Source organism: Salvelinus namaycush, chromosome 3, assembly GCF_016432855.1.
Source record: "Salvelinus namaycush isolate Seneca chromosome 3, SaNama_1.0, whole genome shotgun sequence".
NCBI classification, from domain to species: Eukaryota; Metazoa; Chordata; class Actinopteri; order Salmoniformes; family Salmonidae; genus Salvelinus; species Salvelinus namaycush.
In genome coordinates this window covers 78,149,764-78,221,852 of record NC_052309.1, presented here as the reverse complement: position 1 = coordinate 78,221,852, position 72,089 = coordinate 78,149,764, and the positions used below count along the sequence as shown (strand labels likewise).

The 72,089-nt window shown below is 41.7% G+C and overlaps 4 protein-coding genes across 4 annotated transcripts in view; 2 read left to right on the top strand and 2 right to left on the bottom strand.

The window, feature by feature from the left end:
* Window positions 1-17,471: 17,471 nt before the first annotated feature.
* Window positions 17,472-31,495, top strand: LOC120039514 (hepatic leukemia factor-like). Its single transcript, XM_038984927.1, has 4 exons — window positions 17,472-17,815; window positions 20,899-21,255; window positions 27,537-27,754; window positions 28,294-31,495. The coding sequence occupies exons 1-4, from the start codon at window positions 17,701-17,703 to the stop codon at window positions 28,507-28,509; spliced, it is 906 nt and encodes a 301-aa protein (XP_038840855.1). The 5' UTR covers window positions 17,472-17,700; the 3' UTR covers window positions 28,510-31,495.
* Window positions 31,496-32,762: 1,267 nt separating this feature from the next.
* LOC120039503 (monocyte to macrophage differentiation factor-like) lies at window positions 32,763-47,565 on the bottom strand. The gene is made up of 7 exons (XM_038984921.1): window positions 47,160-47,565; window positions 45,183-45,264; window positions 44,777-44,937; window positions 44,083-44,157; window positions 35,870-35,971; window positions 35,542-35,611; window positions 32,763-34,427 (listed from the first exon to the last, which is right to left on the bottom strand). Exons 1-7 carry the CDS (start codon window positions 47,183-47,185, stop codon window positions 34,224-34,226), a joined length of 720 nt encoding a protein of 239 aa, XP_038840849.1. The 5' UTR covers window positions 47,186-47,565; the 3' UTR covers window positions 32,763-34,223.
* A 19,154-nt stretch (window positions 47,566-66,719) lies between these two features.
* LOC120044629 (transmembrane protein 100-like) lies at window positions 66,720-68,209 on the bottom strand. Its single transcript, XM_038989303.1, has one exon. The coding sequence runs from the start codon at window positions 68,117-68,119 to the stop codon at window positions 67,715-67,717; it is 405 nt and encodes a 134-aa protein (XP_038845231.1). The 5' UTR covers window positions 68,120-68,209; the 3' UTR covers window positions 66,720-67,714.
* Window positions 68,210-71,284: 3,075 nt separating this feature from the next.
* The window catches only part of LOC120044628 (phosphatidylcholine transfer protein-like), a 5,763-nt gene continuing 4,958 nt past the window's right edge, over window positions 71,285-72,089 (top strand). The window contains exon 1 of the mRNA XM_038989302.1: window positions 71,285-71,421. Coding sequence (XP_038845230.1) covers window positions 71,293-71,421 — 129 coding nt within the window. The 5' untranslated portion in view covers window positions 71,285-71,292. The remainder of the gene's footprint in view (window positions 71,422-72,089) is intronic.

Below are 72,089 nucleotides of genomic sequence, written 5' to 3'. Positions count from 1 at the left end.
AGTGGCTAACTGCAGGCGTTGCAAAGCAATCACTTACTCTGCTATTCAGTGAGCGGTTGTGTGGCATGCATCACATTTTTGTTGTTGTTGAATTTGCCCCACCAAGATTTACATGCTAAAATTGCCACTGATTATAATTCACATTTCCTGTTTCTGCAGGATTATTTGCCTGATCTGAGAAACTGGATCAAATTAAGATATGGCATCTGTATGAGTGGACTCAGTGTATTCACCATATTTCACAATATCTGTGGAGTTTGCTAAAACTTCAAAATATTATTCATGAAAATGCAATCATTTCCATACTGATTGTCTGATTGGTGTATGCCTGGTCATTACTATTTAGCCTGTTGCTTGTTCTCCTTCTGACATGAGTGTCTGTGAGAGCACTTCACACTCTGTACTGTAACTGGGTCTAAAGCGTGACTGGCATCCATCCAAGGGGCTTCCGTGACAAACGCAGACGGCTGGGGGCCACTTCCTCCGGCACAGTCTGTTCTCTCAGCCGCCAGCCGGGCCGCCCTCCTGGGGCCAGAGTAGGGGACGTGGACCAGGGAGCACACAGGCCCGGGCCTGCAGGGGAGCCACCCCTACCACTGGGACAACATATGTTGTCGTTGTCCTATCCTAGTACACAGGAAATAACTGAAATCTATGGAATGCCTTTCACTTCATACACTAAAATGCATATCAAGATGCCCTTTGGGGATTCCTTTGATAGGTTGAATGACCTGTGTCTACAATAACTTTGCCATTCATAATGCATTTCAGAGGGTTATATAATTGAAACCTTCCCTGTATTACGACATGGCTGAATGTACACATCTCTGTAGGCCTAAATCGATTTCACAGTGGAGGCTGCAGACATTGGGCATATCTCCTCTCAGGCTTGCAGAGTCACTGCAGATGGTCATGGTCCCTTACTCTCTATCCTTGTCCCCTACCCTCTCCCCTCTACCCCCTCCATCCTCTATACTGTACTCATGTTCAGCTAGAGCTGCAGGTCATTTTTTTCTCTGTCAGATAGAGCATTGTGTTTGGCTGATGATAAAAGGACAACTGTGCTGTCAGTGAATGAGTTTATCACATCTAAACAGTGCATGAATCTATCACATCTAAACAGTGCATGATCCTATCACATCTAAACAGTGCATGATTCTATCACATCTAAACAGTGCATGATCCTATCACATCTAAACAGTGCATGATTCTATCACATCTAAACAGTGCATGATTCTATCACATCTAAACAGTGCATGATCCTATCACATCTAAACAGTGCATGATTCTATCACATCTAAACAGTGCATGATTCTATCACATCTAAACAGTGCATGATCCTATCACATCTAAACAGTGCATGATTCTATCACATCTAAACAGTGCATGATTCTATCACATCTAAACAGTGCATGATCCTATCACATCTAAACAGTGCATGATTCTATCACATCTAAACAGTGCATGATTCTATCACATCTAAACAGTAAATGATTCTATCACATCTAAACAGTGCATGATTCTATCACATCTAAACAGTGCATGATCCTATCACATCTAAACAGTGCATGATCCTATCACATCTAAACAGTGCATGATTCTATCACATCTAAACAGTGCATGATTCTATCACATCTAAACAGTGCATGATCCTATCACATCTAAACAGTGCATGATTCTATCACATCTAAACAGTGCATGATTCTATCACATCTAAACAGTGCATGATCCTATCACATCTAAACAGTGCATGATTCTATCACATCTAAACAGTGCATGATTCTATCACATCTAAACAGTGCATGATCCTATCACATCTAAACAGTGCATGATTCTATCACATCTAAACAGTGCATGATTCTATCACATCTAAACAGTGCATGATCCTATCACATCTAAACAGTGCATGAATCTATCACATCTAAACAGTGCATGATTCTATCACATCTAAACAGTGCATGATTCTATCACATCTAAACAGTGCATGATTCTATCACATCTAAACAGTGCATGATTCTATCACATCTAAACAGTGCATGATTCTATCACATCTAAACAGTGCATGATTCTATCACATCTAAACAGTACATGATTCTATCACATCTAAACAGTAAATGATTCTATCACATCTAAACAGTGCATGATTCTATCACATCTAAACAGTAAATGATTCTATCACATCTAAACAGTGCATGATTCTATCACATCTAAACAGTAAATGATTCTATCACATCTAAACAGTGCATGATTCTATCACATCTAAACAGTAAATGATTCTATCACATCTAAACAGTGCATGATTCTATCACTGTGACAGTGGTCCAGTGCTGCAAGGAAAGACCTAGTTAAGCTGCAGCTGGCCCAGAACAGAGCGGCACGTTTTGCTCTCAATTGTAATCAGAGGGCTGATATAAATACTATGCATGCCAGTCTCTCTTGGCTAAGAGTTGAGGAGAGACTGACTGCATCACTTCTTCTTTTTATAAGAAACATTAATGTGTTGAAAATCCCAAATTGTTTGCATAGTCAAGTTACACACAGCTCTGACACACACACTTATCCCACCAGACATGCCACCAGGGGTCTTTTCACAGTCCCCAAATCCAGAACAAATTCAAGAAAGCATACAGTATTATATAGAGCCCTTATTGCATGGAACTTCCTTCCATCTCATATTGCTCAAATAAACAGCAAACCTGGTTTTAAAAAAACAGATGAAGCAACCCCTCGTGGCACAACGCCTCTCCCCTATTTGACCTAGATAGTTTGTGTGTATGCATTGATATGTAGGCTACGTGTGCCTTTAAAAAAAATGTATGTAGTTCTGTCTTTGAGCTGTTCTTGTCTATTGATGTTCTGTATTATGTCATTCTGTATTGTGTTTCGTGTTTTGTGTGGACCCCAGGAAGAGTAGCTGCTGCTTTTGCAACAGCTAATAGGGATCCTAATAAAATACCAAATACCAAATCTGAACAGCGCATGATGCTCACTTAGCACTTTTTCATGGTGTGAAGCGGCGGGACGGATTACCAGAACGTGTACTCAAAGCATGCGCGGACCAACTGGCAAGTGTCTTCACTGGCCTTTTCAACCTCTCCCTGACCGAGTCTGTAATACCTACATGTTTCAAGCAGACCACCATGGTCCCTGTGTCCAAGAAAGTGAAGGTAACCTGCCTAAATGACTACCGCCCCATAGCACTCATGTCGGTAGTCATGAAGTGCTTTGAAAGGCTGGTCATGGCTCACATCAACAGCATCCTCCCGGATACCCTAGACCCACTCCAATTCACATACCGCCCCAACAGATCCACAGATGACCCAATCTCAATCGCACTCCACACTGCCCTTTCCCACCTGGACAAAAGGAACACCTATGTGAGAATGCTCTTCATTGACTACAGCTCAGCGTTCAACACCATAGTGCCCACAAAACTCATCACTAAGCTAAGGACCCTGGGACTAAACACCTCCATCTGCAACTGGATCTTGGACTTCCTGACGGGCCGCCCCCAGGTGGTAAGGGTAGGCAACAACATGTCTGCCACGCTGATCCTCAACACTGTGGCCCCTCAGGGGTGTGTGCTTAGTTCTCTCCTGTACTCCGTTCACCCACGACTGCATGGCCAGGCACGACTCCATCACCATCATTAACTTTGCTGACGACACAACAGTGGTAAGCCTGATCACCGACAACGATGAGACAGCCTATAGGGAGGAGGTCAGAGACCTCTCCAACCTCTCCCTCAATGTGAGCAAGACAAAGGAGCTGATTGTGGACTACAGGAGAAGGACTGTGCCATGAACAGGCCCCCATTAACATCGATGGGGCTGTAGTGGAGCGGGTCGAGAGTTTCAAGTTCCTTAGTGTCCACATCACCAACAAACATACCAAGACAGTCGTGAAGAGGGCACAACAACACCTTTTCCCCCTCAGGAGACTGAAAAGATTTGGCATGGGTCCCCAGATCCTCAAAAAGTTCTACAGCTGCACCATCAAGAGCATCCTGACTGGTTGCATCACCACCTGGTATGGCAACTGTCGGCATCTGACCGTAAGGCACTACAGAGTGTACATCACTGGGGCCAAGTTTCCTGCCATCCAGGACCTATGTAATAGGTGGTGTCAGAGGAAAGCCCAAAAAATTGTCAGAGACTCCAGTCACCCAAGTCATAGACTGGTTTCTCTGCTAACGCACGGTACCGGAGCGCCAAGTCTAGGACCAAGAGGTTCCTTAACAGCTTCTAATCCCAAGACATAAGACTGCTGAACAATTAATCAAATGGCCACCGGACCATATACATTGACCCCCCCCCCCCCCCCCATTTGTTTTGTACACTATGCATAGTCACTTCACCCCTACCTACATGTACAAATTACCTTGACTAACCTGTATCCACGCACATAGACTCGGTACCGGTCCCCTCTGTATATAGCCTTGTTACTGTTATTTTGTGTTACTTTTTATAATTTTTTGCTTTAGTTTCTTTGGTAAATATTTTCTTATCTCTTCTTGATCTGCACTGTTGGTTAATGGCTTGAAGTAAACATTTCACTGTAAGGTCTACACTTGTTGTATTCGGCGCATGTGACAAATAAAGTTTGATTTGATTTGATTATATATCTCAAAATAGCACTACAGTCACTACCCTCAGTCTATAATCTAACATCCCTCCTCTCCATCTCAACCTGTCAACTATCATACCATATCAGTGCCAAGGACACCGGTAGACTCTAAGCAGATTAGTGTGTTAGGATGGCCAACCACACTTCTCCATAGATAGATAGATAGATAGATAGATAGATAGAGAGAGAGAGAGAGAGAGAGAGAGAGAGAGAGAGAGAGAGAGAGAGAGAGAGAGAGAGAGAGAGAGAGAGAGAGAGAGAGAGAGAGAGAGAGAGAGAGAGAGAGAGAGAGAGAGAGAGAGAGAGAGAGAGAGAGAGAGAGAGAGAGAGAGAGAGAGAGAGAGAGAGAGAGAGAGAGAGAGAGAGGTGTCTGGGTTCAGACTGTTGTCTGTTTCATGGAGAAATGACAGGCAAGGCTGTGGACATCCCCTGTCTCCATCTTCACTTTCTGACTCACTCCCCTTGAACGCTCCATCTCCGCTGGTCCTTAGCCCTAGCCAACATGCTGTCTCTATCTGTTGTTGACTGTAAAAACAACCAGCCACAACAGATGGACACAGCTCTATTTCAGTGTGTGTGTGAACGTGCCTGCGTGCGTGGCTGTGTGTATCCACTGATGAGAGAGGAGATGTATCCGTTCTCCCCTGAATGTTTATGTGTGTGTGAGAAAACGTGTCTGTGTGCACCAGCAGCGTGTGACTTCTTACTGTGTGTGTGTTTGTGTGTTTGTGGGTATACTGTTGTTTTAGCAGAGTATTTTCTGTAGGGATGATGAGTGTTGTGTGTAGGCTGAGGGTGGTCTCTCCCCAGCAGATCCCCGAGGGACACACATCCCCTGGGGCAGCAATGCGGCTGGCCTGCTGCGTTCTACTGTGTGCCATGTGAAGGCCAACTGTGCAGCAATGTGACACAACAAGCCATCAAAGAGCAGATGTGGACGTGGATGATGATAACTAAGCACACAAAAAACTACAGAGAAGGAGAGGAGGAGAGGAGCAAGGGATGGGTGGCAAAGAAAGAAGTGCTACTGTGCCATGAAAAAATGATACAAGAAAGTCCCCTATCCAATGTAAAAAGGAGATTACTTTAACTCTGAGCAATCACCACCAGTCTGTAGTTCAGAGATTAGACTGATTCATTATAAGAGTTAATATTATATTTTAATTAAAGTATTTGTTTTCTTCCTGCCAGATCACACTAAAGCCAGAGTGGGGTCATACACACAGGAGGACATTTTCTTTTCTTTAATGCACAACTCCCTTTACATTGTAATGCTGTTTTAAAGTTCAAATCATATTAAGTAATTATAAGCATAAGTAATCAATAAATGGTCAATTAAGAGCAGCCAGTCATATCAAATGTGTATTTTACTTAACCATAAAGGAGTGATGTCCTGCAGCGTAATGTTTTTTTATTAAGAATGTTATTATGCTCAATCATGTGCATCATTTCTGTTATGTTAAAACACTGTTTTGGCAGTGTTGGAGGTGGAACTGTGTTAGAGCTGTCAAATCCACAAGTGTCTGCTGGCATTATACCTAAAGCGGACATTGCCATTGGTTGCACGAAGTCGCATTAACAGAAATCCCATGCAGCCTTGTTTACAAATTTGAAAACTGGAATGTGAGACGTAATCTACACCTCCATCAGGCTGATAGAAATCCTCATTATTTAATTTGATGATTTTCAATTTGAGCGTCATTATTTCTATTTAGCCTACACTTTCTCATTCTGAACTTCTAACAGGACGTGCTTCATGTTAATGATCAAGATTAGCTGCTCACCGATTTGACAGCTCCGATGCAGTCAAGCCTGTCGCATGCTACCCAGTCAAAACAGTTTGTGCATATATTATGACAACATTCTGTGATGTTTTTGTTTGTTTTGGTGTTCGGGGAGTTTTTTTTTTTTTTGCTGTTCGGTAGCCTTTCGTCTGTGATTGGTCAACAGTACTACTCTTAGTAGGAGTGGGAGCTATGGAAGTGATTCTTCAATTAAGTGTTTGTTGTCATTCAGTGAGAGATGGCTAGTTTTCATGCAGATTTTTTTACTTGAGAAATACTGCACCAAACATCTTAGTTAGATGTAAAATTGCGCGACTAAGATCTCAGCAAAATCTTCAATTAATTACAGATTTCTTGATTTATCTTAGATTAATTCAGACTATTTTGAAGAAATGTATACTTTGTATGTTGTTGCTATGGTGTCTCAAGAGGGACAAACATTAATATTGCAGTTTTTCAAGCAATGGTCTTTTAAGGGAGTATGCGAGGCACAGACGTTCGCTTCGCTTATCCAAGTTCTGCTAGAAGCAAACCAAACCTAATACGTGGCTTCCTTTACACCTCAGACACTGCAAAAACATCAGCTATGAGGGTGTCGGCTGTCTTCGGTGAACACTTTATCTGATTGAATCTTGGCCACGGTAAGGTAAGCTATGAGGCAAAACACTTTGCTGAAGTCACAATGTACTCAAGTAAATTTCTCTGAAAGTACACAACTCCATATAGTGAAATGTACAGTAATTTCCCCAGGGCCTAGAAACTGAATGTGCTTCCAGTAGGTTGAAAAGTATTAACTTGTGATGTTCTTCATCCTCAGTAACCTCTCTAAGTGTAAACCACTAAGCAGCTTTCCCTATTGACTTTTTGTTCAAAGGCCAAGTCAATACAATCAATGGATTCAAGCAGGTCATTTGTAGAAAACCTTGATTGAAGTAGATTTTTTTGTTTTATTAATGGCAACATGTAATGGTCGTATGTCAAAACATGCTTTGTGCTTTGCTTCAAATCTCAAGAAATCTGCTTGGACTCAATGTCACCAAGATGTGGGTCATTGTGATTAAATGTCTCCAAAGCACCACATTTTTTATGTATCTATAGGCTACATCTCCAGCTAAACAAACGCTGATGACCTGAATAGTATAAGTCAATTGACTCTTCTTTACTCTTACTTCTACCTATACGTGCGCTTAATAATTCAAGCATATATGGCAACCCTGCAGAGAGATTTCTTCAACTGCATTGCTCTTGATGTGTGTGTGGGCAGCAGCAGCTCAGTATTTTGCCGCAGTGAGAGCTTAATGCAGTGTATGGGAGCTGGAGATGACCCTCAATAATTCACATCTCAGGCAGGGAGAGGAGGTGATAGACAGGCAGAATCATGCAGAGGATGGAGAATCAGTGTGTGAAGTAGAAGCTAAGAATGCATGCAGCTTCATAAAACAAATACTGTACAGCCCTAAAACCCTGTTTCTTGTTCCTAATGTAAATGAACAAAACATAGTAGAGTTCTTTCCCCTTGTAGTGATAACATTCAAATGGAAAAACATACAGATCATGTCCTTGTCTCCGACTGTCTATTGCCACTTCTTCGCAAGGTGTTACCACGGAGACATACATTTGACACGTAGCCTTTGTCTGATGCCGCCCACCTGTCTTGTTGAGTGTGCTCTGAACACTTTGTCAATGAAATTAGATCTGGTTAGAGTATCACTTACGGCCCATTTCTGCTTGATTGTTTCTCTGCTCTACCTCACAAAGCCCGAGTTTGAGCTCCTCTGATTCCAAGAAATGTTTACTTGCCACAGGATAAATCAAAGCAAACGGATTCAGAAACTGAAGAGTGTTACCCTGCCTTATGCTTTCCTGGGTACATAGACTTCTCATGGAATTGTTATTGCTATATATTGTACGTTCATGCCCATTCTATTTCTGAAGAGGTTTTGGTGTAACCCTTGGCAATCTCTCAGGTTTGGGGATGTTTGAGTTGCAATGCTGTGGTAAAGAATGAGCTCCCTGAAGTACTTCCATTTGGAGAAGGAGGAGCAGGGTTCCAGGTAGGTCAGATGTCTCTATCATCTGGGATTATCTTTGAGGACGCCTCACTCAAATTGCCTCAAAACTATATATAAGCACAGAACATCTTGACGACTACACTCCTCTAAAAATAACCAACCCTAAATAAGGTTTATTTTAGCGTTGGCCCAGGCCATTTGGATTCCCCTTGGGAATATAACAAAATCTGAAGGATTAACATCAGCCACTGTACGTATATGATGTGCCTGAAATAGCCAGGGGTCGAGAGGTCAACAATGTCACGTCATCTTTCTGTGAAAAAGGATATTGTGAATGAATAAACACTATGAGATAAAAAGCTGTATTGTAATACCTCAGCAGGCCTGAAGGTCTAGGGTAGCATGCTACCCTAGACCTACACGCGGACTCAGGCCGTTATCCCTAGCTCACTGTGCTGCAGGATTCTGTGTGCCACATCTTGCCCAAAACCACACCTGAACCCTCAGTGTGAATTCTTGTCAGGGGGAGCATTGGGAGGGGGATGTTGCATTGAATTAGACTCTGCATGTATTTCACAGAACAGTACTGTCGCGCACTTACATAACAAAATAAATAGAAAAAGGAGGGGACCAACAGTTTATGAACAATTAATAAGTGATATATTCCTTGAGTAACATGCACTTAAGCCACAGCAGTGACATTGAAAATACACGGTGGCATATCTGCATTTTATGGAGCAGAGTAAGGAGGGCCAACTGTGAAATGTAGAAGTCTACTCAGCTGTACTTTAAAAGCCAGTCAAATTGACTGCATTTATCAACACTTACACTTGTATTACTGGTAATGCGTAACTTTTACTTGTAAAAAAACACAGAGGATAGAGCTATGCTATGGTCCAGTTGAAACATGACAAAGAGAATGTTGAAATGTGACCCTTTTCACGGGCTCAACTTCAAGTTGAAGTGCACTGCATATTTAAAAGTACAAAATACACAGTGCACAAAGAAGTTGGAATTAAAACAATGAATACTTCCAGCTTGAGTAGCTTGCCACTACTGAGGAGAGGATTCTAAACCCTTCTGGGCTTGGTCTCCCATCTAGCTCCTCAGACAGGCAGAGTGAGATCTGTCATGTTTTCTTTTTCAGGCCCAGTAGTTTCACAAGAAGCCTACGCCCAGGTGGGGAGCCATGGGGAACATGACACAGCTAGTGCAGCTAAGGCGGAGGTCAATCAATCAATCAAGTTTATTTTATATAGCCCTTCGTACATCAGCTAATATCTCGAAGTGCTGTACAGAAACCCAGCCTAAAACCACAAACAGCAAGCAATGCAGGTGTAGAAGCACGGTGGCTAGGAAAAACTCCCTAGAAAGGCCAAAACCTAGGAAGAAACCTAGAGAGGAACCAGGCTATGAGGGGTGGCCAGTCCTCTTCTGGCTGTGCCGGGTGGAGATTATAACAGAACATGGCCAAGATGTTCAAAATGTTCATAAATGACAAACATAGTCAAATAATAATCAGGAATAAATGTCAGTTGGCTTTTCATAGCCGATAATTAAGAGTTGAAAACAGCAGGTCTGGGACAGGTAGGGGTTCCATAACCGCAGGCAGAACAGTTGAAACTGGGACAGCAGCAAGGCCAGGTGGACTGGGGACAGCAAGGAGTCATCATGCCCGGTAGTCCTGACGTATGGTCCTAGGGCTCAGTTCCTCCGAGAGAGAGAAAGAAAGAGAGAAGGAGAGAATTAGAGAGAGCCAAGGTCTAACCATCATGGCCAGAGCTAGAACAGGGTTGGTAGACCTCTATGAGATCAAATACACACAACATCAGTGCCCCTCACTGATTTGTAATATGTCTACATTAGGCCACTGAAATTGATTTAAATGTATAATAATTGCAAATAAAATCAATAATTTTGAATGGTAAATATAATTTTCATAGGCTGTGGTGGACAGCAAATCATGTCAAGTGATTCTAATCAATAGCTGCACATGATGCTAAGTCCCAAAATAGTTGGTCAATATCAAGGGTTCTCAAGGAATGTTTTAAGACCCATGTTATCCATATCATGTATCTTAAAGGTACTTAGTGGGCCCCACCCAGTAGTCCCTTCCACAGGCCTTAGCTACTGTGCTGTGGCTCATTTCAGTCCCACCACAGGCCCTTAGCTACTGTGCTGTGGCTCGTTTCAGTCCCTTCCACGGGCCTTTAACTGCTGTACTGGGGCTCGTTTCAGTCCCATCCACAGGCCTTAGCTTCTGTACTGTGGCTCGTTTCAGTCCCATCCACAGGCCCTTAGCTACTGTGCTGTGGCTCGTTTCAGTCCCTTCCACAGGCCTTTAACTGCTGTACTGGGGCTCGTTTCAGTCCCATCCACAGGCATTTAGCTACTGTGCTGTGGCTCGTTTCAGTCCCTTCCACAGGCCTTTAACTGCTGTACTGGGGCTCGTTTCAGTCCCATCCACAGGCCTTTAGCTACTGTGCTGTGGCTCGTTTCAGTCCCTTCCACAAGCCTTTAAAACTTCTTGCCACTAGGGGGGTGCCATTTCGACATAGCACAAATGCGTCTCCAAATTAAACTGCCTCGTACTCAATTCTTGCTCGTACAATATGCATATTATTATTACTATTGGATAGAAAACACTCTCTAGTTTCTAAAACCGTTTGAATTATGTCTGTGGGTGAAACAGAACTCTTTCTGCAGCGAAATCCATGACAGGAACTGCGAAGGTCTGAAAATGAGGCTCTGTTCTCAGATCAGTTTAAAGCTCTGTATGTATCCTATGGGTCGACATGAACTGCACCCGCCTTCCCCTGGATGTCAGTAACCAATGAGAAGTGGAATGGAGTTTCTACGTAGTTCTCAGAGTTTATAAAAGGCCAAGGAACGAGGGGAGCTCTCTTTTCGACGTTCGTCATTACGCAAAGCAAGACCTCAGGATGGCATTTTGAAACGCTCAGTTATCGACCTTAGATATATCCGTCTGTAATTTAATTCGATATAGGTGTTAGAAACATCATAACGAAGTTATTTTAAACCGAGTTATATCAGTTTATGCGAGTATATTGCTATTTTCGGAATTTCCTTAGTATTGTGTTTTGAGGATTTGGGCATGTTGTGGCCACATAGCTATTGTTAGCTGCTAAATCCGAAGTTGAAGACGACGTTTTACAACCAAGCAACGATTCTTTTGGACAAAGGACCACTTGGCCAAGATTCTGATGGAAGCTCGTCCAAAAGTAAGAGCTATTTATGATGTTATTCCGTATTTATGTGGAAAAATGTAAACGGATTTGTCCGCCATTATTGCGGCACTAGTCTGGCTGTAACGCACACTGTATGTCTAGTAACGTTAATTTAAAAAATCTAACTCAGCGGTTGCATTAATAACTAATGCATCTTTCATTTGATGTCCAACCTGTATTTTTTAGTCAAGTTTACGATTATTTATTGATTAGATTAGGTGCCTTTCCAAGATGGCGCCGGCCAGAATGCATGACCTGTTGCCACTGATCACATTGTATAACCACGATTTGTGCTGCTAAATATGCACATTTTCGAACAAAACCTATATGGATTGTGTAATATGATGTTACAGGACTGTCATCTGAAGAATTCTGAGAAGGTTAGTGAAAAATGTATTTATTTTGGTGGTGAATACGTTATCGCTATGTTTGGCTGGAATCAATGCTGCTGTTTGGTTTGCTACTGTGCTAAGCTAATATAACGTTATATTGTGTTTTCGCTGTAAAACACTTAGAACATCTGAAATATTGTCTGGATTCACAAGATCTGTGTCTTTCAATTGCTGTACGCTGTGTATTTTTAAGAAATGTTTTATGATGAGTAATTAGGTAATACACGTTGCTCTCTGTAGTTATTCTAGTCGATTTGTGATGGTGGCTGCAATTGTAAACTATGATTTATACCTGAAATATGCACATTTTTCTAACAAAACCTATGCTATACAATAAATATGTTGTCAGACTGTCATCTGATGAGGTTGTTTCTTGGTTAGTGGCTATTTATATCTTTATTTGGTCGAATTTGTGATAGCTACTGATGCAGTAAGAAAATGGTGGAGTATGGGAGTGGTGTCTTTTGCTAACGTGGTTAGCTAATAGATTTACATATTTTGTCTTCCCTGTAAAACATTTTAAAAATCAGAAATGATGGCTTTATTCACAAGATCTGTATCTTTCATTTGGTGTCTTGGACTTGTGATTTCATGAACATTTTATTATATGATATCCCTGTGGCTTTAGGCTAGGCTATGCTAGTCAGCTTTTGTGATGGGGGGGATCCCGGATCCGGGTTTGGTAGGCGTTAGAGGTTTTAACTGCTGTACTGTGGCTCGTTTCAGTGAGTTGTACTTTTTCCGTCCAGCCCCTGAATTCTTAATCACATGACTTCCACGGCTAAGTGAGACAATCTTCTTGAAAAAACGTAGTCTCCTCTCTGTTGGTACAATTAAAATTAAGCTGTGGCTTTCATTTTACACATTTCAACCAGTTGAATCTTCAATTCTATATTTTGGTTGTGGGGGAGTGAAAGGCCCAGGGTAGTGTGTTTGGATATACTGATCATACAACCCTATTCACAAGAACCCTAAAAACGGCTGCAGGCAAAGTGAGGTTCTCACATACATTATTTGTGATCTCTGTACTCCCACTCTGGTATGCTGTGTAGAATGGTGCAGTTTTAGTCAGAACTACTCTATCTGAGGAATAAATCCATCTCAACCACCACCACCACTACCACTACCACTACCACCCACAACAAGCCATGACTGAAATATGGCCTGAATATACTTTTTTTTTAAGCAACTTAGCCAATAAAACTAAATATTTATTTATGTTTTATCAAGTTGTTAGACTCAGCTCCTCCGTTGAGGTGAACTGAGGTTGTTGCCCTACTTTCAGATATAGGGATCCCAACATAGGCCAATCATTCACTTGATATGGACCCAATCTGGGACATACATTTGACTTTAAATATACAGTACCAGTCAAAAGTTTGGACACATTTACTCATTCCAGGGTTTTTCTTTATTTGTACTATTTTCTACATTGTAGAATAATAGTGAAGGCATCAAAACTATGAAATAACACATATGGAATCATGTAATAACCCAAAAAGTGATAAACAAATCAAAATTTATTTTATATTTGAGATTCTTCAAAGTAGCCACCGTTTGCCTTGGTGACAGTTTTGCACACTCTTGGCATTCTCTCAACCAGCTTCATTAGTTAGTCCCGTGGAATGCATTTCATTTAACAGGTGTGCCTTGTTAAAAGTTAATTTGAGGAATTCCTTTCCTTCTTAATGTGTTTGAGCCAATCAGTTGTGTTGTGACAAGGTAGCGGTGGTATACAGAAGATAGCCCTATTTGGTAAACGACCAAGTCCATATTATGGCAAGAACAGCTCAAATAAGCAAAGTCCATCATTACTTTAAGACATAAAGGTCAGTCAATCCGGAAAATGTCAAGAACTTTGAATGTTTCTTCAAGCACTATGATGGAACTGGCTCTCATGAGGACCGCCATAGGAAAGGAAAACCCAAAGTTACCTCTGCTGCAGAGGATAAGTTCATTAGAGTTACCAGCCTCAGAAATTGCAGCACAAATACATGCTTCACAGAGTTCAAGTAACAGACACATCTCAACATCAACTGTTCAGATGAGACTGTGTGAATCAGGCCTTCATGGTCGAATTGCTGCAAATAAACTACTACTAAAGGACACCAATAATAAGAAGAGACTTGCTTTGGCCAGGAAACATAAGCAATGGACATTAGAATGGTGAAAATCTGTCCTTTAGTCTGGTGAGTCCAGTTCCAACCGCCATGTCTTTGTGAGACGCATAGTAGGTGAACGGATGATCTCCACATGTGTAGTTCCCACCGTGAAGCATGGAGGAGGTGGTGTGATGGTGTGGGGGTGCTTTGCTGGTGACACTGTGATTTATTTAGAATTCAAGGCATACTTAACTTTGATTTGTTAAACACTTTTTTGGTTACTAAATGATTCCATATGTGTTATTTCATTGTTTTGACGTCTTCACTATTAATCTACAATGTAGAAAATAGTCAAAAATAAAGAAAAACCGTGGAATGAGAAGGTGTCCAAACTTTTGACTGGTACTGTATATACAGTATATATGATGGGATGATGGGACACACATACATACAGTTGAAGTCAGAAGTTTACATACACTTAGGTTAGAGTCATTAAAACTAGTTTTTCAACCACTTCACAAATTTCTTGTTAACAAATTATAGTTTTGGCAAGTCGGTTAGGACATCTACTTTGTGCACGACACAAGTAATTTTTCCAACTATTGTTTACAGACAGATTATTTCACTAATCATTCACTGTATCACAATTCCAGTGGGTCAGAAGTTTACATACACTAAGTTGACTGTGCCTTTAAACAGCTTGGAAAATTCCAGAAAATTATGTCATGACTTTAGCAGCTTCTGATAGGCTAATCGACATAATTTGAGTCAATTGGAGGTGTACCTGTGGATGTATTTCAAGGCCCACCTTCAAACTCAGTGCCTCTGCTTGACATCATGGGAAAATCTAAAGAAATCCACCAAGACCTCAAATTTTTTTTTTGTAGACCTCCAAAAGTCTGGTTCATCCTTGGGAGCAATTTCCAAACACCTGAAGATACCATGTTCATCTGTACAAACAATAGTTCGCATGTTTAACAAGAAACTTGTGGAGTGGTTGAAAAATTAGTTTTAATGACTCTAACCTAAGTGTATGTAAACTTCTGACTTCAACTTCAGCTTAAACTTCCGTCTGTACATAGGACAGCGGTCTCTAAGATGCATGGTAGAGTAACCGGGTGGTAGTCGGCTAGTGTCCGTGACTAAGTTCAGGGCAGGGTACTGGGTGAAGGCCGGCTGGTCATGTCTATTTAACAGTCTGATGGCCTTGAGATGGGTGTTTTTCAGTTTCTCTGTCCCAGCTTTGATGCACCTGTACTGACCTCACCTTCTGGATGACAGCAGGGTGAACAGGCCGTCCAAGCACACCAAGACAGTCGTGAAGCGGGCTCGACAAAAGCTATTCCCCCTCGGGAGACTGAAAAGATTTGGCATGGGTCCTCAGATCCTTAAAAGGTTCTACAGCTGCACCATCGAGGGCATCCTGACTAGTTGCATCACCACCTGGTATGGCACCTGCTCGGCCTCTGACCGCAAGGCACTACAGAGGGTAGTGCGAATGGCCCAGTACATCACTGGGGCCAAGCTTCCTGCCATCCAGGACCTCTATACAAGGTGGTGTCAGAGGAAGGCCCTAAAAATTGTCAAAGACCCCAGCCACCCTAGTCATAGACTGTTCTCTCTGCTACCGCACGGCAAGCGGTACCGGAGCGTCAAGTCTAGGTCCAAGAGGCTTCTAAACAGCTTCTACCCCCAAGCCATAAGACTCCTGAACATCTAGTCAAATGGCTACCCAGACTATTTGCAGTGCCCCCCTCCCCCTCACCCCTTCTTTACACAACTGCTACTCTCTGTTGTCATCTATGCATAGTCACTTTAACTCTACCTACATGTACATACTACCTCAACTAACCGGTGCCCCTGCACATTGACTCTGTATCGGTACCCCCTGCATATAGTCTCGCTATTGTTATTTGACTGTTTCTCTTTAATTACTTGTTACTTTTTATCTCATCTGTATTTTTTTTTTAACTTCGTTGTTGGTTAGGGGCTCGTAAGTAAGCATTTCACTGTAAGGTCTAGACCTGTTGTATTCGGCGCATGTGACTAATACAATTTGAATTGATGTGATGTGCTTGATGTGATGTGATGTGCTTTCCTGTGACATTGGGTGCTGTAGATGTCCTGGGCATTTTTTGTACTAGCATCATTCTAATTGATTGGTTTTATGTTTTAAGAAATAAAATGAGTGTCGGGGGCTGTTGTAGACCATAGGTTAAATGTTTGTAGGACATAATAGAGAGCTAAAATAAATGTTTGTATAATTCAATTACTCTGTGGCCAATAATAGGCCTATAGACCTAAGGTTAAGAAATGTACAGTTGGCACACCTGTTATAAGCCTAATCCTTTTAGTAGCCTAGCGGTTAGCACATTGGGCCAGTTTCTGAAAGGTCACTGGTTTGAATATCCGAGCTGACGAGGTGAAAAGTCTGTCGCTGTGCTCTTGAGCAAGGCACTTAACCCTAATTTACTCCAGGGGTGCTGTACTACTATGGGTGACCCTGTAAAACAACACATTTCACTACAACTATCCGGTGTGTGACAAAAAAATGATTAGAGTTGAATAGTTACCAGTTTGGTGGAAACAAGCTTTAAATTATCTATTGAATGTACAGGAGAGAGAGAGCTATGATGGGGGCTTGATCCATATCCTATTACAGAGCTGAGCACCTAATAACACAGGCCTCTGTGTATATGTCCAACGAAGCTCACTACACCACATTGCAGTAGGCCTAAATTACAATATTCCCCCTCTTTAAAGAAGGGTTGTATGTCCTCACACTCAAAGCTTCACATGCTTACACGCCCCGAGAGAACACCACAATGATCCCACTGCTCCCACCAGTGTTTATTTGATTTATTTCACCTTTATTTAACCAGGTAGGCCAGTTGAGAACAAATTCTCATTTACAACTGCGACCTGGACAAGATAAAGCAAAGCAGTGCGACACAAACAACAACACAGAGTTACGCATGGAATGAACAAACTTACAGTCAATAACACAATAGTGTAGCCTAACAGGGAGAGAGAGAACTGTATGGGGGGCCCAATCTATGGATCTTGCACTACATACCAAGGCTAATGGATGTGGGTAGTACAACGATCACATACGCCATGTCGGAGTAATCTGTCAATTAACATGATTAACATGTATATTTTCAAGAAGAAAAGGGCTGAGAAAGAAATTATAGGCAAAAACCGTGAAACAAATAAGTTCCCTATTCAGCAGTGGTCAGTCCCTCCTTCCCTCCATCTCATTCGCAGAGTCGGTAAGTATTTGCCAAAGGTTTGACGTCATGTACATCGGTGTCCACAAATGGATTGTGAACCATCTTGAGCTTCACATCCAGTTAGTTCTCTGCCTTGCTCGACAAAAACCGTAATTGGTATTTTCTGCGCGGATATCAATTTCTCGGTCTGAACTACAGGTTGGGTCAAGCATTGAGGTTTGGTGTTTGTTTAACATATTTTCAAACGTGCGTCTTCTTTTGGAATAACATCAATTGTAGGCTATACTATCGTCCTCCAGACCAATGGAGAAAATGGCCAGACCTGTTCCTATAAACTCATCTTTCCAACCTCCAACTAATGGCGTACTGAAGTCCCTGTTGGAGAATCCAATGAAGCTGCCATTTCATCATGAAGAAGGTAAACAAAACGCAGACGTCAAATAATTTGTTACGTGGTAGTTTACATTCATTTTTGAGACGATTGTTTTGTCGTTCTCGCTTTCAAGCAGGATCTGCCAGTGTTGCAGCGCGTGAGCATGCAAGATACAATGCAGAAAAACCAGAACGTCTCCGATGGCTACAATATTTCGGTAGCCCGGTGTTTCTCACCTTTAGTTACTAAGAATTGGCGTTGATTCAAGTGTAAATTAAAGGGACAATCACTGTTGCTACATCCATTTTTGGACTTATAAATGAATTGATTCTTGAAGAGGAGAACTTATAAATGCCTCATGAGCTTAGTTCAACTGTCATACCCCATCAGAACCCCAAATATAAGATTGTTTTACTCCAATGTTTGTAAACAATGAAAATGTAAACAAACACAATATAGCCTCAACATGGTTAAAACTATAATTTTGATATCATGGATGGTCAATCCTTGTATCCATAACTCTAACTCTTCATGTCTATGCATTTGAGTGGTTACATTTCTCTAGCCCCATCCCTCAGCTTTTTACCGAACCAGTGTCGGGGGATTCGCTTTGTTATTGTTTATACTGCTGATTTCCGCATTAAGTGTAATGCATTAGTACTACTACATCTAGCCAGATCGGGAAGGAGTACAGTATGCTCCATGATGGTTGCAATTTGTCGTTAAATGTCAAAAATACATTCCTGGTATGACAGCTCCAGCCTGATAAGGATACAGTGTAGCAACTATCCTAATTCTTGTGACTTACGACAGAAAACGTCCCACTGTAAGTTTTTGTCATACAGTACTTTTATTATTTGGAATGCTATTTTTCGTACACCGTTTAAGCTAGAAACGTCATTCAAACTTTTAAAAAGTGCAGAGTGGTCAGGACCAGTGTGCTTGTATACAACTTGTGGATGTCCTTTACACTTTATAAACTATAAAGCTTTTTGCCCTTCGTTTTGTCCTCCATCCACTTTAAAGGGATTTCAACATTCTAAAGGTCCCATTGTGACATCAATACATCCAACATTCTATGCACTGTGAACAATGTAACTTGTGACAACAATCAGCTACATTGACACTTTGCCAACAAGTTAGACAAAAAGTTAGGGCGTGTGGAATCTTCCTCTACTTCTCTGCTATTGAAATCTGAAATCGTAACAAAAATATATTCTTGCGGTAAAACGTTACAGCAGTTTTAGTAACCGCATCAACTTCATTTTCTGTAAAAAAAAAAAAAACATTAGCCGACCTCCCCAGCACTTTAGACAAACTTAAAGGGTATGAGATCTTGGTCTACTTCTCTGCTATTCAAATGCGTGTTTCACGATATACCGAAACTTCAGTACTTTTTCTATACTAGAACCTGAAAAACGGTTGGGTACCCGAATTGTTTTTATATTTGGTACTTCTGTCATGTCTCATGTCGTCTACGGATTGAGAGAGGACCAAGTCTGTCCATCAGCGTAGCCGATGTCCCCTTATAGCGCGAGAGCACCGTGCCTGCTCCACTTCCTCATTGCTAGCCCAAGCCTGTCAGGAGGAACCACTGGGAGTCTGAGCTGCATCACCATTTATGCTGCACATAAGTTAACACACTTGAATAATGAAAAACAGCATGTAGAAATGTTGAAACTGTTAATACATGTTTTCAAAGGTGTATGTGGATGACGTCATGGGTCTTAAAGAGAACGCGCATACTTTAAAATAAGGCCCAAATGGAAGGGAAACGGATTGGTTTTCATCTGTAGCCCAATGAAATCAGCCAAAACAAGGTCAATAACGCAATGTATGCACACACTCCTATTGAATATGCATTCCCTTGTATTGTAAATAGGCCTAGGCTACATCATGATTTACCCAGTTTATCAATAGACTAGAGACCATAATGTTATGTAGTTTGGTTAAAAAAAAGGTGACATTTATTTTAGAATTTATTAATTAATGTATACATTAAAACATTTTTCAAATGTAATGATAATGGACTCAAAAGATCCATCTGGATCAATTACCATTCTGTGACTTTGGCTAATACCCTTTCTTTTTTTAATTGGTATCATTTTGGTATCGAGTATTGTGATACTAAACCTGGTATCGAAGTCAAAACTCTGGTGTCGTGACAACACATTCAAATCTGAAATCAGAACAGAATTATCTTCTTCTGATCAAAAGTGACAGCTGTTTTAGTAACGGTTATCCACTGCATTCGTTAAGCTAACTTCCCACTGTTGAATTAACTGTCATATAACTTTCAGAAATGTAACATTTATAGCATTGGGTGAGCACATTTCTAGCATGAGACAATGAGTAAACATTTAGACTTTTGACACATCAGCTACTTTGACCACTTTCCCAACAACTTAGGCAAAAACTTAGAGGATATGGCGTCTTGGTCTACTTCTCTGCTATTTAAATCAGAACAGAAATATATTCTACCAATCAAACAACCACTGTTTTATTAACCACATCAACTACATTCTATCTAAACTTTTAAAAATAACTGCCATTTTGACAACTTTCCCAACAACTTAGACAAAAATCTGAACACTACTCCAAAAATACTTTTAAAGGGCAAAAGCAAGTCCAACAGTAGTACATTGTGGGAAGTTTGTAATCTACTGTAAATAGTTTGTTTTCCCGAAAACTAGCCAGTCTAGAAACCATTTAGTACTTATTTGTCAACAACTTGATAGAGACTCTCTCTCTATATATATATATATAGATAGATTTGAAAAAACTCTTTAAAACTTCTGGAAATAGGTTGAAGAGAAATTAAAATATATTTCCTGAGCTTTCCTGAGACTGGAGGTTGTCCCCTAGGGGGTGCTTTTGCTGTTGGAGTTGATGGGGTATTTACTGTAGTTTGTTTATTTATATATTTGCATCAAGTATATATACATTCAAATACGCCTCAAGTAGACCTATGTTATATGTTTAATCAACAATCAGGGGCTGTAGATATTGTGTGTGTATATATAAATTAAAACCTTGGCCTTTTATTGGCTTAGCCGTTTTGCCATTGTAAAGACATTGTTTGGGTGTTTTGGTCTAACATTGATATGACTCTCTCCAAATATTTGCAGGTTTTGGAAAAGAGAAGAATGAGAAAGAGAAAAAGTTGGATGAGGAAGGCGGTGCCAATACTCCACAGTCGGCCTTCCTGGGGCCAACCCTGTGGGACAAGACCTTGCCATATGATGGGGACAACTTTCAGCTGGAGTACATGGACCTGGAAGAGTTTCTGTCAGAGAATGGCATCCCCGCAAACTCAGCTCAGAATAACCAAAACCATCCACAGCAGTCCCGGCAGCCCACTATCCAGCAGGTTTCCCCTGCACCCCCCATACCCTCTGTGGTCGACCTCAGCAGCCACGCCACTACCTCCGTTCATACATCCATGGTCTCCCAGAACTGTCTCCAGAGCCCCCCAGCCAGAGCAGGTAAAAGACCATATCACACACAACACAAAGCACAGGAACACTCTCAAACGAAAGCTAACATCTGCAAGGTCAACCAAACGCACACACGCACACACACAACCCTCCTATAGCTCTCAAATTAGGGCAAATCTCTATGGTCAAAACCTGAGTTGTTGCGCTTTCTAATAATATGCCCCGAGCGCTGTTTGTCCACCTGGTGTACTCAGCACGCATATTATGACCAGGTCTTCTCAACACTGAACTTTCTCCTTTACTGTATACCCCATTCCACTCTGACCAAAAGCACAGATAGAGGTTTCTCCGTATTTAGGCTACTTCAGGGGCTTTGAGTATGCTAGGACATTTCTTCTACAATTCTGGCCCTGGACTTTGGAGCTTGAGTGGCATTGTGCCAAGTACTAGAAAGTTAAACTGAGGGACAGTAGTTGTACAACTTGGGTGGGTTATAGTTTTGATCCCTCAACTGTGTAGTTTTTGTCAACAAACATTTACAGTTTTACTACATACCCGGTGAAATTCCAATATTGATTTAGATTAGGCTCATTTTGTTGCTTGGCACGCGATGCTCCATTTTGCTTTGTTTGCCTAAGGTGAATCCTGACGTATCTGTGGCTGTCTACTGAGGAGACAACCAGAAAAAAGTTAAACGTTCCTCCTTAATGAAACACACATTCCTGGTACCCAGTTATTTAGAGGTGTGAGGATAACATACCTTATTTACAGGCATCACCAAGGCAAACATCTTCCATAAGGCTAGTTGTCATGGTTTCAGCCTCTTGAAAGTGGGGGAGTGAATAAAGAGGGTCAGTGTAATTGGTGTGTTTGTTGGAGCAGGCAGATGTGATCTGGTTTGTGCTAGCCAATTCTTTGTTGCTAAATAATGGACATCCTATCTGAATCTTCTAGTCGAGGGGAAAACAGTGATTCTATTGCCTGTAATTGTTTTATTTTGAAGCTAGTTAATTAATGATGAGGATGGTAGTTGTCTTTATGACCCTATTTTATTTAATCATCATTTGTAAATAAGGTGTTATCACATCAGTTATAAGTATGTTATATGTTTAAAGGGAATATTTCTGTGTGCCCATTGGTTTGTGTTATATAGTAACTTTGGTACGTATTTTGGTTGGTGTGTGTGATATCTTCACATTACCATAGTTGGTAGAGCACAGTGTGTCAAATACAATCCTTATAATCACATCCACACTGTATGGAAACCTGCCTTTTTATAATGTTCCAGTGTATAACAGAAGCTCATGTTTACAATGTCTCTGCTCGGTGGGACCTATATTATTTGTCCCATACTTCTTGAGGTTTTATGGATATGAGTTAAGACACCATTATCAGTAAACATCCTCAGATTGAATAGAAGTTGAATTCTCACACAAAACACATTCTGCTGCATTTTATTCCAATAGACCTATGTATGTCCAAAGGTTTTTCATCTTAGTCATTAATGATCTACCAAGTCCCGACGTGAACAGTGATGGTGACCTAGTGAAACTGGCCTGTGTAGTGGACTTGAATTCATATGAATTACCACTTAAATGGTAGTGCTGGGAATTGCCAGGGCTCCTCACGATACGATATTATCGCGATACTTAGGTGCCAATACGATATTTATTGCGATTCTATATGTATTCTGATTTGATACTGCGATTCTTGTGATTCGATGTTCATGACATATTGCTCACTATGTCTGCTGCAGGGGGACACGAGAGACCCATGATAAAAACTAGTTTTGATCCGTCATGGAAATAAAAGTACTGAAATGTTGGCTCACCATTTAATAGAAGATTGAGGCCAAAGCTATAGAAGGAGAAATACCAACGTTTTGGCACAGGTACAGCCGACTAACGTCAACTACCTAGCAGAAAATATACAAAAGGTTTGTTGTTGAGAATTGATACTTGGAGTCATAAAATTGATATAATATTGTCATAAATAGTATTAATATTACGATACTCTACTGTATCAATTCCCCCCCACTATTACTCTGATCCACCCAGCATGCTTTTACTGTGATTTGCACTCACATTTGAAGGAATTGCAAATGCCCTAAATTCCCATCCATTCCAAAAATAACCTCACAATTGCCATGGTAAAAAAAAAACATTCACAACTTCTTCTGATGTATGGCATTCTGTTTGACACATTTTAATATGATTTAGCTTGTCCCTTGAAAGTAGTCGCAGACAGAAGTGTAATAGTTTGTTTCTAATGATGACATTATTACTCATGCCAAACATAGCCATATGTATGTCCTTCGTCAGTGTACGTACAGTGACCACAATGTTTCTCTCAGTATTTATTTCCCCACTGCTTTAACAAAGTAAAAAAAAAAGAAGAAAAAAATGAAGTTGGGAACAAACCTTGACGTGGTACTGTAAATAGTTTTTGGCCTCACCACAGGAAGTAATAGTACATCCGGACACAACAAACTATTACACTTGTCACTCGTGTCAAAGAATTACATCTGTACAGTTACCGTACAAAGAATCCCAGCATGTGAGGGTGTTCGTGCGTGTATATTTGTCTCAGTGCGAGTGAGTGAGTGTGTGTGTGTGTGTTTTGTCTGGTACAGTTTCACAGGGCCTGTCTTCTCACCATTATGCACATCCCCTCTCACATGTACGGCTAGGTCATCCTGACAGACACATGCATCCGCCATGTGTAGCCCCACTGCTAACGGGAGCTTGTCATGGCATGAGCATCTCCCCCTCCTCCTTCCTTTAATTCTCCCTCACCAGACAGATCCCAGTCGGAGCCATAGCAGAGGCACAGGCTGAACCCTGATGAGATCACATGGTCAAGGCTATACTGCTATCACATACACCTCCAGCCTAGCCCGCCCCACCAACCTCCCAATTCCATATTGCATGCAAGCACAAGATAGCTTTGTTATCACAGCAGATATCCAGTGGAGTTAGCGATGGGCGGGTCCCACTGCTGGTTCAATAAGGGGCCTACGGTCTATTGTTGGCAGGTGCCAAAAGGGAAGTGGAATGTAGACAAGGTAAAAGGTCAGGTCTAAACTTGTGTGCCATGGAAGTGACTGTCTGATAAGGTATGTGGTACCTATGGAAATCCTCTCCCTATAGTCAACAGATAAAGGGGAGGCATGGTTAGTTCTCCTGTTGACTCCATGTTGTTTAGCGTCACATTCATATACAGTAAACACTTAACACAATAATATGAATCCCCGACTAGCTCACACTTCATTTTGAAGATTGGTTGGAAAAGGCACAGACTCAATGTTGTCATTCCTTAGGGGTCGAGCTTAAAATGTTAATGAAAATCAAAGCAGTTTAAAGAGGGTTTGAGTTTCTCTCCTGACTGTCCAGCAGTCAGAGGAAGAACATGCAGGTGGGAGTCAGGTCAGAGCCATCTTAGCCCTCCGTCCCATCTGCACTGGTTCTACTACCCACCCACACAATGCAAATCTGAGCATTTACCTACAGGAGAAGGAACAAGACGCAGAGCTCTTACCTTCTATCTATGTTTGGTGGACGTTGAACACATGTTGTCAGACTGGTGTGTGTTGTTTCTTCCTATTGGAGGTTCATAGAGGGGAGGTCACAGCCAAATACTATAGGGCACTATCAGCCAGACTTTTCACCAGGCCACTCTTAGCCAGTAAAGCATGTCACTGTATTTTTACTCCAGTAATCTGGTCAGAATAAATGGTTAAAGTGATAAGACGTTTGGGCCACAGTGCTTGTTATTTATACAGGTGATATACTTTTGACAGATTGTTTTGGACAGCGTCTGATTTAGCCCTTGTAAGTAGCTTGGCACTAAGCTGACAGTGTTAGTCAGTGGCCTGTCATTGTTGGGGACTAACATTGAATTGGACCCCTGCTGAAGTACCACTTTGGATGGCCAGCCATTTTAGCTTAATGTGTCAGTGACTACTGATGCAATGATTCACTGGTGACGCTAGAGTGTAGTTGTCACGCTTGCGTGTCTACATTTTAGTAATTTAGCAGATGCTCATATCCAGAGCGACTTATAGTAGTGAGTGCATACATATTCATCCATATTTTTTTTCTCTAAATTCATACATATTTGTTTTCTCTTCTGAAAGGGCTGGAGTAGCTGTCTTACTTCCTTCTGCATAACGTACAAGCAGGTCAGACCTGTATGTTGGCCTCGGCTTAAATCTCAACCAGGACTGGCTGGAGCTAGAAATGCTGCTGTGACCAAAGGTCAGAAGGCTTAATGCCGTAGCCAGCTTAAAGCACAGAGAAGCTGGGTCATGACGTAGGAAGTGACCTAAAATGTCGACCTTTGAATTCTGTTTGAGTGAAATGTTTTCACCGTCAGCAGGAAGAATTTGTATTTCTTTCATTCCTCATTACGTTTTCAAACCAACTACAAAAGACTACAGTCCTTTGATTGTGAATCGTTGTAATTGTCAAGCTGTTTAAGTGGATGAATCTCAAGTAAATACACTGTCATAAGATGCTCACCGCCAGCCACCAAATTACAGCTGATTTGATGAAGCAATCCAATTAAGTTCTTCAGTTCTGCTTGCTAATCCACAGAATGATGAAGGGTAGAATGTGAAACCGTGTCAACTGCTGACCTGCTGCTCTGTGCAATAGAAATCTATTAGGTGTTACGTAACATCCACAGAGAGATTGCAGAGGCACATGTTGAGGCTGGCTGACGAGAAGGTTGCCTTAACATTTACAGACAAAATGTTGTTGTCTGCCTGAGCTCAGCTGACTAGAGGCACTGATAACAGGGCCCCAGAAAAGCTTAAATAACATATCTTCTGTGTTTGTGAGAGGGTCTGTCTGTCTGTGTGTCGGTAAATCTGTGTGTTTGTGTTCTCTGTGCTCCACCTGTTGGTTAAAAGGTGCAACCACAGTTATTTTGCTTTCCTGTGGGCAAGGCCAGTTGTAGAATTATTTAGATGAAATAGTCATTGACTTGATGAGCATGTATAGAATAAGACGGATATAAGAATATAGTCCGTCTTCACATGCAAGGCTGGTATTGATTCTAGAGCAGGGGTGTCAAACTAATCTTTCCCCGGAGGCCGCATACGGTCGTCAACGAGGTCCGGAGGGCCGCGCAAAAAAATGGTTATATTTCCTTGCTGTCAAAATTTGCAACAAATAGTCTTGTAGTCCTCTTTTCTGAATTTCCGATGCTTCCTGACTGTCTAGCTTTCATTTCGGTGATTAATTAGCTAGCGGGACACAGTCAAGAAACTATATGAATGTAGGTCCATTATCTTTTCTACACATTTTCAATTTGGTTTTAGACATTTTAAAGTGCATGCATGCATGCATGCATACATACAGTACCAGTCAAAAGTTTGGACACACCTACTCCTACCAGGGTTTGTCTTTATTTTGACTATTTTCTACATTGTAGAATAATAGTGAAGACATCAACTATGAAATAACACATATGGAATCATGTAGTAACCAAAAAAGTGTTAAACAAATCAAATTATATTTGAGATTCTTCGAAGTAGCCACCCTTTGCCTGGATGAAAGCATTGCACACTCTTGGCATTCTCTCAACCAGCTTCACCTGGAATGCTTTTCCAACAGTCTTGAAGGAGTTCCCACATATGCTGAGCACTTGTTGGCTGCTTTTCCTTCACTCTGCGGTCCAACTCATCTCAAACCATCTCAATTTGGGTTGAGTTCAGGTGATTGTGGAGGCCAGGTATTCTGATGCAGCATTCCATCACTCTCCTTCTTGGTCAAATAGCCCTTACACAGCAAGGAGGGGTGTTGGGTCATTGTCCTGTTGAAAAACAAATATATGAGAGATTTTTTTTACTCAAACCACCCGTAGTCCGCATTGGACCGGGCTGTATGTTTGACACCCCTGTTCTAGAGGATCAGCTTTGTAAAGCACAACCATGATACAGAACAGAATGGTGGAATACTATGATGTAAACAGGCACACGTGTGTTAGTTTCCCCTAAGTGCCCTCCTTGGGACTTTTTAAAGGGGTCTTTCTAGAGAACTCAAAAGTACCCCTACTACCCCTGGTATGGGGTAGGAGGTGATGGGGGTACTAATGACTGCCACATTTGTCATAGCTTTTTATATTACATTTAATGGCATATTCTAGAACCTTCATTTTAAGGAAACCAGTTGAGGTCTAATAACGCCTAATTTCTAACCATTACTTTCTCAAGGACCATTGCACCTCAAAGCCTGCTCTTTCAGAGAGTACAATCTCTTCTAAACAGTGCCCAGATGTAATTCAGCAGACCCTCTAACCTGTTTTCCTTTGCCTTTCTCCTGCAGTGCTGCCCTTAGCTGCCAGGAACACCCCCAGCCCCATCGATCCAGAGTCTATTCAAGTTCCAGTGGGCTACGAGCCCGATCCTGCAGACCTGGCTCTGTCTAGCGTGCCCGGACAGGAGATGTTTGACCCCCGAAAACGCAAGTTCGCCCCAGAGGAGCTCAAACCACAGCCCATGATCAAAAAGGCACGCAAGATCTTCATCCCTGAAGATCTCAAGGTAACCTACCTGAAGCCTACTTATGTGGAAGGTTGAAAGGGTTCACCACTTGTTTGGCCAAAAACTTTAAGCACCATGTTTTCTTATGTTATGTAAGCAGCAAGTGGATTTATTCCACCGAAATAATCAGAAGTATTTTAAACCACTGGCGCAAACCCAAACCGGCAGCTTTTTCAGTATTGATAGGGAGGAGGCGAACTTGGCCAGGATTTAGATTGACAGGTTTAGCCGTGGTCATTCACCCTTAACCCGGGTCATATGATGTTGTTGGAAGAGGTGTATCACATGTACTATTTTGTTTGTTGAGGTAAGATGGCTTCCTGCAGGGTGCAAAGGAGGTTGAACGTGTCAGGCAGTTTTAAACAACGTTATGGAAATGTATTAAGTGAAAATGAGATACGTGATGACATGAATAATAGGTTTGGAATACATTTGGAATACTGTTTATTACTCAGGTGAATCACTTATATTTTTACAATACCACAGGTAGTGTGAAGAAAGAAATTAATCACAACAGTGTGTTTCACCTCACTTTCCAGGATGACAAGTACTGGGCCAGACGCAGAAAGAACAACGTAGCAGCCAAAAGATCACGGGATGCCAGGCGACTGAAGGAGAACCAAATTGCCATCCGGGCTAGCTTTCTAGAGAAGGAGAACGGTGCGCTTCGCTCAGAGGTGGCCGACTTGAGGAAGGAACTGGGTCGCACCAAGAACATTGTGGCCAAATACGAGGCTCGGCATGGGCCCCTGTGAACCTCCCCAAACCACGCCACACCCTTCCGTCTCACCCCCTCACCCAAGAGTTTGAAGGACAATGTGCCTCCCTTTTGGTGGCACTGGCCCCCCACACACCAGCCCCTCACCCCTGTACATGATAATCCTATATGATTCTATCATTTGGAATTTGAATTCTGTCACTGGCATCCGTTTGTTTGTTCCTTCTGTTTTCTCACTCACCCTTCATGTACACACATGTACATGGGGTATGAGTATGTATGTATGTATGTACAATATGCACACACACTTTCCTCTTTCAAGTACTACAAGGCACTTTGAGTGTTAATGAGCCAACAACCTAATCTCCGGATCCCTACCCTGTCCCCTCCTTCCATTGTTCATTTTGTAAATGATGCCATGGTGTTTGTTTTCCCCCTTTCTCACCTGTTTTATACATGTGATCAGGACTGAGAACTGTTGTAATGTATCCTTATGTTCTTCTAGTGCTGTTTTCAGAGGGATTATCCTCCTACCTAAGACCCTGTTCCTGTCTGTTATGTCCTGTACCTTTCTGTAGCATCCTTTCTCACTACGGTTTGTACATTCATATTGCAATTTTTTTATGTTATTGTACTTCCGTTAATATTATACATTTTCGTGTCCATTGTTGTTCTATTGCAGCGCTGTAACATCAGTTCATCACATCAGGACTATAAGCTACTCTTGTGATTTTTAATATTTTCTTGTTAGCACTTAACCTCCCTCTCAAACCTCAGTATAACTGTACAGTTGAAAAGAAAAACCAGCGATTCTTTTCTATCACACATTGAGCAATAATCTTTTCCAAATCTATATTAATTCATGCTACCAAGTTTTTCCTCCCACACCGATTCACCAATCGGAGCCCCTCTTGGTCTCCAGTAGAACCCACAAGCCTCTTGTCTCGCGTTGCACGGCGCAGTCATTTTCTGTTGGGAGTTGCGCTAGCTAGCATGGTGATGGTGAACAGATTTCCCACCCTGTGCTCAGTGGTCTCTCTGCTGCAGCCTGTTCCAAAACCACAACTCAGCTAACCCTCTCTGCACTAATCTTCTAACGCGTGTCACAATCTGCCCTGGTGCAATGTTCCTCAGTCTAATCTGCCTGATATTTATGTATCTTTTCTGTTAAGGACAGATACATTTTTTGAAATATTCAATTGTTAATTGTTATTATTATGACTTCTATTTGTGTCGTTGATATTGTTGTTCTTATTATCATCTCATTGTTTTTATTTGAATATTTCAGCATGATTTCTCAGAACACAAACCTCAAGCTAATCGCAAAGTGGTTTAATTATTTCCTTTTTATTTAGCATGATTAACAAGAGTGCTTCTTTTAATAATCAATAGAGATATATGTATTTTTGTAGCTATGTGTTTGCCTTCTTCTGTAAGATGGCTGTATGAATGTAAAAGATGTTGGAAAAAAGTAGGATGGTGTTGTGCAGTACTGTGGTTATCCCAAACAATTAGTTTACTACAAACCAAAAGATTCAGTACAGAGATGATATATTGGTTATAAGAGATGTTTATATAAAGCTATTCTATATGGGGTTTTTTGTACAGTATTTTTCCTATACATTACTGGCTATGTATTTTAAAGGCAGAGAATCCAGAATATTATTATTATTAAAGAATACAAAATACATTACTCAAAGAAAACCAATATAGTAGTGTTTTGATATCTTAACCATAACAATGTGGTAGTTTTACAGAGATTCCTCCCAATCCAGCAGCAGTAACAGATACTTTTGGGCATTATTGGAAAGACACTCCTGTATCCTGGTTATATACTATAGATTTAGCCGTTAGTAACCTTTAGTTCCTTGTGTCATGGAATCGCAGTGCTTTAAGATTGAGTCTCACCAACGTTAACATGAAATAAAGTTGTGAGTATGGAGGACGGAATGTATGGAATGATCTTTAATCGGTTTCTGAAGAGACCCACTATTGGGTCTCTATTGCTATTGATTGTCATCGATGTCACCACTAGGTGTCTCAAGAAGACTCCTGTTATGGGTCCCTTCACTCAGATGACCAAAATATGTCACCGGAGTCCTTTGATGGTAAAACTGAAAAGGTTGACCTTTTAGTCATATTCTGATATAGACTAATATGACTAATATTTGGAGCCATCTCTATGCTCACTAGTTAGAATGATGTTACAATGAAGGGGGAGGGCAATTTCAGGTTACTGTAGCTGCTGTTTGTCTGCTTGTTAGACCTTGCAGTTCTAGTAAGCCCCACTGCTTGAGTGATATTACTCTCAATGACACTGCATAGCTTACTGAGGTCTCTATTTCTGCTATAATACTTCATTAAATTCACAATTGACCAAATACAGTGTAGTGTTCCTTACCTGTTGAAGATCATGGTCCAGCCAAGGTGAGAGTAGAGATTATATGTTTTGGCTGTAGAGAAATGGCTGAAGGTGGTTTTCCTTATTCACATTTCTTTAGCCCATCCGTACAGATATGGGTTTTGTTAGTTGTGTGTGTCCATGTACTTTAACATGCTATTCTGTACCATGGACGTACCATATGAAAGAATAGGATAAAGCCATTACCAGTCCACACATTGCCCACATACCTCCCTGTAGAGTGACTTCACTACCTCACCCATGAATGGAAAAAAGTAACCATAATTCTGAGTCTATTCCAGTGCCTTGAATACACTGACTGTTCCTCAGTCTCTCAGCGATGTAATGTCATTATCACCACTTGAATAGGTTCAGATCTAATGCAGCAAATATTATATATATTTCCAATTGTCTTTTTACTTATTTAAAACACTACAATTAACTAATTACCATTGTATTAATGGCAACACCAATGGACTGTTTCACAGAGGGTACATAGATACACAATGAAAGGAGTATTCTGTCTTGTTTATAATGGAATGAATGCATAACATATGATATTCAGTCCTTGGCCTCCCTTTCTGTAATTCGTAGTGTCTAATAAAGTATTTTCTGTTTCTTTTGATGTGTCACACTTGTTATTTCTGCTAGTGTCAAACATTTTCAAACTGTTTACTGTATACACTGAGTCTATATAGTACTTAAGCAATAAGGCCCGAGGAGCTGTTGTGTCGTGCCTAAGAACAGCCCTTAGCCATGGTATATTGGCCGTATACCACAAACCCCAGAGGTGCCTTATTGCTATTATAAACTGGTTACCAATGTAATTAGACCAGTAAATAGTCCTTTTTAGTCATACCCATGGTATACCATGGCATTCAGCCAATCAGCATTCAGGGCCCGAACCACCCAGTTTATAAAAAAACATTAACACCTGCCCTTTCCATGACATAGACTGACCAGGTGAATCCAGATGAAAGATATGATCCCTTATTAATGCCACTTTTTTAAATCCACTTCAATCACTGTAGATAAAGGGGAGGAGACAGGTTAAAGAAGGATTTTTATGCCTCGAGATAACTGAGACATGGATTGTGTATCTGTGCTGTTCAGAGGGTGAATGGGCAAGACAAAAGATTTAAGGTCCTTTGAAGGGGTATGGTAGTCGGTGCCGGGCGCAACGGTTTTGGATTTTTCACGCTCAACAGTTTGCTGTGTGTTTCAAGAATGGTCTACCACCCAAAGGACATCCAACCAACTTGACAACTGTGGGAAGCTTTGGTGTCAACATGGGCCAACATCCCTGTGGAACGCATTTGACACCTTGTAGAGTCCATGCCCCAGCAAATTGAGGCTGTTCTGAGGTCAAAAGGGTGCAACTCAATATTAGGAAGTTGTTCCTAATGTTTAGCATACATTTAGGAAAGTAATGTCACATAACTAGTATTTCTAAAGGAGTAAAAAACATTTACAGGTGGCTGGGTTGTCAGTTGTGGTATGTTCAGAACATGGTACTAAATGAATGAAACCGCTGGTATCAACATTTCAGTGGCTTGTGTGTTTTCCTCATCCACCTGCCAGTCTGATTGATCAAAAAGCTCCCAGGCCCAGCAGCTGTCTCAAGCATCAAGGTCAGTGATTGGAAGGTCTCTTGTTGGGACTCTGTCTGGCTACCATTCTGTCCATGGAGGAAATGAGCTAAGGAGGAGGAAATCCATGGAGGAAATGCAACTCCTTTAATGAAGGTTTGGTTTCCTACACAGAACAATGGAGAAATGTGTTTTCTGTCTGTATGAAGTGCTGTGACAAGCCCCCAGAGGTCAGCTATAGTTTCAACCTATAGATCTAGTACACATTTACAAGACATGGACAAACTGAGACGAAAGGAATGATGTTGAGGGCATTTATTTTTCATCAACACATTAGTAACCAATTTCTTACAGAGTGAACATTGTTTTCTATATGTACAGCACCAATACACCCAATGGATAAAGTAGAGAGTTAACGAGAAGCAGATGTTTTCCCTAAAAAGGCCAGTACGGGATCATGTGCCAAAACAGAATATACAAATATTACAAAACATTGTGGTAAAGGGAGCAAGACATTTCAGAATGGCTACAATCCATAACAAAATCATCTGATTTCTCCACTTAGCATAGCTAACAAAATGTCAGGGAGGGGAAAAACAAAGGCATGCTCACCAAGGGCTGTACAGTGTTTAACACAAGGGAAATTTGTGAACACCTGTTCCAAAAACTGTCTCTGGCAATTTGAAAAACAAGTGAGAAAGCTAAAAATTGATAAATCTACCATTCATTAAAAATCATTATAGGGTTGGTTGTACATGCCACATTTCTCAATCAATTCAACTTCATAGTATAATGGTACTGGTCTTCATAGTTTCTCAACTGAAATGGCAAATACTCCTCAAAAGAAAGGTAGGGAATGCAGTACCATTGAAGATCCAAAAACACATAACAGGTGAAAATTAATACAGAAGGGTAAAATTAGGATGTGAGGAGAGTTTTTATTCAGGAAGTGTGTGATATAATGGAACTATCTACTATACCATAAAAGTGGCAGCAGTGATAATATGTGCAGAAGTTCAGGACATCTCAGATGTATCTTTCTGGAAGTTCAGTCCAATCAGAGACCCTTTTTAAAAGCTATACCAACTCAAATATTCACCTTCTGAAGGCTCCATATTTGTGAAAAATAATACAATTACACAAATCAGAGTACTTATTAAACATCATATTCAATGGTTCTTTGTGGTTCTTATCATACAAAAGTGCTTCTGAAAAATAAGACTGCACTTAGATACTGATAAATACTGATTCAGACATTTTGTGTCCAATGTGTACAGTGCACATTTACCTCAGAGTGAAAAGCCCAACTCAATTGAATGTCCTTCCCAGCTGCTTTCCAATCAATAAGATGACTGACAAAATCACTACAAATGACAGATGATACTAAGTATGGAATGTGAAGTGATACAAAACACTGATATCAATACAGCCCAATGTATCATTATGTGTAGAAGATGAGAACAATTTCCAAATGGAAGTCAAAAGTTGATCATTTTAGTTGATTGGGGGTTCCAAATGAATAACAGTTGTACAAAAACAGAATTACAAATAACCTTTGTTCAAAGTTTGTACAGTCAAAGATAAACCGAAAAACTGTTCCCTACCTGAAAACAGTAAACAATGCATGGTCGTTTTCGTAAACTTTCCAGCTGTGGTTGCATCCTCGGTGGGCAGTTGTGGGAGTCTTTATTAGCTGGTGCCTATGTCGAGAGGCACTGGAGGGCACTGTGTTTTCAGTTAGCCTACTTGACGCGGTGGGGGTCAGGCGTCCCGAATAGTATTAGCAGGGGGACTCCTGTAGAGGTACTTCCAGATAGCGTAGTAGTGCAAGGCTGCAGCCAGCGCCACAAACACGTGCCAGATGGCATGGGCAAACGGGATGACCCCGTCCGACTTGAAGAAGATCACGCCCAGGCAATAGATGAGTCCCCCACAGGCCAACTCATACAGTCCATCCGTGTTGTTCTGTGGAAAATTTGGGGGAAAATCTCATGTAAAGGACTAGAATATTATTCTCCAAGGTTCAGCATATAGTACAGTAATACAACCCCTAAAAACCTTTGGAGTCTGAGTGAACTACCACAAGAAGTCCACAGGGGGGCATAGGAAGCTGAACAGATATTCTGCTGATCATATAGCGCAGGGCTATTCAACTCTTACCCTACGAGGTCCGGAGCCTGGTGATTTTCTGTCCTACCTAATAATTAATTGCACACAGCTGGTGTCCCAGGTCTAAATCAGCCCCTGATTAGAGGGGAATAATTTAAAAAATGCAGTGGGTCTGGCTTCAAGGTCCAGAGTTGAGTTTGAGGGATATAGTGGTACACAAGTGAAGGGTGGTGATGGAGGCTGTGATCACTACGCCTTGGTGATGGATGCTACTGATAAATGTATAGTAAGTCACTAATACACACATTAACAAATTCATTAACTTGATGTTTTTGCAAGAACACCAGATGACGGTAGGCATTACAAAGGTGCAAAACGATAGAGCACCTTAGAACAACTCCACCACTTTTCAACCTCATTTTCACTATCTCCAGCACAACTCCAGTGTCAACGGCCCATTTCTAAGTTTTATAGAAAAAAAATGAAGTGAACAGTTCTACCAGATGACATCATCAAAAGTTGAACCATTTTAAAAACAGTGATTTTCAAACACTATGAGCTTGACGGAGACGTGGGGAGCAAGAAAATACCCTCCCTTGGGCAAGAAACTCATTGCAGGTTTTGAAAATCAGTTTTTCCCTTTTATTCCTACCCTGTGATGTCACAGAGAAGCATTTTTTAGGACCTTATTTTTTTAACCACAGATCATAGAAATGCGCTGTTTTCACATATGTAGATACTGGTTTGGTGGAATTGACAGATTCCAGATTTTCTAGGGCCATTTTAATTAAGTTATGTAAAACCGGTCATGTTTAATGCATCTGCCAGATAGCTCGAAACAGAGTGTCAAAGCAAACAGTAAGCAGCAGATGCAAATGTAAGCAGCACTGCCACTACCGCTGTGAGTGTGGGTGGTGACTGAGTAAGGAGATTACAGCAGAAAGTCAATATGTAAAACTGAGTACGTTACCATTGATGTCACAACCAACGCAGGGAAAAAACCCATAGTCAAATAGAAGGCGAGCTCAACAACTTTATACCTAGAACAAAAAAACACAGAATATTCCATATTAAAAAAAGACCTACCTATCACCAGAAAAACTACAAAATTGAGAACAAAAAAGTGATGATGGTTAGCAGATATAACAATGGCCCTGTTCATCAGCTTCATTGTTATAGGATTCATTGAGACCGTAGTCTGTACATATCCAATTACTCCACTGAAGATTTAGTAAAAAAATATATATTTACATTGCAAAAAAGGCATCATTAAAATGCAGAAAGGTTATTATACTGACTTTTCGTGGTAGTTGAAGACGTATATCGTTCCTGCCCCAGCCATTAGCCATACAAACCAACGCATGTGAACTGCGAGTGGGCCAAGCTCACGAAGATTCAACCTGGCAGGAGAGAAAGATGATGTTCATTCCACACTTTAGCCTAGGGAAACATACCAACTACAGGATCCTCATCACATACATGAGATCATTTTGAATTACTTGTGTAACCCCGGTTCTATGAGAATACCAGTGACATGTGTCACTTACGGAATATGCCTAAGGGTCGGGTCACAGGCTCAAATTATCCAATCACACAGCGTCTGTTGAAGACAGACTGGTCGATTGGCGAATGAGGTGAGCCCCTCTCCTCCATAAAGGGAGCCACTCGCCAGCCAACTGGTCATTTTCAATCATGTCTCTAGTCCTTGCGCTCTCGCGAAAAGTGGTGACACATCTCACTCATATTCTCATAGAACCAGGGTTATACAAGTAACCAAAAGTTTTATTTCTTATACTTGTTTCGATGTGTCACTTATGGGATATGGTCAACTCCCATAACACAGACATGCTCTCTGAAGCCAGGGTAGCTCCAACAGCATCACCCCCTCAGAGGCTATGACACTGAGGGAGTATGCCCTACGAAGGTGCAGTGACATCCAGTCGGTGAAGACCACAAACATATGAGGGGTGGCCCAACATGCTATAGCGCAAATCTCCCCTAAGGAGATCCTTAGACCAGTGTCCAAGAGGTAGTCATATCTCTAGTGGAATGAGCCCTTCTGGGCTGTAACCTTGCTATTATATTTTCCAATACAATAGCCTACACTATCTCAATATAGCCGTTAACAATGTAGGGGGCCTCCCTTTGCAGGGAGGTGCCCACAAAAAAACGCAGAGGTTGGCTGCCAGTGAGTACAGCCCACTTATTCGTTTTGTAGGCATAGGGCAGACGGTAAAGCGGGTTAGAAAGAGAAGTATAACATCTGTCGAGGCCTGTGTGACAGGCGAGACACCAGTCAACTGGACGTTTGGAGAGCTTCCCTCTGTCCAAAAAGGTCCTGCAATGAAGCATACGGAGCATTTAAGGAATGGTCTGTGTAAGTTACACCACTTCTCCAAAAAACGCATTGTCTGTTTCTCCAAACAATGGGCATGTATGTGGGGCACTGGCACTCTGGATTGTGAAAGATCTTGAGTGGCCGGCTTGTCGCATTCAGATTTATCCTCCCACGGGCTATGCTCAGAGGGTCACGGCTACTGGGTGAGGGTACAAATCTTTCCGTATGTTAGGGTCCGTGGATCCCTGCATAACAGTGGCTACCAGGACTGGTTATAGAGCAGGAGAGTGGTCTCCGCTAACCAGGGTGCACCTGGCCATTGCAGGGGTCAAAGATCAGGGATAAGCCTGTTACCTCACTCTGCTTAGAGTGGGGGTGTCAGGCCTAGGAAAGAGAAAAAGCATAGGGCATTACCCTTGAGAGGGTGTGCCGTCGCTTCCACCCCTAGTGGTGCCTAATCATAATTTAGGGACAGGGTCTCCAAAAGACCATTATAGGGTTGACGCTTCTAACAGTGTCTACTCGAGTCAGTCTGGATAGATGGGGAGGCCGGGTTCTCAGGGACTGGTTTGAAGTGCCAGCATGCGAGTGTCATGCTCACCCCGGGGCATAATAACGCCACGGGGGGGGGGGGGGGGGGGGGGGGGGGGGGGGGTAAGGCAAAGAGTGTCCCAGTTAACTAGGATACCTCATAATGGGTCGAAGGCATATGAGCATGAATGTTTCTTGCAAAACATGCTTGATCCTCTTTGACTGCAGGTGGCAATAGGTATGGCTATTTCATGTCACCGAGCGGGGTTCTTTGCGCGAGAGAGACCGGCCAATGGAGTGACTAACGCCCGCGTGTAGCCAAAAGAAAGAAGGAAACATGCTGGTTACCCAGATCCTAATCCTAAGCAATAGATCAGCTACAGGTAACTGCCAAAATAAAGGAAACACTTGAGAAAATGAGGGATACAAAGCATATTGAAAGCAGGTGCTTCCACTTAGGTGTGGTTCCTGAGTTAATTAAGCAATTAACATCCCATCATGCTCATGTATGAAAATGCCCAGTTGCCCATTAGTTCATTGTCTTTGAAAGAGGGGTCTCAAAGAAGCATAGGGGGTTTAAAGCGTGTGTGTGTGTGTGTGTGTGTGTGTGTGTGTGTGTGTGTGTGTGAGCGAGTCACCAGATCTCCACCCAATATGGGAGATTCTGGAGTGGCGCCTGAGACAGCCACCACCATCAAAGCCTCTCGTGGAAGAATTGTGTCGCATCCCTTCAATAGAGTTCCAGACACTTGCAGAAACTATGCCAAGGTACATCGAAGCTGTTCTGGCGGCTCGTGGAGGCCCAACGCCCTATTAAGACCCTTTATGTTGGTGTTTCCTTTATTTTGGCAGTTGCCTGTATGTGTCTGCTCTGTTTTGGCCCTACCCCGGAAGGGAGGGTTAGAATGAGCGAAGATCCCCTCAGCCGCTCATTCAGAAAGCAAAGGTGGAGCTGACCTAATCTCAGACTGCACAAACCAAGCGCAGGTAAGAACGGGACAAGGAAAAAACGCCAGAGCGCATTGGACTTGGTGTACCAGATTGCTGTCTGGGGCTCCGGGGCCCAGCAAAGGTAACCATTTCCCCCCCTCTTATTTTTGGAATACTGTACTGACTGTCCTATAGCTCAACAAAAATAGTTTTCTATCAATAGAGCTAAGTTGCCATAAAATTGCCCAAAAAAAGACTTTGGTCCTTAAAGTGAACCCCGGAAACCTGATTTCCTGTTTGTCACTATGAAAACAAAGAAAGGTGCAAGGTTTCTCCCCTGCCTTGCTCAGTTTGTGATGGCGCCTCCTGGTGGTAGTACCGAGGAGGTGCCCACATTAGCCTGTTTTTACTGTGTTGCTAGTGCAAAAGACAGTTAGAGGCAACAATGCCGTAAGGCAAGGAAAAATAAGGACGCCATGGTATAATAGCAAAAGGCAATCTGTTATCCAGCTCCGTATGTCAGAAGAGACCGGAGGGAGAACGGACATGCTAACTTTTTCATCCCTGGCTAAAACCTGAGAAGGTGCCAAGCGGAGAGTCCAAGGGGGATGGCACTCGTGGTAAGAGTGCACATCCTCCATCTTCCCATGTGAGCAATGTCACGAAAGTGCGCTGTTGCAAAAGGGAATAGTGTATACATATTATTATTATTTTTTACAGATGTGCCTCACCACTGTCACGCGAGAGGGAGGGACAGCTTACGTTAAACCCGAGAGAGAGACCGTAGGCTTTGCACACTATCCTCCTCTGCCACTTAGGGCTGTGACCTAGTTTGACTGGCACTTCTTGCACCCCTTAGGAGGGCGGAACCTTGCTGAGGCCGCAGAAAAGGATTGTTTGGCTTCAGGTTTGCCTTGATTCAAGGGCTTAGCCTGGGTATTGGCAGTCTGCTGTGTCGCTGGGGTTTAGGCCAGCTTGCTGCCCTGTCCTTGCTGTGAGGCTAAGATGAGTTGCAGTGGCTGCCAAAGGGCCGGGTTTGCGGGGTAGGCAGAAGTTGAAGGTTTCACCTTCTTCCATACACATGTTGCACTTCTGCTGCATGGTGGCGACAGCGGGCCAAACAACTCCTTGGGTATCACAGGAGGTCCACTTTTTCTTTGTCTGTCAAGCTGGATAAGCTTAGCCAAAGAGCCCATTCTCCCACCACCGCCAGACTCATAGTATGACCACAGCCTTGGATAGCATTATGGGAGGCACAGAGTTTTAGATCTGTAGCCATACAGATCTCATCCCAAGAAACTGGATTCAGAGTACCTGAATCCAGTTGCTTCCCCCACATCCTCCTGCAACTCTGCCTGGTAGGCCAACAATAAAGAGGTCACGTTAAGTTCTCAGATTTAAAGGTCCAAAGCTCTGTATGTCTTATGGAAAATGGAGGCAATAAAGTGATCCATCTTTCCAGGGAGGGAAGTGCCAGTAGTGCTAGCAGCACAGCGTGTGGGGTGGAGGTGGTCCGCCAGTGACGGCTCCACCTTGGGAGGGTTGCGAAACCCAGATCATACATGTCCTTGCTAGGGAACCCCTAGCCAGGATGCTGCTGGTAAGGGGCTTATTCCATGAGCTCCTAGCCTCTCTGAGGCAGGCTGTCACCGTGGGAAGCAGTTTCTTAGCGGGGCCATGCGGGATAGGAGTATTTTTCCAGAGCTGGCCAATCGATACAGAGACATCGGGACTTGAGCTACTACTAAGCTATATGGAATTATTTTAAAGAAGGTCATACCAAGGATCATTTTGCTATTTGATTGGGAATTTTAAGACCCCTTGAGGTATCAAAAAAATATATAAAAAATGTATTTAATCAAAAATTATTTGGGGCCTTACTGCTATTGGCCCATACAAACGAATTGACTACATGGTACAACATATAGTCCCAGATACATGTATTAAACCCCTTATTTTTGGCACTAAACAGTCTCCATATACAGTGCATTCAGAAAGTAAATCAGACCCCTTTACTTTTTCCACATTTTGTTACGTTACAGCCTTATTCTAAAATTGATTAAAATAGTCTCCCCCCCAACTACACACAATACCCCATGACAAAGCAAAAACAGTTTTTCAGAAATGTTAGCAAATATATTAAAAATACAAAACTGAACTATAACATTTACGTAAGTATTCAGACTATTTACTCAGTACTTTATTGAAACAACTTTGGCAGCAATTACAGCCTCGAGTCTTCTTGGGTATGGCGATACAAGCTTGGCACACCTGTATTTGGAGAGTTTCTCCCATTCTTATCTTCAGAGCCTCTCAAGCTCTGTCAGGTTGGATGGGGAGCTTCACTGCAGAACTATTTTCAGGTCTCTCCAGAAATGTTAGATCGGGTTCAACTCCGGGCTCTGGCTGGGCCACTCAAGGACATTGAGACTTGTCTTGAAGCCACTCCTGCGTTGTCTTGGCTGTGTGCTTAGGGCCATTGTCCTGCTGGAAGGTGAACCTTTGCCCTTTGTCTGAGGTCCTAACCTGCTACAGATAACTTTTCATCAAGGATCTCTCTGTACTTTGCTCCAATCATATGTCCCTCGATCTTGACTAGTCTCCCAGTCCCTGCCGCTGAAAAACATCCCCACAGTATGATGCTGCCACCACCATGCTTCATCGTAGGGATGGTGCCAGGTTTCCTCCAGACATGACACTTGGCATTCAGGCCAAAGAGTTCAATTTTGGTTTCATCAGATGAGAGAATCTTGTTTCTCATGGTCTGAGTCCATTACGGACCTTTTGGCAAACTGTCATGTGCCTTTTACTGAGGAGTTGCTTCCATCTGGCCACTCAACCATAAAGGCCTGATTGGTGGTGCTGCACAGATGGTTATCCTTCTAGAAGGTTGTCACATCTCCACATAGGAACTCTGGAGCTCTGTCAGAGTGACCATTGGGTTCTTGGTCACCTCCCTGACCAAGGCCCTTCTCCCCTGATTGCTCAGTTGAGCTGGGAGGCCAGCTCTAGGAAGAGACTCTGTGGACTCCAATCAAGTTGTAGAAACATCTCAAGGATGATCAATGGAAACAGGATGCACCTGAGCTCAATTTCGAGTCTCATTGCAAAGGGTCTGAATACTTATGTAAATAAGGTATAGGTTTTTATATTTTTAATACATTTGCAAGCATTTAAAAAAAAAACGTTTTTTTCTTTGTTATTTATTTTATTTAACTAGTCAAGTCAGTTAAGAACCCGGATGACGCTGGGCCAATTGTGCACCGCCTTATGGGACTCCCAATCACGGCCGGTTGTGATACAGCCTGGATTCGAACCAGGGTATCTGTAGTGATTCCTCTAGCACCGAGATGCAGTGCCTTAGACTGCTGCGCCACTCGGGAGCCCATTATGGTGTAGCTTGATGAGGATTTTTATTTATTTAATCCATTTTAGAATAAGGCTGTAACGTAACAAAATGTGGGAAAAAGAGTCTGAACACTTCCCAAATGCACTTTATATACACTACACTACACTACATCCACTATGTGGACACCTGCTTGTAAAACATCACATTCCAAAATCATGGGCAGTAATATGGAGTTTGTCCACCTTTTACTGCTATAACAGCCTCCACTCTTCTGGGAAGGATTTCCACTAGATGTTGGAACATTGCAGCGAGGACTTGCTTCCATTCAGCCACAAGAGCATTAGTGAGGACGTTCACTGATGTTGGGCGATTAGGCCTGGCTCGCAGCCGGCGTTCCAATTCATCCCAAAGATGTTCAATGGGGCTGAGGTCAGGGCTCAAGTTCTTCCACACCGATCTCGACAAACCATTTCTGTATGGACGTCGCTTTGTGCACAGGGGCATTGTCATGCTGAAACAGGAAAGGGCCTTCCCCAAACTGTTGCCACAAAGTTGGGAGCACAGAATCTTCTAGAATGGCATTGTATGCTGTAGTGTTAAGATTTCCCTTCACTGGAACTAAGGGGCCTAGCCCAAACCATGAAAAACAGCCCTAGACCATTATTCTTCCTCCACCAAACTTTAAAGTTGTCACTATGCATTCGGGCAGGTAGTGTTCTCCTGGCATCCGCCAAGATTATTTTGTCGTACTACCAGCTGGTTAAGCGTGATTCATTACTCCAAAGAACGTGTTTCCCACTGCTCCAGAGTCCAATGGCGGCGAGCCTTACACCATTCCAGCTGATGCTTGGCATTGAGCATGGTGATCTTAGGCTTGTATGCAGCTGCTCGGCCATGGAAACCCATTTCATGAAGCTCCCGACGAACAGTTATTGTGCTGACATTGCTTCCAGTAGCAGTTTGGACTTCGGTAGTGAGTGTTGCAACAGAGGACAGACGATTTTTACGCACTACGCGCATCAGCACTCGGCGGCCTGCCACATCACGGCTGAGCAGTTGTTTTTCCTAGACGTTTCCACTTCACAATAACAGCACTTACAGTTGCTATTCAGTAAGGCCATTCTACTGCCTATATATGTCTATGGAGAATGCATGGCTGTGTAGTCGATTGTATACACCTGTCAGCAACGGGTGTGGCTGAAATTGCCGAATCCACTAATTTGAAGCGGTGTCTACATACTTTTGTATATATAATTTACTTCCATAAATTTTTCCGATTGCAACCAGGGACCTTCAGACGATTCTTGAGATGCCTGTGGGCATCCTAGACCAAAACAACCAACATGTACGTTAGATTAGTGTGTAGCCCAAACTGTTCGGACGCTACAGGCAGAAGTTAGCAGATTGGCTGTACAGACTTCAGACGAGTCTCAAGATGCTTGTGGAGGTCATAGCCAATAGTCAACAATAGTTTGTAACCCAAACGCTACAGACGATTTTGTGAGAAGACCAATTTTCGGGATGTCTCATGGTCTGACAAACACTGCTCTAGCTCTGTCACCTTTCAACGCCGATGCGGAAGTGTTACATAGGTGGATGCGGGGGATTGAGACGCATCCAATGCAAAATAATACATATCTCTAGCTTAAACTGACAGATTTTTATGGGGATCTTTTTATTATGCTAATTCGATTTCCGCGGGGGTGCAGACATCAACCTTAGGGAGTTAATACAAACATGTAAAAGTAGATTTGAACCAGACAAGAGAAGAGAGCTAGCAATTGTACAGTGTTGCTGGTAGTAAGGCTGGTGCGGTTAGCTTGCTTTGTAGCTAGCTAGCCAGGTTAGCTTAAGCATTGAGGCGGGAGCTAGACATTTGTTAGTGGTTAGTTAAAGCCTTACGGTGTGTGCTAGCCTAGTTAGCCAAAGCGAGGGCTAACCGAGTCTCGGTAGCTAGCCATGTGGCACTACCTGAAAACCGGAGGCTGAACGAGTAGAAAGTGACTTCTACTCGAAGCAAAAATGTTCCTTTCGGTCAGTACTCAACACTAAATCGACAAGAGCTGAGGTTCTAAGTTCGGCAGCGTTAACCTCACGGTTCGCCTGAAAACAGTTCACTAGAAAGACAGGAATCTAGTTGTGCTGAGGAGAGCTTTTAGTGAACGCGGTCACTTCCGCAAGGTAGAGGCAAGAATGACCAGTTGGCAGGCGAGTGGCTACCTTAATGAAGGAGAGGGGCTCACCTCATTCGTCACTCTGTCTCCAACAGACGCTGTGTGATTGGATACATCGGGCTTGAGATCCGCCCCTTAGGTGCATCCCATAAGTGACATATCAAAATTGGTATTAGAAATAGAACTTACCATGGTGTGTAGGAGGCAGCGATGAAGAAATAGATGACCACTCTATCACACATATGAAAGCAGTGCTCCACAGACCTAGAATCAACACCAAGCATTCAGTTTTTCTCTCATTGGTCTTTGATTGCATCTGCCCACTCATACCTAGTATGCAATTAAAATTATTATGTGCTGGGTGCTGTATAATATAACTCAGGTAGTCAGACCGGTTACTGCAAATTAAACTCACTGAAGTATCTGACATAGGCTTTGAATAAGCACCCGCGAATAGGCTACCACTGCAACAAGTGCTGCTGGTAAGCTCTTGGCTTGGACTTTCATTTTTACCAACACATGGCTAACCTTTGTTTAACCAGCGCTAGGCAACTGCTCTTCGCAAAAATGAGTTTGGAGTTACCTTTCTAACTAATAGGCTATGAGTTTACACTTCCTCTTTCAATTCAAATGTGGGGAGGTCAAAATAATCAAACAAATCTATTCATTTTAAAATGTTGATTACTTCTCCTTTCCATTCACCTGATGATAAGACAAGACATGTCAAAAATTATATTTGCTAAAGTATGATGGGGTCCCTGGGTCGCCGTTTTGCCTGGGAGGGGGTCCCTGGGTCGCCGTTTTGCCTGGGAGGGGGTCCCTTGGCAAGAAAAGGTTGAAGACCCCTGGTCTAGTGTGATAGAACATTCCTCTGCCTCCTCACCTCATGTGGCTCTTCTTCCAGGTGATGATGTGGAACACAGTGGAGACCAGGAAGAGGGCACACAGGGCCATGCCGTACACCCAGGCTGTGATCTTCTCCCAGCGGTCGTCTGAGAGCCGGTGCAGCAGGGCCATGCCCACAACGGCTGGTACGATGAGTAGCTGCAGGGTACAGACAAAGGGAGACAGATTAACATTACCAACTGTTGAAAACTATCATTGTAACATACACTCAGTGTAGTTTATAATGATAGTGTTTTTGGTCAAATGTGTTTTCTCCATAACCCTATCAACACCAGGTAGAATTCCGTCAATAGAATTAAGCATGGGAAAAAGAGCAATTGAGGTCTGACATTTGAAAACCCGTCTTTGTACAGTAGGCCTACACTTAGGGAACGTGAACTCACCGCGTGAGTATAGCAGTTTGCAGCATGCTCATAGCAGGTGGGCTGGTAGCGGCAGTTAGCAGAGGCCCGCCTGTTCATGAACCTGAAACATACAGCAACATGCAGCAAGTGTTAGTGGGGCAGGTAGCGGGGAGGACTAGGGGCTGTTACAATACTGGTGTTAGAGGTTATCCTGATTCAGGGCTGTTCCCACACTGTTTCTGGGTTGTTCATGCAACAGTATGCCATGCCAATTGAAGGAAGCAGGAAAATAACACGAGAAGACCAGAAACTGACATACAGTACATCTCAAAGAAAAATAGCATATAACTAACACAAGAAGGCCTACTGGTACATTCACATTTTAGTTATTGACCGAAGAAAAAAATAAAAGTTGTTTAGTTTCAGGTAATTTCCATGTAAAAGGACCCATCAGCACCAACCTGAAGTTTATAGGAGCATATAACATTTTGTTCCAAATGAAAGCTAAGAGTCTGTATTTTTTTTAATTAAGGCATAGATACATTTTTCAACCATTTTAAATCCTAAAAATGTGGAATATGCAAAAGCTTTGATTTCTGGTCACCGAGATGGAAGTAAAGTTCAGTACAGTAGAGCACATGAGTAGCGTACCATATAATGTAATATACTCTTCTGGACTGAACTATACTGTGCTGTATTGAACTATATACTCTACTCTGCAGCACTATACTGTACTATACCTTTAATTTACTGTAATGTCCAAACTTGTGAAACATAGACATCTATGATTGGTAGAGATGTGGTCCAGGGCGGCAGGGTAGCCTAGTGGTTAGAGCGTTGGACTAGTAACCGAAAGGTTGCAAGTTCAAATCCCCGAGCTGACAAGGTACAAATCTGTCGTTCTGCCCCTGAACAGGCAGTTAACCCACTGTTCCTAGGCCGTCATTGAAAAATAAGAATTTGTTCTTAACTGACTTGCCTAGTTAAAATATTTAAAAAAAGGTACATTTGTAAGTCGCTCTGGATAAGAGCGTCTGCTAAATGATTTAAATGTCCGGTCTGGACCAACAACATTTGGTCATGTATAGAGGCAGAGCTCATTAGGGTTAAATAAATAAATAAAATAACATTTTGAATAATAGCCAGTGTGTAGAATAATACTCAAACATGCAAAGGAGGATATTACATTTTTCTACCTTTGTATAGGACACTTCACCATGAAGAGAATGATATTCATAATTATACATTTCTGTATAGTACAGACCCATGATGTCAATCTGTTACAGTCATTCTGTTACCGGGTATTGATCCACTTCACTTAGTGTAGTTCAATAACCAAAACAGATTTGTTCATACTCAAGATGTCATATCATAGCTGAAACCTAATTCTTAATGCAATCATCTTTGAATCTTAATTCGAAGTACTTATTTAATAGTTTTTGAAAAACGTGGTCACAGAAAAAAGTGAGGGAGATTTTACTGTAATTCTGTTACCAAACTTTGCATCTGCACTGTTCCTCAAATAAGTATTTTTGTCAAATGTTCAGTGGCAATTGTTAAAACTATACTTTTGCATATAGGTGTATGTTTATTTATTTTTTGCATTCAATCGTTTTTGTTTGCCACACATTTTAAAGTGAGTCTCAGCGTCACTCTGATAACATGGAATTGCCCTTCATCAAGGACATATACCCATTATTTACAAAGCCATGATTGGACAATTATGGCGACTTGTTTTACCGGATTCCATCTACCTGCGCTATATCGCATTTCCTGGTGGGAAACATTGTAGCTAGTAGGCTATAGTACTGCATGCTACAATAACCATGTTTCTGCTTCATTCATGGCTACAAAGAAACAATCCATCTAAGAATAAGGCTCAGTAAATGCCAATAGCTAGGTTCACTTACGTTAACAAAACCACTTGCCTGAATAAATGAATGCCAGCTATCTATCTATAGCTAAATTCATCATAATGCAAACATTGGATAACTGCCACATTTTTAGCTAACCCACCTTTGAAGGCTGTTCACTCTCTTCATTTCAATGCCTTCACGCAAAACGAAGGGAGGAAATCACGAAGCAAGATTTAGCTAGCGAGCTACAGTCAAAAATAGGAAATCAGCAAGCTAGCCAAATGGGAAATTAGAAAGCTAGCCAAAACAAGAGAAAGTGAAGGCCCAGCTATCGTCATCAACTAATCAGTCATCTGTGCACATAATAAGATACCCCCAGTCCAAATCAATACATCAAGACACTATTTTAGTATTTTCCTTAATACCATTGTGCTGCAAATATAAACTAGCTTCAATCGATTACATTAATACTATCATTTTAGCAAATACATATCCTCCTGACACTTGTGTCCCCTTGTAGACACCGGCGTTGTTCCCGTTGTTCCCACGATTGAAATGTGTTTAGATCATGCAAAGAGATTTTGAATGACGGATGCTTGAACCAATAATACCACTAAAAGTGTGGGGCCTCGTCCTATCAGACCAATCAAACATCTGATGACAGTGTGGGTGGCTGGAGGAGGTCTCAAAATCTGTAACACCATGATGGACAGATGTAACAGTAGTAGTTACTTTTGTTTTTCAACCAGCAACAAACACTAAATATGGGTTTCCACTAGTTACTACATCCCTAAAGTTAAAACGCTTTATCGAAAAAATTAATGAGAACCAAAAGTAGCTTTTTGGTCTTAAATTAAGGTTCGGTTTAGGCATAAGGTTAGCAGTGTGGTTAATGTTAATGTTAGCGTTAGTTTTGAAATCAGATTTTAATTTCAATAAGAGAAATTGTATAAATTGCCGGGGTTTATGACTTTGTGGGTGTGGCAAGTAGTGACGAAAACCTGAATATGCATAAAAACTTATTTTTGTATTCTGTTCAGAGTCCAATATCATGTCCTGTGTCATGAATTAATCATTTATTTTTCTAAATTCAGCTTTTTAGTATTGACTGTTTATCTCAGTGCTAATAAACCCGAGCAAATAAACTGATATTACATCATAGGCCTGTTTCAACAGATGTATACTTGCATGCAAAGAGATTAATTCACAATGTTATCAGATGCAAATATGTCCCTATGGGTAATTGTGTTGTGCTGTATGTGGACAGGACACAAAACAATGTGCTGCTAGCCTATGTTGAATTGCACATCAGCAAGGTATCTGATGAGCACTCTCTAACCATGAAGTTACATAACAGTGACGGCATTGTAACTCAGCAATGTATCTGATGAGCACTCTCTAACCCATAGAGTTACATAACAGTGACAGTAATGTAACTGGATCATTCAGGAACAGCATTAGATAACACAACACATAGCTGTTTACATAAGACTTTAAGTGCGATATGCAGGCTTAATGAGTTTCAAACTGACAAATGCCTGCAGTTTTTTTTCTCTTTGGGCTATTACAACCAGAGTGAAACATAAGCCCATACTGACTCAACTTCAACGCAGTGGCATTGCACAATACCTTTCAGAACCATTAATAACCAGCACATTTATGCATGAGAAGATAACATTCCCAAATGTATCCCTTTTAAATGTTTGCGTTGGTAAACTCAGAATAAGATGTATAATCAACCCCTTAGAGAAAGATTTCACATGTTATCTTTGGACAGACAGGTAAGCCTCTAAGTATGAATTCATCTCTCTGGTTTTATATGTTGTGATGCCAAAGGATTACAAAAGTAGCCCTAGGCTAATGTGTATTGTAGTTCATGAAAGTCAAATCCACTTTTTGCACAAGATCCTATCCCTAGGGTACACCATGCACTGGACAGTTCAAATGTGGTTTATCCAGCCCAGGAGGAGCTCATGGTTTACAAGCTGTCGAAGTACAGCTGAGATGGTGGCAGGCAGGCAGGGTTTTTAAGAATGACATTAGCAGAGACAACGGGAGGATGCGAGCAGCCATATGTTAGGGTTTAGTGTTTCCTTGTTCTTGCTGCAAGGCTGCAGTTCCCCCATGGTGCCATGCTAACACCCCTAATGCGATACAGGACTGAGACATGGAGGTTGGCATTCTGTCATACAAACACAGGGTTTAGCAGCTCGGCATAGTGTCCATGTGGTTCTAAATATGCTATAAAACAGTGTTTAGCTCATTCTATTTCTGACACTGTTACATGTTAGAGGCACATGCAGAGTTCATCCGTTACTCCACTCTGCTCACAGTCAACAACCTGAAGACCCATTTCACTTACTCCACTAGCCACAATGGCAGTGCAAGTGGAAGAGCTCATGTTACAGAGGAAGTGTGGTTAAAGGTCCCTCAGGTCAGGTATTATGCTAAGCATCTGACAAGAATCACCCTCTGTGTCACACTATGGCTACATATACTGTAAAGGCTGTGTGTGACCTATTTTCATTGATTGCTTTTAAACACTCAAAGCTTGCCCAACAAAGCCCTCTGCCAGGATGTAAAAGCTCCCTACACCATGTAGATCAACAGTACCAAACAATGCTCCATACTGCCCAACAGCAATGTACTGTACTGTACATGCACAGAGCAGGCCATGCTGTTAATATGACATCTTTAGTGGCTACTGTAAGACAGACACTGGTGGGACTACCCACAGGATAACAGAGGCTTTGTGAAGACACGTGATGCCAGGTTTAAACAGCTCTGTAATTGGTTTACTGTTTCATGCTGGAATGCAGTACCTCTAAAAAGGGAAGACATGGGAATCCCAATAATGTGGATTACAATAGGCCGGAAACACCTCTAGGAAAAGCTACGGAATATTCCCATCCTCACACTTAGAATAACAACAACACTAATTCTGTCTGACAAAGATGACAAGAAATGTAAAGGTGTGATATTCAGATGCTTGATGAATCAATGTTGTCAATGTGAAAAGGCTAAACATCTAAATACATAGCTATGCCCTTTGAGGTTTCAGTAAAGAGATGGAAATAAAATGGCTGCTTTTTGCAATTCATGGCATGGTGGATATATTAGTGTATGTTATAGCCATGCTGTCAATGCCCATTTCAATCAATAAATCAAACTGCTGTAAAGTAAGATAGAGCCTGTGTTGTGTCCCAGCCTCAACAGAGTTCAGAATTGATCTAGTAGCTAACAAGCTGAGTATGGCGTGTTCTTAAACTGTAAAGCACATTTCCCCCTGTAGCAAAGGATTTTCTGGTGTAGTGTCTGCATAGAGGCATGACAGCCGGCCTGCACCCAGCTAATAAATTGGTGCAACATTGCTCTTCACTGTTGACAAAAATACTGCAAGCATTTTCAGATATTTGGAACATTTGGATTTATGTTCACATTAGACCTCAGGAGCCCCATTGTCCTGCAACATGTTGCCTTTTCTAAATGGTACAATTATTTGTTCCCATACAGTATATTCTTACATGGGATTCTGTGGTATTCTATCTTAGTGGTAATTATTTTTACATCTTAATACTCATCAGAACATGATCCTTTCAGATTGCTAGTTTCTCATCAGTTGGAATCTCTTGATTCCAGCTTTTGAGAAATACATTTTCCCAAGTAAATTACTTCAAGAATATAAGTGTCTCTCTCTGTCAATAACTGATAAAGAGATGGTGTGATTCCCTAGGTGTTGATGCTGTTGTACTGTAATCTTCTATTGGTACTGCAGGTGTTGATGTTGTTGTACTGTAATCTTCTATTGGTACTGTAGGTGTTAATGCTGTTGTACTGTAATCTTCTATTGGTACTGTAGGTGTTGTTGTTGTACTGTAATCTTCTATTGGTACTGTAGGTGTTGATGTTGTTGTACTGTAATCTTCTATTGGTACTGTAGGTGTTGATGCTGTTGTACTGTAATCTTCTATTGGTACTGTAGGTGTTGATGTTGTTGTACTGTAATCTTCTATTGGTACTGTAGGTGTTGATGTTGCTGTACTGTAATCTTCTATTAGTACTGTAGGTGTTGATGTTGTTGTACTGTAATCTTCTATTGGTACTGTAGGTGTTGATGTTGCTGTACTGTAATCTTCTATTGGTACTGTAGGTGTTGATGTTGCTGTACTGTAATCCTCTATTGGTACTGTAGGTGTTGTTGTTGTACTGTAATCTTCTATTGGTACTGTAGGTGTTGATGTTGTTGTACTGTAATCTTCTATTGGTACTGTAGGTGTTGATGCTGTTGTACTGTAATCTTCTATTGGTACTGTAGGTGTTGATGTTGTTGTACTGTAATCTTCTATTGGTACTGTAGGTGTTGATGTTGCTGTACTGTAATCTTCTATTGGTACTGTAGGTGTTGATGTTGTTGTACTGTAATCTTCTATTGGTACTATAGGTGTTGATGTTGCTGTACTGTAATCCTCTATTGGTACTGTAGGTGTTGATGGTGATGTACTGTAATCTTCTATTGGTACTGTAGGTGTTGATGCTGTTGTACTGTAATCTTCTATTGGTACTGTAGGTGTTGATGTTGTTGTACTGTAATCTTCTATTGGTACTGTAGGTGTTGATGTTGTTGTACTGTAATCTTCTATTAGTACTGTAGGTGTTGATGTTGTTGTACTGTAATCTTCTATTGGTACTGTAGGTGTTGATGTTGTTGTACTGTAATCTTCTATTGGTACTGTAGGTGTTGATGTTGTTGTACTGTAATATTCTATTGGTACTGTAGGTGTTGATGTTGCTGTACTGTAATCTTCTATTGGTACTGTAGGTGTTGATGTTGTTGTACTGTAATCTTCTGTTGGTACTGTAGGTGTTGATGTTGCTGTACTGTAATCCTCTATTGGTACTGTAGGTGTTGATGTTGTTGTACTGTAATCAAGCTATTGGAGTTGCTTTGCCAGGTGTGTCAGCTCAGGGCAAGGTGCATACAAGTAGCATTTCTAAGTATAAGGACTAAAACAGCTTAATTTGTTTATGCTCCAGGTAAAATGGCATGGGCAAAGCTATTTCGGTGTGTACAGGTGCTAGTTTTGGCAGTGACTACTACGGGTTTCCGTCACACCTTCGAGTGAATGTATGATTACTGCCGTTTAATTATATTACATGCAAGGGCTTAATTCAGTTTATAGCCTCAGCTTGCACTCTCTTTTAGAGATCCTAATTCAAGCAGATTGACTGAATAATTGGATAAGTGTTAGCCACAACCTCTGTCTCTCAATATACTGTAGTCGTTCAATGGAGTCTGTGATGGCCTAGTGAATTTCGGGAGGAGAATGTATGGCCACGACAATCCATACCTGCGAGTCCTCATGAGGCCTGCATTGTGGATGCATTCTCCCCTTTCAGCATTAGGACAACAGAACAAAAGACAGACCCTCTCTAGCGTCTCATATACCTATAACACAGATGCCAAATGGAAACACTGCCAGTCAGAATAAAAGAGGAAACACATTGGAATCAGAAAACATCAAGTCAAGGAATGTGTGCATAGGTTTGGCTATTTAGTGAGTCATATACTGTAGATTAGGCAAAGTCAGGACTCAGGACCTACAGTAACAGCACTGCGTCACATTAATAAATATCTATGGGACTTTGCTCGTTTCACGTGTACACTGCAGAGCTGCACTACATTATGACTGGTGTGGGGCTTGGGAATACAATGTTCCCATCGTATCTGTGTCACGAGAGATACATGTTTATCCGGGCACTGCATGACGTGCTCTCTATCACCAACAAGTGAAGTGCCTTGGGCAGTCTGGACCCTACAGTCAGGAAATAGCCATGCGTGTGCTGCAGACACCTTTATCAGTATTAGATACTGCAGCTCTTTATTGGAACAGTCCATGTAATATTTACATGCACTGATAGGATTCAGCAATTATCAAAGTAAAACACTAAATAGAAAGTATCTTTATTTTTGCTTGATGATAGGAGTAGTCTGTATCAAGCGTCTGTAGTTTCATTATTCATAAGGGAACATTTGTACAGGAAGCTACTACTCATACAGGGAAATTATACAAAACAATAAGCACTTCAGAAAAAGTACACAGTATGCAATATTGATTGATTGATGTGTTACTCTGACCATTTGTATCTTCAATACAGCTTGTAATTAATGAGTTAACTGTATATAAACAGTTACATAGCATTTGTTAATGTATTTATTTACATGTATCAACTTGTGTTGGCTGAATCAAGTCACATGTCTTAACATCAAAGGGTTAGCAGGTACATATCTGAAATGGGCTCCATAAATAACCTGTTTCTCATGGCGGGTGGGAGACCGATTAAAGAAGCAAGTCTCAAAATAACAGAATAATCTGGGCCTCACAAGTCAGGACCATGGTTGGACAGCACTTGGCTGAACTGTGGTCGGTTACTTCATAGAGACTCAACACTGTCAAGTTATGTAATTGGCTAATGGCTACCTTAGTTTGCCTATAAACAATACGAGGAAATGTTGGGCAATCTCCTAATCTGAAAATGCCAGGGCACACTTTTTAATACACTCCTCCTGAGTCCTGATTGAGATAGGGCAATAAGTCTTTCATCGATGAAAACATTACACTAGCAGAGCATCATACAAATGTCTATCAAGTAACATTTGACAAAGTAGTGAAGCAAGATGACAATGAACGCTCACTGAGAGGGGACAGACCTGTCTCTCTTTAAAAATCAAAAATTATAACTTGTAATACTTTGTATCAAATTTAAACACTGAGGCATTTTGTGGTGTAATAACTAGTTGAGCTACGTGCAAAGATAAGGTTTTAAAACTGCAACCATTTTTCAGTCAGTTGCATTTCCCTCTCATGTCGTGTAACACAAACCACTGTTAATAGTACAGCTCCTGAATTCCATGTTGATTATCAGTTGTGACATTTCTTCTTTTAGAACAGGCTGTAGGCTTCTGTGATCCACCAGAGCTTTCTAAAAGACGGATTTCATGTGCATCAACACTGCACACACATGCCTCTCTCTTACCGTCTCAGACTGGTCTTCTGCAGGTCCAATCCTAGCATTGTCCTGGCCACCAGGGAAAAAAACAGTCTAAAAAATAAATGTAGAAACAGATTTTTAAAAACATATATGTACAAAAGTTTATCCCGCTGCGATAATTCCAACGGGTGGTGAACTGAGTTCTTCAGCACCACAGTAGTCCTTCTAGAATCTAGACCATGGTGCTCTTCTTCTCCCTGAAGTCTGGACTGGGCTGAGGCTCATATGAGGTGACCATATTGGTCTGGTCCCAGCGTTGATGTTGCGGAGAAGGGGTGGTCTGCTGCATTACCACCAGTCTGATGGGGGATTGGGTAGGCACAGGGTCGGGCGCGTACTCCTTGGTTGGATCCTTGCCCCGGCAGTCATACATTATACAAGATATCAGGAACACCAGAAGCAAGATAACATAGCTGGCGATAAGGATGCAGAGGTTCAAAGTGACAGGATCAATCTCCGAGAAGTTTTCCTTAAAGCCCATGGTAGCTGCCTCATACTGTGCGGCCCACAGGCCCAGAAGAAACAGCTGGTGGATGGGACAGAGAATGGAAGACGGTCGCCTTCAGTGGAGCTGGAATCACTAAACTAGCAAGTGACAGCAGGGCTTTCTCTCTATCCCTGTCAATCTATCCTCGTCAATCTCCTCTCTCTCTCTCTCTCTCTCTCTCTCTCTCTCTCTCTCTCTCTCTCTCTCTCTCTCTCTCTCTCTCTCTCTCTCTCTCTCTCTCTGTCTCTCTCTCTCTCTCTCTCTCTCTCTCTCTCTCTCTCAGATCACAGTGGATATGTGGCTTTGTGGTAAAAATACTTTAATCCATGCCATTCCTCCAACCTTGAATTTCTGTGATCAATGATTAAAGCTGCTCTGTTTAATAACTTAAGCCTCAGTTGTAATTTCAACAACTGAATCTCGTATAGGATTCTGCCCATTTAAAAAGGCCATTTTTGAAAGCCTGTGTTATATCACCAGAATCTGTTTATCAAGGGCATATTAATGTTGGAAACAGCACGGATTTAGAGAATTATCAGAAAAAGCAGGGTGGGGACGGACAGTCTGTCGTTAGTATGAACATGTGTATGACGCATTTATGAGTACTGTGTTCTGTGTGTCTGTCTCTCTGTGTGTGTGTTGTGTGTATGTGTTGTGTGTGTATGTGTGAATGTGTGTGTGTAATAGTGTAATCTTAATCTTGATTGTGAGTGGGGATTGAGAGAGGGAGCCATCTGGCTAAATAGAGACCCGAGATAGCGACTTAAAAAGCTACTCAGATGTGAAAGAGGGGTCTTTGACTTTCATATTTTCAATGTTATATATCAATGCAGGCATATTTATTGTGTTAAATATGTGTGATCAGTACTCTTCTGTTTACTGTGTGTAGCAGAGGATTGACAGTCGTTGTAGGCTGCCGCTGCAGAGATATCAGAGGGCGGATTAACGGAATTGAAAGCGTTCCTATGAGGTCAATAATCTGTGCTGACGCATGTCAATTAAGGCAGTGCCATTTTTCATTTTCAAATACACATGCTCTGTGGAAGAGAACTTCCACCACAAGGACATTTCTTTACCATATATATTTACTGATATCTTTTTACTGAGTGAAGCTAATGTTGTTCCTGTGGTATGGTTTTCATCCTTTTGCGTTCAAGCGAGAGGGTTAGATGAGCACCAGAGGGCAGTCATCATTGTCAACATGAGCATGAGCTGCGCAGTAGGAACAGCACCATCTATAGGATGATAATCTGAACTTTGACCCAGACTGCCATCACACACACACACACACACACACACACACACACACACACACACACACACACACAGACACACACACACACACACACACACACTCCTGTGTCTGTCATGTATGGGGACAGGCAAACTGCAATGTTCTACTTGATGTCGTTGGTAATTAATATTTGTTTATTAGGCACTTCAATACAAAGAGATGAGATTTGATTGGTGCATTGTTATGAGCGCATACATGAGTTTTAGACTGTATTCTTGAACAAGGATAAAACCAGATAGATCCTATGTGAATTGATGAACTTCTAACAGCTCTGTTTTTAGAGTTCATGTTCCTCTGGATCAACTGGTAATTTATGTCTACAATGGACAAGCCCCAAACAGATGACATGCGTTTTTAGAACAAAGGACAGAGCAGTTTTAATTCGAAAAAGTAAGAATTTCTTTGAAAAATAGGTTTCATGTTTCCAAATAACATCAGAGGCTTAGTTAGGATTCACTGTTACTTCATAGCAGAACTGGATTTTCATGCCTTTAATACGTTTTTAATGTTCTTGTGACCAATGTCAAAGGTTACAAAGATTTTTCATAGACACACCAAAATGTCATGATCTAACTGTCCATTTGGACATTGATTTAAAACTAGAGGGTTATTTTGGCCTCTGAAGGACAATCAGCACAATATTTCATGAACGCTTATGAAGAAGACTAATGCCTTCTCTGTCTTTGAGTAAAAAGTCCTCATTGCGCAACCATGTCCTCTGACAGTCCTCTGCACGTCAGTCAGTTCGTCATCACTTGTTAATCTGGTCAAATTCCCAAAATGAGCATCTGGAAAAGGCTACGCCCTTGTGTGGCGGCCTCAGCATTAATACAGTCAGCCTGTCTGTTTGTGGCTTTATATGCAGAACATTTTCAACCTGCATTTCTTTAGCAAACATCAACCTTATTTTTGGAGGCCAGAATATCCTTCTGGGAAATGGTACATTTTGGCAATGAGATGACATTGTGGGTATGGATTAATATTGGTAAGGTCATTTGCAGCATTGCAATCCATATAGCTTCATTTTCAAGATTACTAAACAAAAAATAGCACATTGACATTGGGTTGAAGGATTTTGTCTGTCTGACCCATGCCCATGGGTGGGGTCTCTCTCCTGTTTATATCTGGGCCGACGATCTTTCCCAGCTTCAGACCTGGTGCCAGGGTGTCCGGCCGTCTCCACGGGGCTGGAAGCAGACAGACGCCCTGAGAGAGCTGGGGAGAAAGGATATGTAGAGAAACCTGCCGGAGGGCCTTGGGCCTTCCCATCTGTCGTCTCTGTCTGGATGGAGCCTTTCTGTGTGTGGATGTCTGAGGATGCAAGGGGAGTTAGTCTTTTCTTTGACTTTTCCGTCGACAAAAGCCTCACATTCTGCTAGTGCACAAAGACTTTACCTCCAAGGGAAAGAAACACAACTCTGCTCAATGTTTGTTTATTTTCCCAGCATGCCACTAATACTCGGTGGTGTCCCTCCCTCCATCAGACATATCCTGACCCCCCCACCCTCACCCCTCCAAGTCCACAACAAATGAGTTACAAGACATACACATTCAAAAGGTCCCTCCCCCTCTGCAATCCAACACAATGTGAAGAACCTTTTTCGCCTATACTAGCTTTATGTTCAAATACTGAACAGCATGGACCTTTGTCTTGACATGTATGTATTCAAGCACTCTTCTCTTTGTTGCCATGGTGTCTCTGTGGGCAACCATGAGGGTGCGCCAAATGTAGAAAGTTGTTACAACTTAACTGACATCAATCAAAAGGCAGCATGTTTACATTTGAGGTTTAAATGCTCTGTTTTACAGATCTGGTAATAATGAAATTCAGTCGGCGGACACTGGAGTACATTGTGTTCTTTCTACTACTAACGAATGTAAGATATATTTTATACAAGTTTGGAGAGTTTAGCCATGCCAGTAAAAAAGATTGCAGAGGTTTCAGCCCCAGGCTTTTTAAAAATATATTTTTTAAATCAGAGTGCTAATTTTGTAATGCGTTAGCGTATCAATTTCTCGCAACAACCCATAAAACCGAGACCTCCTCGATGTGGCAAAGGTTTCCCTATGACGTTAGTGGGATATCATCTACTCCCAGTCCCTATCCTCCATGACTGTTGCTGAGATCTGTTTCTATCTAAAGAATGGAGGAGTCAACCAAGAAAACACTTGTTGCTGAAAGGTTTAACTAAACTGAAGTTTCAAAGTTTCCTTCCCCCATTAAATATAGCGTTCCACATCCGGTTCCTTTTCATAAGGGTTTAGTAAGTTTAGAAAAAAGATCAACGTAGACACAGCCCCCTTTACTGGACATAAGGGAACTATTACTCACTCGGAGTTGCCCAAGCGGCATACACAGTCATGAGGTGCTGAAGCCAGCAGATGTTGTGAACGTGTCCCTGTTCTTTGTGTCTTCAGTCTCCATGAGTTACTCCAGAGATGTTCCATGAGGTAAGCAAAGAGGCAGTGTTATGCAATCAAAAGACAGCTGAGGGCAGCTCCTGTTCGGCCGCAATGTGTACGAATACCACAGGAGAGACATACTGGTCCATGGGTACAGAGAGTAGAGGGAATCTAGACTGAGGAACCAGGGGGTTGAGGATTTGTTTCGTGTTGTGTTTATTTCCTTCAGAATTGTTTTTATGAATAGAATAACTTGTTTGATCAGGAAATTAGACCTGAACGGGAAGGAATCAATGTGTGGTGTGGTAAACCAAACTCACCCACACTCTACCCACAGATCTGTTATTTTGTTCATTCTATAGTAATTGTTACCACATTGCTGTATCCCGTTGGCCAGACCTTCCTGAACACGTGTGAGGGGTTGTAGGCCTACCGTGCACAGGTCATCACATATTGCACTGCCGGTCTAGCCCTATCTGATAGCGTTGCCATTAGCCTGCATTCTTGAGATTGGTCCCAAAACTCACAGACTAGTTCCACACTTTACCTCTGTATGCACTGTGTCCTCAGACCCAAATAAGGGAGTGACCTAGCATCTAGCCTGATATATTAGTAGTGCATTATGATGACTGATTATTTCAGAGTAAAGGGACCATTAAATTGGACCAGGGTGGAGCCGTACCTCTCGGGGGGACAGCAGCTGGCGGGCGACTGGCGGACTGAGGCGCTCGCAGATCTGATAAAGGCCTAAAGGGAGCCTTTTCCTTCCTGAAAGGCGGACTGTTTGTGTTAGCCTATCCTCCGTCTCTTCTTCTGGGTGTGGGAACCTGCTCCTCCCAGAGCTCATGGCTTCCTCTAGTCAAGGACCTCACAAAGCACGACCAGTCTGTGTACCATGTGACTTACATTTAAAGCCCAGCCTGGGAGAGGAGTGCTTTTACAGTGGTGTTAAACCGCATGCGACACATGTAAAGACCCTTACCGAAACACCACATGAATCATTGAAATGGTTTTTAGACAGCACTAAATTACAGATGTAGGATTTTAATTTGATCACTCTTTTGTTGCTGAGAATTTTCTTGCACAGGAGGAAATGCAAACTTGTAGTATATTCAATGTTTTAAAAGGATTCTAAAGTTTGTCATTTCCACTTGAAAATATCAGACTTTATATGCATGATTTGCCCTAACAAAAAATGTATCAACCCCTACAAAACATTTACATGAATTATAATCCACATAATAATTCACATTTCCTGATCCTTCAGAATTATTTTCCTGCTGTACTAAACTGGCTCAAATTAAGATCCTACATCTGTAGCCTACTTAGACATCTATGTAATATGGAGTAATAGGATTTCAATTAACTGTTTTACTCTATATGAAGTCTGTGTAATCCTTTGTAACACTCTTCTCTGGCAATATGTCTCAGAACACATTGCAACCTATAGCAATGTTCTACATACTCAGGAGGACAGAGGGCTGTCGACAAGGGTTTTCTTTCTCCGTCTAATGCGTTGTTGACTTGTTTTATTTGCTTTAAATCTCACTCAGCATCAAAGAGACTCTTTCGCCTTGCAGCTCCAGAGGAGCTCAGATTTACACGTGGGTCCCATTGGCCACAGTAATAAGTCATTGGGGCACTACAAAACAGATGCCCTGACTGTGTCCCCTCTCCATTGTCCTGCATACGTCATCCGAAATGCTGCTGTTCTCTTCCCTAGGGAGCACTCAGAAGAACGTCCAGAGCTGATTAAAAGCATGCCGAATTACACCCCGAGACCACATTAAACGCTCCCCCACTGTTTCCCACAGTAACCTATTCACACTTGTTCAAGATGAGGTGATGCTTGGAGCTGGGGTCCCACTACTCTCCGCTGGGCCACATTCCCTTGTTGTGCTCTGTGTGACCAGGTCTGACCAAGTCCTAGGCTCCCAGGCTGGTTTATGGGGCCATAGCTTCTGGGTGTGAAAGTTACCTGACAGAGCGTGGCAAATAGGAAAGCCTCTGGGCTTTCACTTCATGTCACATAAGGGCAGAAGAAGGTAAATAAATATACATTTCTGTCTTCGTCTCCATTAATACATTCAAGGATGAAGCGTTTAGATTATTCCCTCGATATTTTTTCATTTTCCCCCAAAGATCAATAAATTTATAGCATAACTGTATTAGTTTATCTGTTGAGGAATATCAAGGTGGTAACCTAACCAACAGCAGAAGTAGAAGTTCCTACTTACCATTCAAAAAGATCTATGCAATGGAGTTTTTGAACGCCTATAGAGGAAAATCCAACCCTTTACAAAGTAGCTCAGCTGTTCAGATGAAAGGAAACCAAGTGCTGTGAAGAAGCTACTTCCCATGACATCATTGTGTTTGTTAAATGACCTCTGCAGCTGTGTCAGACACACCTTGTCATTTCCTCCCTAAACCATTCCAATGATTTAGTTAATTTACTTAGGGGAAAAGACTGGCCATGCTTGCCAAGATGTTTCTTGGCACACATGCAAGAATATGGTACTGGAAAGAGTGAACACCTTGCATGTATTATTGCTGTCTAACCAATTACACTTGAGGTCTTCCAGCATTAACTCACTGTCCACAATGTTTCTTTACAGTAAACTGATATTCTAGACACAGGAGACATATTAATCATTGAGTTTTTATCCACTGTTTTGTGATTTAAAAATATATATCCTTTTGCAGCACATGTACTTTGGCATATTGTCTATTATTTGATCAATGAGGGGGTGCAGTTTTCATCTGCATTGTGTATTTTTCTCAAGTACTTCTGTAATGAGCATTTGCATACATGCATGCACACACACACAAATACACACACACACACACACACACACACTTTAATTAAGGTGGAAGTGCAAAAAATAAACACTGATTAATAGATAACTCTTTAATTACAGCTGTTTCCCAATCCCTGGTTTCAAAGGAGAACTTGCAGATTACAAACAGATTTCCTGAGGCAGAGATGGTAAACACTGTGGAAGTCGCTTTTTTCCTGTTGGTGTCAGAGATTGACATGAAACAGCCCTGTTGGTCTTTTACGCCATGACAGGAGTGATTGTTCCTCTGTTGTTCCAACAAGGGTACAAGGATAAGATTGTTTCAGGGTGAGAACTTCTTTCAAGATCAACATTGAGCCAACATATTTACCATGAATAACATATCCACTGTCTGTTCATACTATTTATCTCTCTAAGCTTTTTGCAATGTATTGTACATCACAAGATACAACATACACCATGGTCCAACAGAAATTCGGCCAACTATCCTGTATTATGTATCACAGTGAAACCAAACTCTGACCATGTGTGTTCTCATTCCTCTTTTCAGACAAATGGATTAAATGTCTCTTCATGCTTGACGGAGTCAACAATACAGTCACGATAGGATGTCACTTTTGTGGTTTCCCTTTGTGCCGTTTTGACGTCCTTCCGTCTTTGTTGTATGATGGGAATCCTTTTCACCCTTTTCCAGCAGGCAGCTGGTTGAGGCTCACTATGTTTGAGAGAGGTCTTGATGAGGAAAGAGAAACAAAGGGAAAACACTGTTAGCAGTACACTCCTTGGTTTAATTAGGAAGTCTGTGGGGAGAGAGACAGAAGGGTACACAGCACAATCGATTAGAAGATGAATGTCCTGGTTCAACAGTTGGTCGTTGTTGGGCATTGGGGGAGCTGCAGCTGCTTCAATCGTAAAGATTGTATCAGTCAAGATGGCCTTTTGTTATGGCTGAAGAGAGCCCTGTAGTCTGAATAAGAATTTAGGGAAATAATACAAAACAAATATAATTGTTTCTAGAGGCCCTGACCCACCACCCTTCCAAGGTTCTACACAATGTCCAGACTCAATAACGTCACAGTGTCTATTGATCTTGCATTGTTTGTTGTTCAGACTTATTTTAATCTGCTGAGAGTTGTTCATGTCAAATTGAATTAAGATTCAAAACTCAAGTTATACTGCCAGATACAAGAGGGTGAAGAACTTTGCAGTTTAAAAAAATGCTTTTAAAAGCAGTGCTTAAGTTTTTCTTTTAAAACAACAGTGGGAAATTTTAGGTTGAACTGAGATTTAATGGCGATCCAGTGCATCCTCTATCCCTCTGAGTTGTTGAGTTTGTCAGGAAGGGCTTTACCTCCAGTGTGCATGGGAATGAGGACATGCCATGGGTTAGGACCCCAGAGGCAGTGGGCAGGCAGCACTTCAGACACCTCTTTGAGAGCTGTTGGCACAGCATGAAAGAAAAGACAGTCTTGGGCAGTGGCAGTGAAGATAACTGTTGTGAATGCCATAGTGGCTTTTCTGTTCCTTTTAAGGTAAAATGTGCTTCTTGGATAATGGATGTAGTCTGGATTTCTTCCAATAAAAAGTTATTAATATGTTTATCCTCTCCCAGCTGTCACAATAATAATTTGTTTAAGAGAACTACCACCATAATTGTGGTTAACGATTGCCTTGAAATACTTTTTGATAAGCGATTTATTTATCTTGGAGGGTGTGCACTTAGTACCTTTCAGAAGGAGCAGGAAGAAAACATTGCTTGACGAGGCGCTTGAAATATAGATTGGAAATTTTGAAGGGCTGAACCAATACATGGAATTTAGCAGTGTTTCAGTGGTTGCTCTTTCAGTTATCAAGAACATGGGCCAATGTTGAAATTCAGCAGAGGCACAAGCTTAAAAGTTTGAAACTCCAAGTGAACAAATATTTCTGACAGTGAAAATTTGGGAAGGCAAGCATTCTTACAGGCGACTGCTGCAACTATCTAATCAAAACCATCTCCTGATTGCCAAGGTTCCACTTTTGTTGTATCCACTGACATAACCATCAAAGAGCTGCTCACGTTCAAGAAATGGGAGGGTCGTGTCTGATAAGCAGGCTAGCTGCCTATTGTTTCCTGCATCAGCTGGCCTGTACCCATGGTCGCTGAGTGTCAGGTGGGGTGAGTTTACAGAGGAAGTAGTGACATGGGCCAATCCTCCAGGGGAAAGGTGGCTGACGCACTCTCCAGCTCTTTAACCCACCAGCCCTTGTAGAGCAACTAAACAGTCACTCTCAATCTCTTTAACCAACAAACCCTTGTAGAGCAACTAAACAGTCACTCTCAATCTCTTTAACCCACCAGCCCTTGTAGAGCAACTAAACAGTCACGCTCCATCTCTTTAACCCACCAGCCCTTGTAAAGCAACTAAACAGTCACTCTCCATCTCTTTAACCCACCAGCCTTTGTAGAGCAACTAAACAGTCATTCTGCATCTCTTTAACCCACCAGCCCGAGTAGAGCAACTAAACAGTCACTCCCAGATCTTTAACCCACCAGCCCTTGTAGAGCAACTAACAGTCACTTCCCAGCTCTTTAACCCACCAGCCCTTGTAGAGCAACTAAACAGTCAATTTCCATCTCTTTAACCCACCAGCCCTTGTAGAGCAACTAAACAGTCAATTTCAATCTCTTTAACCCACCAGCCCTTGTAGAGCAACTAAACAGTAAATTTCAATCTCTTTAACCCACCAGCCCTTGTAGAGCAACTAAACAGTCACGCTCCATCTCTTTAACCCACCAGCCCTTGTAGAGCAACTAAACAGTCAATTTCCATCTCTTTAACCCACCAGCCCATGTAGAGCAAATAAACAGTCACTCTCCATCTCTTTAACCCACCAGCCCTTGTAGAGCAACTAAACAGTCAATTTCCATCTCTTTAACCCACCAGCTCTTGTAGAGCAACTAAACAGTCACTCTCCATCTCTTTAACCCACCAGCTCTTGTAGAGCAACTAAACAGTCACTCCCAGATCTTTAACCCACCAGCCCTTATAGAGCAACTAAACAGTCACTCTCCATCTCTTTAACCCACCAGCCCTTGTAGAGCAACTAAACAGTCACGCTCCATCTCTTTAACCCACCAGCCCTTGTAGAGCAACTAAACAGTCACGCTCCATCTCTTTAACCCACCAGCCCTTGTAGAGCAACTAAACAGTCACGCTCCATCTCTTTAACCCACCAGCCCTTGTAGAGCAACTTAAAAGTCACCTCAAAATGAATTTACAATGGTTTGGACTTATGAGAAGCTCTGACCATAGAATACTTCAAATGACGCATTGATCAGAAACCCAGTTCTAATATTCATAACAGCAACTTATCTCTTGAAGTGAATATTTGTAACACCGTTTTCAATTGAACAATCCACAATTATTAGGATATGGTTAGCTGTTTTTCCATTTGGGCTGGACTGTACAAGAACATGGGCAGTCTTATTTCTGAGCAGACACAAAAAGTGAGAATTTGTCTGTCTTTACACCAACAGCCCTAACAGCCTAATGATAACATGGTGAGCTCACAAGCAACGATGAAAAAAATATTTCTAAAACATGGACCTCATATTCCAGGTCAACCAAGGTCATTGATTGGACGTCATTTGAAATAGAAGCTGTAATAAATAAGCCCTTTTGTCACGTTCCTGACCTGTTTTCTGTTAGTTTTGTATGTGTTAGTTGGTCAGGACGTGAGTTTGGGTGGGCAGTCTATGTTTTCTGTTTCTATGTTGGTTTAAAGGGTGACCTGATATGGCTCTCAATTAGAGGCAGGTGGTTTTCATTTCCTCTGATTGAGAGTCATATTAAGGTAGGTGTTTTCACACTGTTTGTTGTGGGTGGTTGTCTCCTGTGTCAGTGTTTGTCGCGCCACACGGGACTGTCTCGGTTTATGTAGTCTGTTCCTGTTCGTGAGTTCTTCGTGTATTTATGTAAGTTCCATGTCCAGGTCTGTCTACTTCGTTTTGTTATTTTGTTAATTATTCAAGTGTTTTCGTTTCGTGTTTTTTCGTCTTGTTTAAATAAATCATGTCATATAACAACGCTGCGTTTTGGTCAAATCCCTGCTCCTCCTCTTCGGATGAAGAGGAGGAAGAAAGCCGTTACACCTTTGCTCCTCTGGTACCACATATTTTTATTATTTCAAACTGTTTATGGTTAAGCCATGCTTCTCTGGTGTTTTTTTATCAAGTATTTGATTGGAAGTAACTGACTGAAAAGGATCCCTGTAATGTCGACCTCATTACTTTTAATTGCGCTCATCCCAATCTGGCTTGTAACAGCTAGCCATTATGGGCTTCTTCAATTCAATTAAAATAATTTGATCCAATCTCATTTTTGTCTTATTCATAAACATAATTATCTGCTTGGCAGTCCCTGGAACAAAAAAAGTGACATACACCAAATTCAGAAAGAGGGTACGGTTGTGGAGAACACTTGTTAAGTCCCATATCAAGTCACCCTTTTTTCCCAACTTCACTGCTTCTTAGCCCTAGCTGCTGGTAACCTGTCATGCGGAAAGGGGACACATCTTACTAAGTGATTAACATTTGGTCTCAGAGTCAGGTGTCTGACTCCATTCTACCCCTATAAGGAGCTTCCCTATGCGTGGGGTAAGGTTTGCCCTCAAAAGTGACAAAGTGTGTTGTAGGTGCTCCTCTGACGCAAGCAAACCATTTAGTTGTAGTGTCTGGTGTCACAGGGACGCATAGCAACGCAAATGCTGCCTATAAATATACCTCCGCGTCTGTGCTATTTTAAACCAAGTCAAACAGGAGAGTTCAACTTCCTTTTACCTTTTTGGAATTTATGTATTGGAAGGTAGAATGAAGTATTGATTCTGTTGGCCAACTGAGCACTGTTATGCAGATTATTTGGACTTTACTATATAGTGGAAGAAACGGTGGAAGTGATTTCTCTGCTGTCAAAGCATACAGTGATGTCACCTTTGGCAGCTACATAATTTGATCCTGACAGAGGTACAAAACAACAACAAATAGTTAATACATTGTAATATTAGAACAAATATTAAGTAGATATTAATACTGTAACTTATTTATATAATACATAAACAATATTTATTATCCTTATCACGAACACATTTCATTCACTGCAAATTAATGAAATGTAGTCCTAGGCAAACCTGCCCTCAAAGCAGTTTAAACAATCAACAAAGGGCAGAACAAGTGCATAAGGTTGAATACACAATGGAACCCCAGGATAAGGAGTTGGACTTCGTGGTGTACGTCAGGAGAGAAAGACACACTTCCTTCAATTCACTATTGAATGTTCAAGTCACACCACTTAACTGCTTTTAGCAGTTATGCCCTACTCTTTCTTCTTTGACAAATACATTAAGTGAGAGACATTCTATTATGTCATTTCAGTCGTTAAAAAACCCCAAAGCTGAAATAGACCATGTGTGGTTGTGTTAAACAGAAAGATAATTTCATTTGATATGTCAAGCTAATAGCTGATATGAGCCAGACTGTCTCATGGAACACTTCGACTTCTCCCCTATATATCAGCTATTCTCTTCAGAATACATACATAGTGAACCTTTGGATCATGAAAACGGACACAAATGAAATGTTTAAATATGGATGAGAGTTTATTAAACCTCACTATAACCTATTAACAATTGATGTACTGTTAACAGAGAAGTCATACATAAAAATGATTATATTAAAGTGGAATAAAATACTAGACCATTTCATATCGCTCAACATATGAAATACATTTACTGACAATGGCAAGTACTGTAGCGACAACAAGACTGTGGCAAGATGCTAGTAATTCCAAAGAATCTTGTCATAGTTACATAGAACACCATGTTAGTCATGGTGTGGAACAAAGTGCTTACAGAGAATACTTAATAAAGGTTAATTCGATGTAAGTTACATTTAGTCAATAATCATATTCCCTCATAATGCAATACTACCTATAACATCATAGGTACATCATAGGTACTATACATAATTACTGTGTGACATCTAATTGACTTTATCTCTGAGCTCGACTTGTTTCAGAGAATACGATAATAAACATCAAACAAAAACAACACGTTTTTGTGTCCCCATAATGCCAATATATATCATTACATATTAACATGTAAGTACCATATTCCCATGTCAGGTAATTGAACATAATTCTGTGTGAAATGAAAAGGAACAATCAGACTTAATGAGAGATGTTATGCCTAAAACATGGTAAATGAAGCATGATTCATTGTTCTGGATTTTCCCATGTCCCCCTCCTTTCAGACCACTATCCCTCCCAGTAAATCTAAGCCACCAGATGCAACAGTAGATTAATGGGAAACATCCTCTCCATTGCTTTGTACAGTGGTAATTTGTCTTAATTTTGATACATTCAGTTTGGCTGTCTGCCCAGCTTCCCAGATGTGACCAGTCTGTTTGACAGATTAAAAACCCAACAACTTCATGAAAGCTAAGACGTTTTGACTTGCTTAGCCTAGAGACAGTCTGAGGTCAAAGCCTTGCAGGTCAACGACCCACCACATAGACGTTGGTCAGTCATGAAAACATCTGGATACAGCTGTCTCCACTCCGCTTTCAAATGAACCACTACCTCTGTTTCCTCTCGCACCCAAACATATCACACACTTATTTCTCTCCTGATGATCAGTCTTTCCCTTCATGCAAAGATACTCCTCTGGTTTGCGACCAGTGCAGTTTGGCTTTCCCTCCGCCTCTCCTTCTTTCTCTCAAGTCTCATCTTCCAGCATACCGCACTTAGCGCCAATAGCACCAGTCCAGCAGATAGTAGCACCAGCCCAAAGTAGGAGATGGTGGACCCATGTGAGTTGAAGCTGTAGGCCACAGAAGTGACCACGATACCGGCAATGAGAATGACCACGCCAAACGGCACTGTGCAGCGATAGCAGGAGAGTTCTGCACCACCTGTGGCCGCATTCAGTTGGATTTCAGTGACCAAAGGGTGGTCATTGATGTTGGCCTTCTCCACGACAGCTCTTTCTGGGGCTGCTGGCACTGTCATGGTGTCTTTACTGGGTTCCTCTGGCATCGCAGGATCCAGCATCAAAGTTTTGCTTCTTTCCAACCACAGATGGATCCTCACTTTAACCACAGACGGGTCTTCACTTTTTATATCCTGAGGTTGTTCTGTCAGCGTGTCCCAATCTATGTGAAGAAATATATCATTTGTTATGTCATAGTGAAGGGAGTGTCAAAATCCATATGTTCCTCAACATGTTGCCCAATTGTAGCCTCACTGGACATAATAAAATAGGCCTAAACAATCATTTAAGTAGCTATTATGTGCATGCACATGGCCTCAGTCGGAATGGTTGACAGCTTAAGACATGAGCCATTTGGCACTTAGTAACTCCAGGCAACCTCCTTGCACAATGCTATCCTCTGGCCCAGCAAAGTCAGAAATTGTCTAAATGACGAAGAACCACTCAACCTTGCACAAGCTGTCACATTCCCTGGAGAGCGTGGGAGATGGCATTACAAACTACTCCGTGTAATGCGAGCAGCCTCAAAATCAGCAGCAATTTCACAAGTAGTCATTCTTTTTCCATGTCCGCAAACTTAGAAAATATAATAAAAAATGTCATTCAAGATGCTTGTTATAAAACATTAGTCCATGTCATAACATCTTAGAAATGTACTACTCTAACAGGCCTAGTGCAAAATTGTAGACCTTTTGCAATTGATATTCTATATGGAATATATTTCACTTATAGCCTATTTATTGTAGTAGGCCTAGTCCTTTATTGTAGTAACCTTTGTTGATGAGGTCCCTGATAGAAAAAATACATTAATTTCACATGTGAACATGTGAAGTGTTCCAAAAACACATGTTTTCATGTGATCACGTGATAGTATGTGAAGTTAATGTGATAACATGCGACAACAAGTAAAGCAACATGTGATAGATAACATGAAACTACACATGTGAAATGTTCAAAAAAATAAATAAAACATGATTTCACATGTACAATTCAATGTGAAATTATGTGATTTTACACATGTAAAATCATGCGGTTTTTCTGTGGTTTTGCTGTAAGGGGTGTTATGTTTGAATTGAATTTCAATGTGTCTAGAAAGTTAGTAATGGAAAATATTGTAGCCTTAGCTGTGCCACATGCATAGGCTATAATTCCGATGACTACATAGTCTACCTACCATATATAAACACGTTATCTCAAGTTGTTATAATGATTACATAAAAGGAAACATATCATGTATGAGGAAAAGTGTTTGGGTTGGAGAGATCGAGTTTTACGCGTGGACCAACTTCCGGTAAACACAGTGAATATTGTGTGATGACGAAAAAAATCTGCAAAAATCTGCATGTTCCTTTTAAGTGTCTAACGAAGTGTTTAAACTTACCTTCCACGCATTTCCATGCCCGCACCGTTTAGAATGTGGTTTTGCCCATCGATGAATAAAACATGGACTGTAATACGCTTTTGTATTCCAGTAACTCCGTATACTTTCAAAAGCCAACACAAGTGGGACTCCCCTCCGTCTTTATGTACATTAAATTATAAGCCAGATTCAATGTGTAGGTCCAGAACACAGTTTCACTCTCCACTTCGCTCAGCCAGTCTACAGCTCGCACCGTAAACGCCGTGTTGGAATTTGACTCCCATTCATCGGATGTCCCCTGTGCGTTTCCTCCTGCCATCTTCTTGCATTGCAAGCACGTTTGTAGAATATCGGTGGCTATGGGGGTGGGGTGAACCAAAAGCGGGCCACAGATTTTTATTATTATCTTGGCTTCAGAGGAGGGGGGACCTTTTAACCTCTTTTGACTAAGGCAGGGCCAACATGAAGCACAGCTGTTGGGATGTCCAGACACATTTATATAGCCTAGAACTGCGCAATAGGCCTTTGAAGCAGATGTTGGCTAATACGAAGATGAGTAATAGCAGTTGAAGTATTACAATATTATCACATCATGACAAACAAACATACACACACACACACACACACACACACACACACAAACATACAAACACATACAACATACAAACACACACACTCGAGCCTACAAGAATATCCATGCACATATCTTCATGTTTGGTTATTTTTAATTAAAACAAGGGACTCTAAGATGATTGACATATGGTCTATCAAATTGGGAGCATGGTTCATAGGACCTATGTGTCTGGAAATTCATGCTGTCACACACCCATGCTATGCCTGTGATCCAATGGCAGCCACCAGGGCCTGTGGATGGGATATGCCTACTGCCTGTAACACAAGTGCTCCCCAAGACAGATCTGACACATAGTAATGTGATACGGGGTGTTGTCTTATCTCTTCCTTCCTGCAGTAAATCCCTTCCCAAAAAGAGACAGTGGCAACGGGAAATCATGGCTCTTCCACAACCCTTAGCTGGACCATATACTGTCCGGCTGGAAAACTGATTTTAGTAATATGACATATCTCTAAACTATCCCTCAGAGGCACTTATGGAGTGACATATTTTAGAGTGATTATCATTTGGGCCTACCTTCAATCAGTGGCATATGTAAATGCTGAATTTGCCTGGTGTGTTTGCAAAAGAAGAGTGCAAAGGATGCTTTTGTGGCCTGCTGGAGGTCATTTTGCAGGGCTCTGGCAGTGCTCCTCCTTGCACAAAGGCGGAGGTAGCGGTCCTGCTGCTGGGTTGTTGCCCTCCTACGGCCTCCTCCACGTCTCCTGATGTACTGGCCTGTCTCCTGGTAGCGCCTCCATGCTCTGGACACTACGCTGACAGACACAGCAAACCTTCTTGCCACAGCTCGCATTGATGTGCCATCCTGGATGAGCTGCACTACCTGAGCCACTTGTGTGGGTTGTAGACTCCGTCTCATGCTACCACTAGAGTGAGAGCACCGCCAGCATTCAAAAGTGACCAAAACATCAGCCAGGAAGCATAGGAACTGAGAAGTGGTCTGTGGTCACCACCTGCAGAATCACTCCTTTATTGGGGGTGTCTTGCTAATTGCCTATAATTTCCACCTTTTGTCTATTCCATTTGCACAACAGCATGTGACATTTATTGTCAATCAGTGTTGCTTCCTAAGTGGACAGTTTGATTTCACAGAAGTGTGATTGACTTGGAGTTACATTGTGTTGTTTAAGTGTTCCCTTTATTTTTTTGAGCAGTGTATATCACTGGAATGACTGACGCACTTCAGCGCACACACGGAGTCCTAGATCACATGATCAAATGTCAGAGCACGGTTTGAAAACATGTCGCTGCACTTTACAGATGAGGAATTTCTGGAGGCATGGAAGGAATTAGATAAACCTCAGTTGGAGGGGGGGTGGGAGTTTTTCACAGAGACAATGGGTGTCAAAATCTACCGGCTGTATGACAAGGTACATTTAAGTTACTGTTTTGAGACAGGAATAGAAAGTGAAAACTGCTGTGTTAGCTTATCGGCGGTTAGCGTCGTTAGCTGGCGAAGCAATAGTTCATTCATTGTGATTATGCCGATTGGCGTGATTGAATGACGCACTGGCATCGATCTGTTGGATGTGCTCGCACGTAGACTATTTTCACGTCGAAAAGGACATTTACATGAAATAGCATAGCAGATTTTGTGAGTAGGCTACGTTAGACTCGAGCATCAGGCCCACTGGCAAAATGCGGAAGTCACTATTCGTTATCATCAACTAAAGTGTTTTAAACGTCATATTGATGATCGAGTAGGCTAAGGGAGAGTGGGGTAAATTGAGCCATTCAGAATTCATGTAAACGTTAGTTTTGAAAGCATACTGTATCTTGTCCATAAAACAAGTGGCCATTTGGCACAACTTACCTCCGCAATTCAACACAAATACGATCGCTTTTTTGTATTTCAGTCATTTTAAGCATATTTTAACAAGGCTTAACACCTAAAAAACACTTTGTACCAATTTTTGTTTTAACATAGGCCAGGCCCTGTTGTTACCTCATATCCCAGCGATAATGCCTTTTATTATGCCTGGAAAGAAAACACTTCAATTTGCTCAACTTACCCCAAGGCAAACATTTTGACTATATT

Coding starts and splice junctions, on each gene's coding strand:
- LOC120039503 (XM_038984921.1), bottom strand. CDS start 47,185: ATGAAGAGAGTGAACAGCCTTCAAAG. Junction 44,158..44,776: donor TGGAAGAAGAGCCACATGAG/GTGAGGAGGCAG, acceptor TGTTGATTCTAG/GTCTGTGGAGCACTGCTTTC. Junction 35,972..44,082: donor GCTGCCTCCTACACACCATG/GTAAGTTCTATT, acceptor CTCTCCTGCCAG/GTTGAATCTTCGTGAGCTTG.
- LOC120039514 (XM_038984927.1), top strand. CDS start 17,701: ATGGAGAAAATGGCCAGACCTGTTCCTATAAACTCATCTTTCCAACCT. Junction 17,816..20,898: donor GCCATTTCATCATGAAGAAG/GTAAACAAAACG, acceptor AAATATTTGCAG/GTTTTGGAAAAGAGAAGAAT. Junction 27,755..28,293: donor TCATCCCTGAAGATCTCAAG/GTAACCTACCTG, acceptor CTCACTTTCCAG/GATGACAAGTACTGGGCCAG.
- LOC120044629 (XM_038989303.1), bottom strand. CDS start 68,119: ATGCTGGATCCTGCGATGCCAGAGGAACCCAGTAAAGACACCATGACA.